At 44.8% G+C, this 71,020-nt stretch overlaps 1 long non-coding RNA gene across 1 annotated transcript; it reads right to left on the minus strand.

The window, feature by feature from the left end:
• Positions 1-40,946: 40,946 nt before the first annotated feature.
• LOC132814201 (uncharacterized) lies at positions 40,947-60,612 on the minus strand. Its single transcript, XR_009644338.1, has 4 exons — positions 60,581-60,612; positions 52,945-53,051; positions 46,029-46,137; positions 40,947-40,997 (listed from the first exon to the last, which is right to left on the minus strand). It is a non-coding gene; the product is annotated as an uncharacterized LOC132814201 (long non-coding RNA).
• Positions 60,613-71,020: the final 10,408 nt, after the last annotated feature.

The following is a 71,020-nucleotide window of genomic DNA, read 5'->3' on the forward strand; positions in this document are numbered from 1 at the left end:
TGATGATACAGAGGTGCGTGAAATTCCGAGGCTTGGAGTTCTCCTGGTCAAAGGCGGGAGGACGGGCATATTTGTCTCCGGTTATTAGATTATTAAGGTACAACAGCAGCATTAACCCGCACTGCCGATTGTCTCAGTGGAAGCGTGCTGCAGCCTTAAGCGAGAGGTCGATGTATTGCAAGCATTCAGTGCAATTTTCCTTTACAATGCACTGTTTAGTTATTTTGATAGGTAAGAACTGTTTTTTCATCACATCATCCTCTTGCTCCCAGCAAACACTCCAGTACAGCGTACATCAGTTTCATTCCAACACAGCCACATGTCATGTTCTCACTCCCTCTGAGATGATTGGAATTGCCAATGTCATTCTCTGAGATGGAGCAATTTAGCATTGGGATGGTAGTGTAGTGAACAAAGAAGAACAAAGAACACAGAACATTTATAGCCCAGGAACAGGCCTTTTGGACCTCCCAGCCTGGGATGAACAAAATCAACTGTCTAAACCTATCACCCAATTCCTAAGCACCTCTTTCCATCTGCTCCCCACTTACTCACGCATCTATTAAGGCGCACCTTGAATGAAACGACCGTGCCTGCCTGTACTACCTCTGCTAGAAACGTGTTCCAGGCACCTACCACCCTCTGTGCTAAATACTTTCTACATCTATCTTCCTTAAACGTTTCACCTCTCAATTTGAATGTGAGACCTCTCATTATTTAATCCCTTACCTGGGGAAAAAGCATCTCTTTACACCCGGTCTTTACCCTGCAAGATGTTGTAGACCTCAATCAGGACCCCTCAATCTCTTTTTATTCACGGAAAGCAATCATAAACTTCTTAACCTCTCTTCACAGCAAACATCTTCCATGCCAGCAACATCCTCGTAAACCTTCTCTACACCCTTTCGTAAACGTCCACATCAACTGGGTAACTTGACGACCAGAACTGTGCAGTGTGCCTAAACGCGGCCGAATCAAAATCTTCTACAATTTTTGCATGACCTGCCAGCTCTTACATTCAAAGCCCGGTCCTCTGACGACAAGCATGCCATTTGCTTTCTTGATCGCTCTGTCGACCTGTGCCACCATTATTCATGGTACAAAGGACCTGAACTCCCAGATCTCTCCGCTCATCAACTTTCTCCAAGGCTGTTCCGTTTACTGCGTCGTTGGTTCAAGAATTAGGCTTCCCAAAATGCATCACTTCACATTTGCCTCGATTGAACTCCGTCTGCCACTTCTCCGCTCTACTCTCCCGTCTATCTATATTATTCTCTATTCTTTGACGACCCCTATGCTTTCTTCTACTCACCAATCTTCGTGTCAAATGCAAATGTAGTGGCGATATATTGGGCTAACAACACTTGGAGACTGGAACATGGCAGCTGCTGGTATTTAAATCGATGAATAAAATTTGGAATAATAACCCCGATCATAGGAACAGAGGCAAAAGGTTTTAATTAGCTGAAAGCCCATTCATTCGTGTCCCTTGGAAAGGGGAATTTGCCATCCTTAATGAGACCTGCCAACATATGACTCCAGACTCACAACAGTGCTTTTCAACGATAGAATCCCTCTGACTCAATTCAAGGTGAATTAAGAATGCACAACAAATAATGTTCAGACCATGATGGCCACACTCCATGGGAGAATAAAGAAGAAGAAAAAAAATACACGGATGACGGGGAAAATTGGGAGTCATCTCTGCGTGGACTCAAATTCAACTGATTATCCAATCTAAATAGACACATGGATACACACACCGCCAAGATGTCAGGTCCATAGGGGGACTTCGGGAAAGGATTCAATTACCCGCTGAAGTGTAAACCTACGTGCCCAGGCACAATGTGGACAGGTCATTCACCACTTCCATGTGTAAGAAGGGATCACACAGGAGGCCAACTGATAGAGTCACCAGCATGTTGACAAATGACATCAGGGGTCCGATTGTGCTGTAATTGCAGGTGTTCCTCACATCCAGCAATGAACCATGTTTGGACGCTTGTTTCCAGTGGAGTTCCACTGTTTCGTGACAGAGATCAACGATTCAGACTTAGTTGTAGGAGTCATGATTTAGAAATTTGCAGTGGATGCAACAATTGGTCGTGTATTTGACTATGATGAATAATGTCAGGGCCTGCAGAGATGTATCAATCTGGTGGAAAATAAAACCGGCGAATGGAATTGAATCCAGACCAATAAGTGGTAACGAATTTGGGGAGTTGAAACAATAACAGTGAGGATTCTGAGTGGAGAACAGAACAAACAGGAACAAAGGGATCTTGGAGTGGATATTCACAGATCACTGAAGAATTTTGGACAGGGAGCTCAGATGGTCGAGAGTATTTTTGGATATTTTCTGTTGTTGAACCTCGGTTGTGGGTGATATTCAATCTTTAGCAACCTCCAGTTTAGGAAACAACTAATAGAATGAGCACAAGTCTGGTCAATGCAATAATTAACATTTTAAAATTTGTAAGACAAAGCATGGAGGGCTGAAGTATACCACTTTGACGATCAAGACAGCTTCATCACTCAATGGATTTACCACTGATACATCTTCAAGTCATGCCGGTATGTGCCTTGGCGGGTAACTTGCAAATGGTCGCACTTCAGTGCATCTTCAACCTTGTCCTTATAGTCAGCACAGTTTTTGAGCTTTGAATGTTCTGTCAACACAGCCTGGATGACTTACTCCATACATCTTGGAGGTGGTGCACTCTACTGCAATGGTGCCTTAGCAGTGAAGGTAATAAACATTCAGGTGTTGAACGTGGTACAGTTAAGTGACTGCATTGTCGTGGACGAGGTCCAGTTCCTTCAGTGGTATTGAAGCTTCACACATCCAGGCAAATGAAGCGAGTTCTGTTACACATCTAATTTGTGCCTAACTAATGATGCAGACTTCACAGAGACATGAGTTGTGTTAATTATCAACCAGAGTCGACTGACGGACATTTATTTGTAGTCAACTTCTTTATTTGGGCGGTCAGGTAACATTTCTCCTAAATATTAGCTCCGAGGGCGATTACACGGAGGACTTAAGTTACAACGAAGTCACTGAATGGCAATACAATATGATTAGATTCTCATTTGTCAAAGTTATCATTACTGTATTTGGTCCATGTGTGGACTAATCCGATTCCAATCGCTATCTGATTTCAAGTTCCAGTTCCCGTGCTGTAAGGGACAGCAGAGATTTACGAGGATGTTGTCAACTTTGAATAAAATGGAGCTTCTTGGAATGATTGGTCAGGCTTGGATTATTCTCCTTGAAACAAAGCCGTGGGATCTTGACAGGGTAGATATAGGCAGGTGGTTTGGCCTATGCTCTGATGAGAGCACCACAGGACATAATCTCAGAATGAGATATCGCCCATTTAATTCAGAAATGAAGAGTAATTTCCATGCTCAAAGAATCCGTGGGGTTTTTTTTGGCAACCGAAGTAGAGGCGAAGTTGTTGGGTATTTTCAAACTGTGTCAGGTATTTAATCAGAAAGATGATGAAGTTTGTCGAGGTAAGTGAGCAGAATGGAGTTGAAGATTATCAGATCAACCATGAGTTCGTTGTATGGTGGGGCAGACTCGGTGGGCTGAATGGCATGCGTTCATTTTGTTTAACATTTGATCTAACGCTAAATTTTATTCATAAATTGAGAATTGTGAGTGGATGGGATGAAGTGATAGAAAAGGTTTATCAAACAGATCAGGAACGAAGCTCATAAGCTCATGAAGAAGAAATGTGCTGTGACCTGGGGGCATCAAATGATACTCTGCACAGCACAGGTAGCTGTTTACAGAAGCTGTGATTGCTGAAGAAAATTGGCCGACCTTGTACAGTTAGCAAGTCAGTCATCACGCTGCATGTGGAAGAAAGAAAGGTTAGTTTCATTGGAGCGGTTTGCTGCGGTTCCAATTCAGAGTGACTGTTTGAAATACTGATCAAATCATTGTGTGGACTGTTAGGTTAAAATAATCATGAGCAATCCCATTGGATAAACTTGTGCTCCAGATCACTTGTTAGTTATTTCTCTTTCTGTCGATGTAAACTGATAGAAAGACAAGATGGAAAGAGGTGCATAAAGAAAAAAAATGTGTTCCCTCTAATTACACCAACTTAATTTACAACCGAAAAGAACATCTGCTCTCATTTTTTATTTCAACTTTTATGTAGTGTTGATTATTCGTGGGTCTCCCGTGCAGTGAAGCGCAAGAACACAATTCTCGATCCAGTGTATACCAGAGGTGTGAGATGCAATGTAAAAATGCAGCAGTGGTTTGTGGAATTAGCAACCAAAATGTGACTCGAACCCGTGGATGCGGAGCACGGTGGTATAATAATCCATCACCGTAATCTCTCGGTCTCCTCAGCACGTTTTGGAAATGGGTAACATGTGACCTCATCAAGGTAACATGTGGTGAAAGTCGTGGTTGAGAAATGTCTTGAGCTAAATTGAATCCAAACCATTGTGTTTCTGCTTTCACCAGAATTACAATAACAGCAAAATCCAAGAAGTAGCCATGCTCAGAATGAAACAGTGAACAATAATTCCCCGTCATATTCACATCCACATTTTGCCTTCACTCATAATTCTTCAGTGACGTTCTCTCTCACATGAAGAAGTAGCTATGGCGAGTGATATGAATGTGATGTTGTGGTTCAATAGCCGTTCTCATATGGCTTAACTGAATTACGTTAAACCACAAGAAAAGCTTTTTTGTTCGCTTCATTTTATTAAGTGAACTGAAAGTCACACAGTTCATTGTAAAACTCGGAAGTGCATTAGATTTATCTCATTGGAATGATTAATGATATATGCAAATTTGTTCCGAATTTATTTCAGCTGAAAGAAAATACTGCCATTTATGCTGATCAACTCCAACAGTTTGTTAAAATGCTGTTTCGATCCCCGCTATATCGATGTTCAAAACACAACTGCGGTGTGGGAATGTGCTGAATATTTAAAGTGTCTGTCCTGTCATGGTCATGTTCTCCTCCCGCGCAGAAAATCGCAAGCAGCTCGAATGTTGCTTTGTTTTCCAGGCAATTTGAGTTTTTACTGGAACGGAATGGAGACTTTTATTTCATCGCTGTTGTGAAACAAAGTCCTGCGGTGACTCGATTCCTCGTTGTTTGGTTTTCTGGCCAATGGGAAAATCTTTCCAATGCATATGTTATTGAATTTCTCCCATTTCCTCATTTCCTCATCCGATTACCATTGCAATTTTCTGAGCGCAATAGCCTCCTCCGCTCCCTCTGGTAGCTCATTCCATGCACCCATAACCTTGTGTGTGGGAAATGTGCCTCCAGGTCCTTTGTCAATTTCAGACCACTCACCTTAAACCTATGCTCTCGAGTTTCCAACTCACCCCAACTTGGGTAAAACACGTTAATGCTCAGTTCACAACCCTTTCATAAAATCATGTCGTATCCGTTATGCTGCCGGGAAGGTTGTCCCAGCCTATTCCACTTCACTCTACAATCCAAACATTGACGACATCCTTGTCTATATTTTGTCACCAATTTCACGTCCCTCTTTTTTTTAACTTTTTCAAGATGTCAATTACCCTGGATAACAACGAGCTATTGGAAAAAGAAAGGTGAAACGTAGAATGGCTTCAACTTTCAGTGCTGGATGCCACAGAGCCGCAGCACACCCGGCCGAGGCTTGTTTCTGTAGTGCAGTGGTCATCACGTTCACCTCACACGCGAAAAGGCCGCAGTTCGAAACTGGGCAAAAACTGCTTTGTTCTTCAATTGCAGCCTTTTACACGGACAAGAACGGAGCTTTCTTGCTTGCTCTCCCATCTGCAAACCTGCCTTCGAAAATGCTCGAACAAATCTGCTCTCTTTGTGAAATGTGATGCAATTCCATTTAATTAGTGAGCAAAGCATTGTAAAGGTTTTCTCCAACCTGGTTCTGATCATAAGTCATTCTGTTTGAGAGTGTAGTTACCGCGTTCTGATCCCTTCCACGAAAAACTGTCCCGCATTTGCATTCCTTGCGCAGGCGGACCGGTTCAAAGACAGCGAAGAAGCTGATGAGCTGGTGTCACAGTACACCACGGATTCCTGAACTAGTCTGTCTGTCAAATGTACGCCAAAGTCGTCTCTGCAAGGCCTCATTTGGAAGCTCTCTGTCGTTATTCAACGTGCGAGAATTGGCAGCAGAGGTGCTGAATCATGGCTTGGATCAGTTCGCACGTTATAGTGACTCATTCAATCAGCAACAGCAATAAAAGAAATTACACTCTCAGAGGAACCTCTGGACTTGTGATTTCATAGCGTCGCTCGTATTAAGGTGAGCCCCGAGATCTAAGCCATGTTGGAACTGAAACGGAGGAATTGACAGAGAGGCTGCAGAATAATATCGCAACCTTTTGGTTTTCTTTAAATCACGGACGAGCAGGAAACTGTAAACGGGAGGGCGAGTGGGAAAGTGAGGCAGTTGCAGCTCTGATGAAACTCCTTCTTTGTAAGTCACTCAGAAACAAGAGACGTGAAGGTGACTCAGGCGTGAGAGCTCTTCACATCGAGAACAAAAAGCACTCAAGGGCAGTTAGCACCTCTTCCGCAGTGGGGGTGGGGTGAGATAATTACCTTTTGACTTCAGTTACTATGTTCACAAACTGCCTTTTAAATTGAGGTGAACAGAAACTGCATTTCTACTAAGCACCATGGAATTTAGCAAGATGTATTGAGTCGCTTCTTGTCGATTCCCACACAGGTTTCCAACTCAGTCGGTATCGATGTGGTTCATGTCCAGGTGTGAATATCCCTGCAGCCAATTGCACGGTTCAGGTAAAAGGCAAGGAAAGTGGCATCTCGAACTGGCCCCGAGGTCAGAGCATCCTCACAATGTGATCTGTCGTTCTCGGATTGTAATGCTACCTCCTGTATAAGGTGGAGAACATTCTTTGGGACTCTTATCCTGCAAAACAGACACAGTGACTGAAAATATAGTGCACGGTATGATGTGGAACACGGCCTGCTCAGCTTTGTGCATTTTCCCTGTAGTCCGGTGTGTTTCGTGTTCCGTGTAAACGTGACAGTTGTCCTGTTTCGACCAATGGGTGAAATCATTTAGCAAAACAAGAATCGAAATTGAAGTAATGTCAAGCAGCTCATGGTGATTTGACCAAATCATAACCGAACATATATTCACACGCAATCAAAGATACATTTCTGGCTGAAAAGAGTCTGAGAAGATAGACTCAGCTTACCATTGATTTTTGTCTGGATTGATGGGCTTTCGTTATCTGCTGCGAAATAGACATTGCAGCAGGGCACATACCAGCTGCTGTGCGAGTCGGAGAGGGACCATGGAACCCTTTTCATGTGACTTTGCATGTGTGGTTATGCAGGAGCACAATTCGAAATGCAAGAAAATGGGCAACCAGGCTGTCTGGTAGTGTGGCCGAACGGTCTAAGGCGCTGGATTCCAGATTCCAGTCCTGAAAGGGGCGTGAGTTCGCAGTCCCACCACTGCCATTTCAGTTGATCAACTCCACCGCCGCAGCACTGCTAAAATGCTGCTTTGATCCTTGGTGATTCAGGGGAATTAACTGTGGAAACGTGCCGAATATTGTCAAGACTCTCTGCTGTCATGATGTTGCTCGCCTCCCCAGCAGAAAATGGCAAACAGCTCAGCTATTAGTTTACGTTCCAGGCAAGTTGAGTTTTTACTGGAACCGAATGGAGACTGTTATGTCATCGCTGTTGTGAAACAAAGTCCGGCGGTGAGTCGATTCATCGTTATTTGGCTTTCTGGCGAATGGGAAAATCTTTCCAATGCATATGTTATTGAATTTCTCCCATTTCCTACATTTCCGTCCTGGAGACACCGGAAGGGAAAGGTAATCTAATCGAGACTGTGATTGGTGAAATTCACTTTTTTATGGCACATACTTATTATATTCTTTCTTTCTCTCTTTTCAGCATTGTCTGGGAAGTGGTGGTGCACTAAGGCTGCAGTATGTTTGAAAGAGTAGTTTGGAATTGCCCTGTTGTTAGTTGTGAGATTACTTTATGCCTCATGCCCTCGGACTATCTCACATTTAGCATTCATGCTTCGCTGTGTCTAAACATGCATTAGGAATGCCAGTTTTGTTTGTGTTCCGTGTTAAATGCTTTCTGTTTGCGATTCGCTCAATACATTACGAGTTAACAGGGGTTCTGAGGTAACTTGCAGCAGCAAAAATCCTCAACTGAGGATCTGCGAAAGTTTCACGAAGCATGGTCAGTCACAGCAAAAGTAAGGAAGTCGTTCGTTTCTGCAGTGTTTCACAATACTACCTTTCCCGTGAGCAGTCGAACAGACTAAATGATTGTGCCACAGACTGCGACGGCAAGCTCCGCTGAAACGTAATCCTTTAAAACCGGTGTAAGCAACACAACGTTATTGGGATACACCGCGTGGAAACAGATACTTCGGTGTATCTCATCCATGCTCACCACATCACCAAAATGAAACAAGTCCAGTTCCACAGCATTTGGCCTCAATCCCTCTAAACCCATACTATCCAGAAACTCATCCAATTACCATTGCAATTTTCTGAGTGCAATAGCCTCCTCCACTCCCTCTGGTAGCTCATTCCATACACGCATAACCTTGTGTGTGGGAAATGTGCCTCGGGGTCCTTTGTCAATTTCAGACCACTCACCTTAAACCTATGCTCTCGAGTTTCCAACTCACCCCAGCTTGGTTAAAACACGTAATTACTCAGTTTACAACCCTTCCATAAAATCATGTCGCAGCCGTTATGCTGCCGGGAAAGTTGTCCCAGCCTATTACACCTCACTCTACAATCCAAACATTGACGACATCCTTGTCTATATTTTGTCACCAATTTCACGTCTTTTTTTTAACTTTTTCAAGATGTCAATTACCCTGGATAACAACGAGCTATTGGAAAAAGAAAGGTGAAACGTAGAATGGCTTCAACTTTCAGTGCTGGATGCCACACAGCCGCAGCGCGCCCGCCCGTGGCTGGTTTCTGTAGTGTAGTGGTCATCACGTTCGCCTCACACGTGAAAAGTCCGCAGTTCGAAACTGGGCAGAAACTGCTTTGTTCTTCATTTGTAGCCTTTTACACGAACAAGAACGGAGCTTTCTTGCTTGCTCTCCCATCTGCAAACCTGCCTTCGAAAATGCTCGAACAAATCTGCTCTCTTTGTGATTCAATTCCATTAAATTAGTTTGCAAAGCATTGTAATGTTTTTCTCCAACCTGGGTCTGATCATATGACATTCTGCTTCAGAGTGTAGTTACCGCGTTCTGAATCCTCCACCAAAAGCAGTACCGCGTTTGCATTCCTTGTGCAGGCGGGCCGGTTCAATGACAGGGAAGAAGCAGACGCGCTGGTGTCACAGTACACCACGGATTCCTGAACTAGTCTGTCTGTCAAATGTAGCCCAAAGTCGTATCTGAAAGACCTCATTTGGAAGCTGTCTGTCGTTATTCAACGTGCGAGAATTGGCAGCAGAGGTGCTGAATCATGGTTTGGATCAGTTCGCACGTTATAGTGACTCATTCAATCAGCAACAGCAATGAAAGAAATTGCACTCTCAGAGGAACCTCTGGACTTGTGGTTTCATAGCGTCGCTAGTATTAAGGTGCGCCCCGAGATCTAAGCCATGTTGGAACTGAAACGGAGGAATTGACAGAGAGGCTGCAGAATAACATCGCAACCTTTTGGTTTTCTTTAAATCACTGATGAGCAGGAAAATGTAAACGGGGAGAGCGAGTGGGAAAGTGAGGCAGTTGCAGCTCTGGTGAAACTCCTTCTTTTTGAGTCACTGAGCAACAAGAGACGTGAAGGTGACTCAGGCGTGAGAGCTCTTCACATCGAGAACAAAAAGCACTCAAGGGCAGTTAGCACCTCTTCCGCAGTGGGGGTGGGGTGAGATAATTACCTTTTGATTTCAGTTACTATGTTCACAAACTGCCTTTTAAATTGAGGTGAACAGAAACTGCATTTCTAATAAGCACCATGGAATTTAGCAAGATGTATTGAGTCGCTTCTCGTCGATTCCCACGCAGGTTTCCAAGTCAGTCGGTATCGATGTGGCTCATGTCCAGGTGTGAATATCCCTGCAGCCAATTGCACCGTTAAGGTAAAAGGCAAGGAAAGTGGCATCTCGAACTCGCCCCGAGGACAGAGCATCCGCACAATTTGATCTGTCCTTCTCGGATTGTAATGCTACCTCCGCTTTTAGAGTGGAGAGCATTCTTTGGGAATCTTATTCTGCAAAACAGACACAGTGACTGAAACGATGCTGCACGGTAGGATGTGGAACACGGCCTGCTCAGCTTTGTGCATTTTCCCTGTAGTCCGGTATGTTTCATGTTCCGTGTAAACGTGATAGTTGTCCTGTTTCGAGCAATCATTGAGCAAAGCAAGAATCGAAATTGAAGTAATGTCAAGCAGCTCATGGTGATTTGACCAAATCATAACTGAACATATATTCTCACGCACTCACCGAAACATTTGTAGCTGAAAAGAGTCTGAGTAGGTAGACTCAGCTTACCATTGCTTTTGAGGGGCTGTATTGAGGGGCTCCTTCTTTGTGATTCACTCAGCAACCAGAGACATGAAGGTGACTCAGGCAGAGCGCTCTTCACATCGAGAACAAAGAGCACTCAGATACAGTTAGCACCTCTTTGACATCTTCTGGGGTGGGGTGTGGTAATCAGCTTTTGACTTCTGTTAATATCCTCAAAAACTGAAAGTTGCCCTGTTTCGAGCAGAGGACGAAATCATTTACCAAAGCAACAATCCAAATACCAGCAATATCATGCAGCTCATGGTTACTTTCCCCAATCATTACCGAATATACATTCTCTCATACAGACATTACATTTGTGGCTTTAGCAAATCTCAGAAGCCTGATTCCAGCTATCAAATGATTTTTGGCTGGATTGAAAGTTTGTTGCGAGATTGATATTGTAAATTGGGCATATCCCTGCAGCTGTGCCAGCAGGAGAGGGATCACAGAACTGTTTCCCGGTGACTTTGCTTCTAATGTAAGACAATATACTGCAGCTGTGGCTGGTTTCGTGGCCAAGTGACCGAAGAAACCGCTTTCTCACTACAAACTCACAGGTGGCTCGAGGTCAGATCCAACCGCTGCCCTTTGTGGGTGTGCTGTCTGTTTTACTGTAGCCTGTTAAATGCTGCTGTGTTTAAATTCCAAAACAACCATGTGGTTTTGCTTTTGGAAATGTACCTCTGATTTGGGAGAGTGCACACTCTCTATCCTGTCAATGTTCATGCTGTTATGATCACGTTTGCGTCCCACATGAAATGCCCCGGTCTCAAGCGGTTCTACTGCTGCATCATATTCCGGCCAAGTTGTGTTATTCACTGTTTTCACTGAAACAGAACGGAGATTGGTATTGCATCGCTGTTGTGAAACAAAATCCTGCAGTGACTTTACTTCCCATTATTTGGTGTTCCGGCGAATGGGAAAATAATTCCACTACATTGTGATGTCATATGGTCTTAAATTTCTTTTATTTCCTTCCCTTCTGCCCTGGAGATGGAGGAAGCAGGCACTGTCGCATTGTTGATCGGATGGGCAAATTAATCTAAACGAGAATGTGTTTGGGAATCTCTTAACTTTTCATGGTCCATTCATGTTCAGTTCTTTCTTTTCCCTCATTTCGGAGCTTTTCGGGAGGTGGCGGTGCACCAAGTTTCCAATACATTTTGGGAGTGCAGTTTGGAATTCCTCTGAAGGATCTGGGAGCTGTTTATGGCTGATTGCCCTCGGACTGTCCCCAGAACAGCATTCATGCTTCAATGTCTCTTAAAATGCATTTTAAATAAACTCCCATTTCCCAGCATTTGTCCCCTATCCCACTAAACCCTTCCTATCCAGAAGCTCATCCGGTTGCCATTGAAATCTTCTGAGTGTACGAGCCTCCTTCATTTCCTCTGGAAGCTGATTCCATACCCGCACAACCTTCTGTGTGGGAAAGGTGCCTCAATCCCTTTTATATTTTACCGTCCCACCTTAAACCTATGCTCTCCAGTTTTTAACTCGCCCCATATTGCAGAGATCAATAACTCAAATTTTTCTGTTGACAAACCTTCCTTCAGGCCATGCCCGACGATGAAGGGTAAGACGTCCCAGCATGTTCAGGCTCGCCCGACATTCCAAACTGTGCACCCCTGACACCATCTTTGTCTATACTTTGTGAGCAATTTCCCGTGATTTTCTTATTTTTTTTAATGATGCCAGTTACGCTGGAGAATAACCAGCTCCTGGAAACAGAAAGATGAAGCGTTGAACGGCTGTAAAGTTTAGTGCTGGCCGACTCTGAACACCAGCTGCTCGCGGGGATGTTGCCTGTAGTGTAGTGGCTGTTAGAGTCACCTCATACACGAAAACTCCTCACTTCAAAATCGGGCAAGAATAGCCTTATTCCCGATGGCAGCCTTTCAGACTGACATGAGCAGAGTTTTATAATTTGCTGTTCACGTCAGCAAACCTGGCTTTGAATTTGCTCGCTCATACATGTTTGCGTGATGAAACGGAATACAATCCCATTTCATTTCTGTGTGAAACATTGTCACAGTGGTCGCCAAACTGGTTTTGAATATGGACAGATGTGTACAGCACTGATGGCCATTCTGTGTCACAGTGGAGTTCCTGGACTCTGATCCTTCCACTAAAAACAGAACCACATTTGTTTTCCTTGGGCAGGTGGCCTGGTTCAAAGCCAAGGAGCAAAGGTTCCCAGCAAAATTCCTCAACTGAGAACCTGGGCATGTTTCATGGGGAATGGTCAGTGGGAGTAACATTGTGGAAGGACCCGGTACTGCAGTAAACTTCTAGACACTAAATTCAAGAGCGATTGGATTTTAGTATTCTGAGGCACAATTTAAATTGATTGGTAAAATTGGAATTCTTTCTTAATTAGCAAACAAAACTGACTTGTTTCACAGCCAACCGTTACATCTTTCCAATTTTCTAGTCCACGCTGAGACTGCGAGCTGGTCATCACAGGTATTAGTTAGCGCTCAGTTCCCAACAGCATTCACTCTCATTTAAAGGTGGAGGGCACGTCTTCAACTTCATAACACTGTTCTCATCACAAAATCCTGCAGTTTGTAATCTAGGAGACGGGGTTAGCTTGCAACCGTTACCGTATTAAATGTGAAGATTTTCACACGGGAAGCACCATTCTTGAGGGGGCGGGGTGGGGGGGGGGGTGTTTAGTTTCTGTAAGCTGTGTCCCAGGGCTATGCAGGGAGCTGCAGTGGCCACTTTCAGTTGACAGCAGGGGTCTGGAAAGAACAATGTTTGTCCCTATTTTACTCCATGTGGAGCCAGGGAACACAGAATCATCAATGGTTTGGGCTGCAATTCCATCTTGCCATGGATTTTCCGGTTTAAATGGAGCTAGGGTAGTATTCCCATAGTCTGATCTGGAACAACCAAAGCTCCATACCTGGATGTTGTCAAACTTCCAAACTTTATCTTTCAGCCCGCTGCTGACCATTGGAGTCATACAGCCTGTCACCAACCAGGCGTGCCGATTTCCCTAAAGCAGGAAGGTTAGCGGGGATCTGAAGGGCGGTGGAATAACTGGAGCTTTCACTGTTTTCAGAGTCTGTCACCAATTTTCCTGCTTTCATTACCAAAAGTGTCAGAGAGCTTAAGGGGTCTGCAAACACCCAGAGGGAAAGGAACTGGAAATTAGAAGATACCCAGACCGTTCAAAATGACTGCCTGAGCTACATCACTATGACTCTGGTACTGGGATAATTCAAACACACGGCTTGACAGAATCTGAAAATTAAATACAGAACTTCAGGCTGTTCAGTCCAAATGCAATCCATTAAGATACAGTGGATATTGAATCCCTTCTATGTAACCGCTTCATCAAATCCTCCCTGTCAATCTATCCACAATCTTAATTTTTGTATCTCGTTGTCCATTTCCCCCAGCTAATGTGAACATCTTGTTTTCATCTTCCTTACCTATAACAATAATAAGCCAATAAGCTTTGTCACATCTTGCTTCAACTCCAGTTGCTCCATTGCATCATAAGTCACTCCTGAAACTTTCTTGTAAATGAATGAGCCTATCCCCTCTCTGGAACCTCCCATCCTTCGCAATGTATGATGATCTCTGTTGTGAGTATACTGATCACCCTCGACTTCGAGGAGCGATAATGTGAGTTTCCGAAATTATAGAGAGGGTGCAGGAGGAACCCAATAGGACTGGCACCTTTTGGGAGAGAGAAATAATGTTCATGTTTAGAGACAATTTCTTACTTTATTTTGATTATTCTTTTCTCTCTGCCCTAATAGTGATGGATCTTGTAAGCTTCTTTCTCTGAGGACTTCAAGGAAGGATATACACAAAAGTATCAAACTAAGGGAATTATTTGTCTGTCTGATTTCTCACATGGACCAGCATTGCCTTTATTAAACTTCTTTGAATATGTGAAGAAGATTCACAGACAGGAAACGCCAAAGAAACATTTAATCAAAATCTGACAATATCAATTGATTCATCACAAACTGGAAATAATTGACGTTTGAGTGTTGCATCCTCAGTCATTACCAATCACTGCATACAATTTCTCCATCATATCCTCCCTGACGATCTGTACCAAAGTCTTAGGTGATTGTTGGTGTATCCCATACCTGGGGGAGGTGTGTTCCAGTTAGAGGAAGTTGGGAGCTGACAGGATGAACTGGGTTGGGGAGGAGATGGGATTTGGGTGATAGACTTTGGAAGTATTTGAACCTAGCTCAGTCAGCCATTACCCTCACGCCATGCGGGCTGACCGGGGAAGTATTGATCTGTGACTGTCTCTGTCTGTCTGTGACAGCATGTGGACTGGGGGTCACTTGTTCCCTTGTTGCCTTTTCTCTCTCTCTCTCTCTCTCTCTCTTTCTCTTCTCTCTCCTCTCTCGTTTTCTCTCTCACACTCTCATTCTTCTGCTCTCTCTTCTCCACCCCTTCTTCACCTCTCTTCTCATCCTCCCCGCTTCTCCCTCTCTTCTCTTTCCCCTCTCTCTTCCCTCACTCTTCTCTCCCCTCTCTCCTCTTTCTCCCTCCACTCTCACTTCATCTCTCTCTCTCTCTCTCCCCCTCTCTCTCTCTCTCGCTCTCTCGCTCTCTCTCTCTCTCCCCCTCTCTCTCTCTCATTAGGGTCGCATGGTGGCTCAGTAGTTACCATTGCTGCCTCACAGTGCCAGGGACCCTGTTCAAATCCTGCCCAAGGCGACTGTCTGTGTGTAGTGTGCACATTTTCCCCAGTGTCTGCATGGGTTTCCTCACCCGGTCCAATGATGTGCAGATCAGGGTGGACTGGTCATGGGAGCCCAATGAGTTAGGTGAACTGTCCAGACTGAGAACGGTCTGGGTAGGTTACTCTCCTACCCATCTTCCCACCCCTCTCTTTCCCCCAGTCTCCTATCCCCTCTCTTCTGCCACCCTGTCCTCACCTATCTTCCCAATTCTCTCCTCACTTTCCTCCCACACTTTCACCGTCCTACCCATCTGCCCTTCTGTCTTTCATCCAATTTCCTCCTCCCCACGTCCAACCACTCTGTCCTCCTGAACTCTCCTCGCCACCTCCTTCTGCTCCTCCTGCTGTCTACTCACTCTCTCCGCACCGCCACCTCCTCCCCCTCACCTCTTCTCTCCCAGCTAACACCCCCCCACTCTCTTCCTCCTCACCCCACATCTCACCCACTCTCCTCCTCCCCCTCTCTGACACCCTCTTTTGCTCCTGCTGTTCTCTGCCTCATCCTCCCATCTCTCCCTGCCCCTCCCTTCTCCACCTCTCTCCTCTCCCTCTCTCTCTTCTACCCCTCTTTTCCACGCCCTCTCTACTCTCCCTCTCTCTCCTCCCCCTCTCCATCCTCCCACTCTCCTCCCACCCCCACCCCTCCCCCACTCACCCCCCTCTTCCCTCCCCCCTCTCCCCCACACTCTCCCCTCCCCTCTCGCTTCTCCCCTCCCCTCTCTCTTATCAACCTCCCCTCTCTCCTAAGACCCCTCCCTTCCTCCTCCTTCTCTCTCTCCCCTCTCTCCACCCCTCTCTCTCACTCCTCACTCTCTCCTCTCACTCCTCACCACTGTATCCTCTCCCCTCTCTCCCTCCCCTCTCTCCTCATCCCCTTTCCCCTCTCCTCCTCCCTCTCTCCTTTCTCATCTCCCTTCTTCCCTCTTCCCCCTCCTCACTACTCACTCCTCTCACTCCTTACCACTGTCGCCTCTCTCCTCCCCTCTCTCCTCTCTCCTCTCCCCTCTCTCCTCTCTTCTCACCCCTTCCCCTCACCTCTCCCTTCTCCTCTTTCTCCCCTCTCCCTCTCACCTCTCCACTCTACCCTTTCTCCTCATCCCCTCTCTCCACATCTCCTCTCCTCACCCTTTCTCCTCTTTCTCCCTCTCCTTTCTTCGCCTCCCCTCCTCTCCTCATCCCGTTCCCAGCCCTCTCCTCCCCCTCTTCTCCACGCTCACCTCTCTCTCCTCCCCCTCTCCATCCCCCTATTTATCATCCCTTCTCCTGAAATCCTTCCCTACCCCTTCGTATCCTCTCCTCCCACCTGTCCTCCCCTCTAATCTCCCATCTCTCCTACCCTCTCCTCCCTGGCTCTCCTCCCTGTCCCTGCTCCCTTTCCCTGCTCAACTTCCCCCTCCTTCCCGCACTTCCGCCTCTCCTCCCGACTCGCTCCTCCCCCTCATCTCCCACTGTCCTCCCCTCCTCCGCATTTTCACCTCTCTCTTCCCCAATCCTCCACACATCCTCCACCCCTCCTGTCCCTCTCCTCCATCTCCCACCCACTTCTCCGCGCCCTCTCTCCTACTCCACCCCAAACTCTCCCTCGCGTCACACCCCAAACTCCCCCTACATCCTCGCTTCCTCCCCTCTCTCCTTCCCCTCGCTCCTAACCCCTCTCTTCCCCTCTCTTCCCCATTACTCGTCCCTTACTTCATTCGCTGTCTCGTTCCCGTCCTCCACCTTCCACTTGCTCCCCACCTCTACTCCTCTCTTTCATTGTTCTCCTTCTCTGCTACAAACCGTTTCCCCTACACCCTCTACCCCTCCAATCCCTCTAACGCCATTCACCCCTCGCTCCTCACTCCCGTCCTCCTGTTCCCTCTCCTACCCAACTCCTCTTACCCTTTCCTCCCATCTCTCTTCCTACTCTCGCCCACCGTTCCCAGCTCTCTCCTTCCCCCTCTCTCCTACAGCCCACTCTCCACCCCTTCTTTCCTCTGCCCTGCCTCTTTTCCCAATCCACTTATCCCCGCACCTCCCCTTCCTCCACCCTCTCTTCTCCCCCTCCCTCCTCACCTCTCCCTCCCGTTCCCTCCTCACTCTCCCTTCCCATCTCTAACATTGAAAGATGAGGCACACAAAGTGGTCAAAAACAGCAGGAAACTGGAAGATTGGGAAAGCGTAAAAGATCAGAAGAAAGCCACAAAAAGAGTGATAAAGAACCGTAGGAAAGAACAGGAGAGAAAATATGTACCACAGAATTTAAAGACAGATTTCAGACGTTTCTATGAAAACTTTAAATGAAAAATAGTGGCTAAGGTAAATGTTGGTCCTTCAGGGGATGAGAAGGGACATTTAGTTATGGGGTATGATGAAATGGCTGAGGCACTGAACAGGTATTTTGTATCGGTCTTCACAGGGGAGGGCGCTAATAACATGCCAGAGCTTGACAAACAGATGGAGTCGGTGAGGACCTGGAAGCAAAGATTATGACGGAACGCTAATGCTGGGCAAGCCCATGGAGCTAAGGATATACTAGTCTCCTGTCCTGGTGTAATGCATCCCAGCATGCTAAAAGAGACAGTGCGGTATAGAACAGGTGCACTGTCAGTAACTTTCCCAATTTGCTGGACTCTGGGCAGTTCCACCAGATTGGAATACAGTGGCGCTGCTGTTTAAAAAGGAAGGTAAACAAAAGATGGGGAAGGATAGATCAGTTAGCGTAACATCTGTAGTGGGGAAAATGCTTGAGTCTCTTATCAAGGAAGAAAGAGCAAGGCACTGCTGGATCCCCAAATGCATACCTTCCCACACATGGAACAGCTGAACGACTGTTCCCCCATGTGAATAGGGTGATGTTAAATAAAGACCATTGATTTTAAGATCTTTACAGATTTAAAGTTTTTTCCCCACAGTTAGGGAAAAGCTGTCAGTGTAAAGCCACTGGTGTGACATGAATTTGGATGACAAAATAAATCTGTTCACACAGAAAGTCTGTGTCAATGTATCTCCAGGAGGTCTGTGAATTTTCGATCCTTCTGACAATCCAGATATTTCCATGGTGCTGATCTCCTCGCATATCTCCAAGTTGGATGATCTGGTGAATCCTTTCCCAGAAACACAACATATTTATGGCTTCTCTGTCTGTGAATGTTTTTAGATTGTTAACTGGTTAATGTTAAATAATTTCTGCAGTCAGTTCACTGGAACACTCACATTCTTAGATGTGTGTGTGTGTGTGTGTGTGTGTATGTGTGTGTGTGTGTGTGTGTGTGTGTGTCTGTGTGTGTGTGTGTCTGTGTGTGTGTGTGTGTGTGTCTGTGTGTGTGTGTGTGTGTGTGTGTGTGTGTGTGTGTTGGGGCTTGACCACACACAATGTTGTTTGAAACCTTTGCTCACTGACATACAAGATAATCATGTTCCCTTTATGGCCAAATGAATATCGTGACTCTGTTGGATCTTTATATCATGTTTGATTTGTCTCACTTCTTGCGAGAGGTGCAAGTGGAGTTCAATGCAGCTAAATGAGAGATGAGGCACTTTGGGAACAATAACAGGAAGGCAGAATATTGGGTTTTAGTGGTCGAGTGGATGTCCAGAGGGATTTTGGAGTCCATGTACGTAATCCCTGAAAGTTGCCACCCAGATGGATAGTCCTGTTAAGGCGGCATCCAGTGTGTTAGGTTTCATTGGTAGAGAGATGGAGTTCTGGAACCGCAATATCATGCTGCAACTATGCAAAATGCTGGTGTGGTCACAGTTGGAATGTTGTATACAGTTCTCGTCGCCCCATTACAGAAAGAATGTGGAAGCATTAGAAAAGGTGCCGAGGAGATTTATCAGGATGGTGCCTGGTCTGGAGGGAAGGCCTTATGAGGAAAGTCTGAGACACTTGGATCTGTTATCATTGGAAAGAAGGCGGCTAAGGGGGGGAATTTGATAGAGACATATAAGATAAGCAGAGGATTAGATAGGGTTGACAGTGAAAGTCTTTTTCCTAGGGTGATGACGTCAGCATGTACGAGAGGGCACAACTACAAATTGAGGGGTGATAGATTTAAGACAGATGTCAGAGGCAAATGCTTTATACAGAGAGAGTGGTAAGTGTGTGGAATGCCCTCCCTGCTAAGGTAGTCAACTCAGCCACATTAGGGACATTTAAATAATCCTTAGATAAGCTCATGGATGATTTCGGGATAGTGTAGGGGGACGAGTTGAGAAAATTCCACAGGTCAGTGCAACATTGAGGGCCTAAGGGCCTGTTCTGCAATTTATTGTTCTATGTTCTATAATCTGAACCTTTTTCCAAGGTAGAAATGACAAATTCTAGAGGCCACAGATTTCAGGGGAAAGGGGTAATTTAAAGAAAATAGAAACCGAAAGAACAGAAGATGTGGTAAATCAGAAACAAAAACAGGAGTTTCTGGAAATACTCAACAAGTCTGGAAGCATTTGTGAAGAGAATTTAGAGTTCACATTTCTGATGAAGGTCCCGAAACATGAAAGGATTTTTATTTTTTCTGATACTGCAAGACCTGCTGAGCATTTCCAACAACACGTGAAAGTTTAAAGGGAGTTATGTCAGGCAATATTCTAATGCAAAAGGTGGTAGATGACTAGAATGTACTCTGTTGGGAAGTGGTAAAAGCAGAAACAATCACGATACTTAAGACGCATTTGGGCACACTCATAAGCCGACAGGGGTTAGCAGGGATATGGATCATGTCCAGGCAGATGGAATTAGTTTGGAATGGCATCATGGTCTGCACAGACATGATGGGCCAATTATTCCGGTGCTGTACTGTTCTGTTTTCCAGGGGGTACAATGTGTGGAGCGAGAGTTACTACTTTTTGGAACACACAGTAGTTGATACATTTTGAGACAGGAAATATATATTTGGATGGCACAGACACAAAGAGTAGAGACTGAAGTATGGTGGGGGGAGGGGGGTGGGACAATGTGTACAATTCTTTAAAGGAGATAGGACATAATCAAAGTGTTGTGATCAAAACATATGGGATCCTGGGTTTCATTAAACAATTTCATTGACGGGTTCGGTCACAGTCAATCATTGTATCCAATTCAGGTCAACAGATTCCTGCTCAGGAAGGATCTGAGTGATTTTCAGGGTGTGGAGTGCAGACTTACTGGTGTGGTGCACTGATCAAGAAAGTGCAGTCACTGGATTGATTTGGAAAAAATGCTATTTTCTTTGAAGAAATCAAGTTGAATATATCTTGATAGAATAAAATGAATAAGATTATAACACATCCAGATAGAGCAGACAATAAAATAAATCGCACTTAATAGGTGATGGCTCAAAATTTAAGATTAGATATAACGTTTTCAGAAAGTGGGAGATGAGCAAGTGTTCCCGTTGACTGTATTGGCTGGAAATATGCAGAAAATGCTCCTATTATGGTGGTGCAAGTAGAGATGGTCAATGATTAACAAATACGATTATATCAGATCTGAGAGAAATAAACTATCTGGGTTTTGGGGCCAGTTGGAGAATGAGAATAAGGGATTCCGCTACAGAGAGCCAGCTTGGATTTGATGAGCCCCTTTCTATGACATAACACAGTTTTTTTGTACTTGCTTAACTTGTTCTGGTTATTTGTCTTCAGGGGTTAAATTATAATTAAGGTGAATCTACTCTGTGTTCATGCTCAGACCAACACAGGTTGTCCTTGCACAGCAGGAGATAATGTTCATTGCTTTATACATGGTTGTGGGGGAGTCCCCAGGTAGGATACACAGAACTGAAAATCTGCTCTAGGGTGTTTTCACCAGGATTGTGAATATCTTGGAACATCTAGTGCCACACCAATACCTGAAATGTTTTCCGACTGACTGACTAAATGAAAATTGTTCCTTCCACAGCATGCTGCTGGCTGGAGTTCTGTGGTCAGTGTTGTTTCACAACGATCCGAAATGCAATATCTATTGTCTGTAACATATATCAATGATTAGCATGGAAATGTAAACGATTTAATTAGCAAGTTTCTAGATGGTACAAATTGATGAAGTTGTGAATGTTGTCAAAGGATACAGCAAGAAAGAGATCAGTTGGAAAACCCATACAAAAATAGATTTTAATCTAGACAAGTGTGCGGTGATGTATTTTGGGAGACTCATTGCAAGAGGAATGTATTCACTAAACCGAAGGGCTCTCAGCAGCATTGATATACAGAGGGATCTTCAGGGACAAGTTCACAGCTCCCTGAAAGTGGTGAAGGAGGTGGGTAGCAGGCTTGCCTTCTTCTGTCAGAGGAGTGAATATAAAACTGTCATTAGGCCACCTTTGGAGTATTGTGTGTTGTTTTGATCACCACGTAAAAAGTATGATGTGCAGGCCTTGGACCGCGTGAGAAAAGGTTTACCAGGATGTTGCCTGGATTGGGAGAGGTTGGAAAGACTTGGATTTTTGTATTGGGGAAGTCAGTGGCTGTGGGTGATCCGAAAGGCTCCGACAGAGTAAAAAATCTGAATCTTTTTCCAAGTTGAAATGGCAAATTCTACAGGCCATAGATTTAAGGGGAGTGGGGGCAAGTTTAAAGGAAATGAAAACTGAAACAACTGCAGATGCTGTAAAACAGAAGCAGAAACATTTTCGGGAAAAGTTCAGCAGGTCTAGCAGCTTCTATGAAGATAAATTAAAGTTAACGTTTCTGAGGAAGGGTGACCAGACCCAAAACATGAACTGATTTTTCTTCACAGATGCTGCATGATCTGCTGAGCATTTCCAACAACATGTGCAAGTTTAAAGGCAGTTGTGTCAGACAAGTTTCTTATGCAGAAGGCGGTAAGTGACAAGAATGTACTTTCCTGAGAGATAGGAAAAGCAGAAAAAAAATCACAACTTTTAAGAGGCATTTGGGCGGGCACATAATCAGGCATGGGTTGGCAGGGATATGGACCATATACAGGCAGGTGGAATTAGTTTGGAATGGCATCATGATCCTCACACTCATGTTGGGCCAATTATTCCGGGGCTGTACTGTTCTGTTTTCCAGGAAGTAGAATGTGTGGAGCGAGAGGTAATATTTTGAGTGGAATATGTCTCTTCTTTAGAATACACAGTAAGTTGATGCATTTTGAGAGAAGCAATGTCAAAAGGGAATAGATATTTGAATGGCACAGATACAGAAAGCAGGACAGCAGCAATGGGGGACAATGTGTACCAATCATTAAAGGAGAGAAAACATAAACTGGTTTGAGTAAAATAAATGGATGCTTGGCTTCATTAATGGGGAATGATAATAAACTCACAGAAAAGATGCTGACCCTTGACAAGACTCTAGCTAGGTCGCAGTCAACCATTACATTCAATTCTGGTCAACAGATTCCTGGTCAGAATGAGGAAGTTAAACTACCACAGAGGGCCCAGTTCCATACCTTTTTCTTCTCTTTCAGGACACTGTGGGGTCTCAAGGGTTAAACATTCCTTGCCAAAGGCCTTATTTCATCAACTGAAGGCCTGTACTCTTAGAATACAGGCAGAACACCTCAGAAAGGGGGAGGCTGACTGTATCTCAAAATAGAACCTCTTGCAGCCACACATGTGGATTGCCCCGAAACCCTAGACAGAGGAATTTGCCCTTTCCAGACAAGACTGAGAGCCCTGGGCACAACCCTATTAAACTGCCTCCCGCTCCCATTGTCTTACCTCTCCTCCATATTAGCATAGGTAAGTGAATCCCCCATTTACTGAAGGAAGAACCCTTCTGCCGTAATCTCTTCCCATCAACACATAATCATGAACAATACGATAAACAGTTTCTGTAATCCATCACACGTTATCACAGGACATTGTCATTCATCAAGCTTTGTAAGGTCATAATTACCTACTTTAAGGTGTAATGACAATCGCCCATGTGACTGATATGCCTTTGTCTAATTCCTATTAAATATACTGTCTCTGTGGGTAAGGCAGAGATTCGTGAAGAAGAGTCTCTACAAGTAGACACTCGGCTACTTTAGAGACACTTTGAAACTCTCGCCGGCTGTACAATAATAAAGCTACTGCTGTTGTGCAGAAAACTTGCATCGTCTGGATTTGTGGAACAATATAGTCATCAACAATGAAGAATATGAGTGATCTTCAGAGTGTGGAGTACAGACTTACTGGCGTGGTTCACTGATGAAGACAATGCAGTCACTGGATTGATTTGAATAAATTGCGATTTTCTTTGAAGTGAAGAAGTTGGATATAGTTTTGATGGAGCTGTATAAGATTATAACAGACCTAGATATAGCAGACAAAAATATCTGTATTCGATAGATGATGGCACAAGAATTAAGTACAGATGTAAGGTTCTGAGACAGCGGGACATGAGCAAGTGTTTCTACTGACTGTATTGGCTGGAAATATGCAGAACATGTTGCTTATTATGGTGGTGCAAGTAGAGAAGATCAATGATTAATAAAAACAAATATATCAGATCTGAGAGAAATAAACTTGCAGAGTTTGGGGTACATATGGGGAATGAGAATATTGGATTCTGCTACAGAGAGCCAGCTTGGATTTGTTGGGCCTCTTTCTGTGCTATTATGCATTTTATTTGGACTTGCTTAAATTGCTCTGCTCAGTGATTAAGTTGTCATTTAGGGAAATCTGCTCAGTATTCCTACTCAGACCAATACAGGCTGCACCTCCACAGCAGGAGATAATGTTTACTGCCTTATACTGGGTCCCTGATGGGTGGGGGTGCTAACGGTGTATGTAACAGTCTGCTAGCATTTATCTGAAATGGCAGAACACCAGTGCAGCCACACTAGGGACCGACTCTGGAAATGTGGGGAATGCCAGAAGGGAATTCATTACCGATCCCACCTGGAAAATGGCCAAACCAGTCAGACTGGGGATCTGTTCACCTGCTCTGTGCGTGTGTGGGGGGGAAGGGATTCACTCAGGCATCCACCCTGCTGAGACACCAGTCAATTTACTGGTAGCCACAGTTGAAGGATTTTTTCTCCCCTCTTTCTCACGCCAAGTGATGTACAATGGTTTTGGCAGCTCATAAAGTTTTGCACACAGAGAACTTAGCTTTGGAAATGTTTATGACATGTTCACAAATGTTCAGATTCACACTGGGTAGAGACTTTTATTTTCCTTTATTCATTCACAGGAGGAGGGTATCGCTGGACCGGCAGCATTTCTTGTCCATCCCTAATTGCCCAGAGGGCAGGTAAGAGTGTCTGAAGTCACAATGTGGGCGAGACCAAGTAAGGATGGCAGCTTCCTTCCTGAAAGGGTAGATGTGTTTTTTCTGACAATCTATTAATGGTCATCATTAGACTCTAAATTCACAAGTTTTTTTATTGAATTGAAATTCCCCCATCTGCAGGCTTTGAACCCGGGTCTCCAGAACACTATCTGGGATTTTAGATTAACTGTCTCACGACAATACCACTCGACCAATCCTTCCCCACATCGCTGTCCATCTGCACAGAGTGAACAGTGTTTTTCTGGTTCATCAGAACTGGTTCATTACATGTAAGTTTGCTCAATGATTGCAGGAGTTGGATGTTGATTGGCAATTGACATCCATCTCCGAACCATGTATTCTGGGGTTTGTTTCTGGTGATGATTGGAAGCACCATCAGTCTTGTTATCTTTTGGCGATAAAAAGAGTTTCAATTAGCTTTCTGTTAAATGCATGACAATCAATTCTATTTCACAAAGCTCAGGCAGATTAATTTCTTTGGAAGGGCTCTCCATCTCCCCAACCTCGTCCATCCTTACCCCCAAGAGTGCAATAATCTCATAGAGTCTCTTTATGACAATGAATGAGGCAGTCTGATCAGCTGCTTCTTTCCCTACTCCTATGTCGGGTTGGATCTTAAACTCCCCTTGCTGCAGTTGTGATCCTGCATCATTGTACAGTGTTGCTCGTATTTCATGTCTTGGCCTATCAGTGTTCATGATACTGCATGTAATATATGGGACCAACAGTGTAAGAGTTTAGCTCTTTCCTTCCAACAACAGCAGTAGAATTGTACTCCAACAAAACTTACAGAATCATGGCCCAGCATATCCCCCAATTTACCTCTTACCATCGAATCAGAGGATCAATCCTCGTTCAACTGAGAGAATTCGGGAGGGCATGCCAGTAACAGCAGCATGAATACCTAAAAATGAGGTGTTAACCTGATGAGGTTACCAAAGAGGACTGCTTGTGTTCCAAACAGCATAAGTGGCAAGTGATAGATAGAGCGAAGCAATCCGGGAATCGACAGAACAGATCTAAGATCTGCAGTCCAACCACACCCAGCTGTGAATGAAATCAGAGCACAGCTGGAGTTCTAAGGACAGTTCTCTTCAAGATATTAACCAACAAGAACATCAGACTGGATTAATTGTCATAAAACTCAAGTCCGTTTAATATTCTTATATTTACAATCAATGTTCAATTCACCAATGTAGCTGAAGGTAAAGACAATCTTCAAGTGATCGTAACAGTGGAGACATCTGAATACTTGATCAGCTCCTCTATATTGGTGAGACAGGCCGCTTACTTGCGGAACGCTTCAGAGAACACCTCTGGGCCGCCCGAACCAACCAACCCAATCACCCCGTGGCTCAACACTTTAACTCCCCCTCCCACTCCACCGAGGACATGCAGGTCCTTGGACTCCTCCACCGGCAGAACACAACTACACGACGGCTGGAGGAGGAGCGCCTCATCTTCCGCCTGGGAACCCTCCAACCACAAGGTATGAATTCAGATTTCTCCAGCTTCCTCATTTCCCCTCCCCCCACCTTGTCTCAGTCGGTTCCCTCAACTCAGCACCGCCCTCCTAACCTGCAATCCTTTCCTGACCTCTCCGCCCCCAAGGTGACTTGAGTATAATGGAAGTCGTTGATTGGTGGGTAGCTGATAATCTTGTCTTAATCTGAAATTAATTTAGGATTATTCAACAAATAAACACTTTGTGGGAACCCCATTCCCATGGAGTGCACATCCAGTTCCATGTGGGAAAACCAGGGCACTTCTTGTCTGAGCGACAACCATAAGAACACGGAGGTGACACTGGAAATGTCAGGAACACTCGTTAAAGTACTGCACACACTTCTGATCCCCACATTCCAGGGTTGATGTGATCACACCAGAGAGGGGACAGAGGAGATTGAGCAGAATGTTTCTACAATTGGAAAATTTCTGCTCTGAGTAAAAGTTGGATGGGCTGGGGATGATTTCCGAGGAGGATGAGCTGTGATTTAATTGAAGTGATAAAATGCTGAGGAATCCAGATCGAGTGGATAGGAAGGAGCTATTCATTAACAGAGAGGTCAGAAACTGGAGGATTTATATTGAAACTAATTCTCAGAAAGAAGGGGAGGGGAGAATTCATTTCACTCGGAGATGGTGGGGAACAGGAACTCACTGATGGGGTGGCAGGGGCAGTAACCAGCATCACATTAGAATAAAAGGACATGGATGTCACTGAGATGCTGGAGCACACAGGGCTGCGGACTAAAGTTTGCAGAATGGGATCATTGTGATTTATTTAACATTTCTCCAGAATATTAAACTCAAGTCCAATTTGAGAATTTATGAACATCATCTGACCTGAATTCCAAATGTCAGAATACATTTAGCAGAAAGTTACAGCACAGATCGAGGCCACTTGGCCTATCCTGCATGTCATGGCTGTAATAGAATGACCCAGGCTTTACAGCGTTCTGTACTCACCAATGAGAGCAACAATTTCAGACTGCGTACTCTGCCCTCTATGTTGTTATAATCTGTTTTTTCAATGTATTTCCTTGACAGCTGCTCACTTTACTTCCTGGTTTCTTTCCCAGCCCTAACTCCATTCCCCATGGCCTTGAGGGACTACCATTTCTGCAATATAATCTCTCCTGCCTGCCCCCGTGAGACACTGTCTTTTTGTCCTTGTCTCACCCCCACCTTGCTCACAACTTGTTAAATTTCTGATGGTTCCCAGACCTCTGTGACTTCACTGCGCCCCCTGGGTCAGTGGCAGGAGTTTTGAATTCTCTTCCTCATGAGATAATCGGAAATCTTTCTGGCTGCAGTTTCCCCCAGATTTTATTTGGAAAACAAAGAGGGTTTGTGTCAGAGTCTGTTATTTGTGAGCCTTCCTCCACAATCCTGAGCACTTAGACATCATCTATGACCCTCCCACAGATGTGCAGGTTTGCTGGATTGGCCGTGCTAACATGGTCTGTAGTGTGTAGGTTAGGTGGGTTGGTTTAGCCATGGTAAATGTGGGGTTATGGAGTTAGGGTGGGACAGCAGGTCATTGCAGATTCAATGGACCGAATAGTCTCTTTGTGCGCCTAAGGGATTCTGTAATTCTAACCATTTGTGATTGTTGTCACATTTTCCTAAGGCAGGGTTCATTCAGCTCAGGTACACATGCTGCCTTGGTGTTTCTGTAGGTGCTCACTCAATCCTTTACTTCTGTTTTACATCAATTTCACACTGTATGTGAGGGTGGGAATGAACGTGTAAATATAAATACTCCAACCGAAACCCCTCACAAGTTAGGAACTGTTTCTGCTACTAGCATCACTCACAAGGAACAGAAAAATAAACTTTCAGTCACAAATCTGACAGAAACAGAGGTTATAATCTCCAGGAAAGGCTGAACAGCTTAAAACTCTTTTCTTAAGAAAAGAGGCTCAGAGACAACCTGGTACAAGTAGGAAGCGTTGTATCTGCATTTTCAGAGATTTGAGTTTGAAATCATTGGGTTGGAAGCATGCTTCATTGCCCCAGGTCAACAAAGGTGCTATCTCAATGTGCATCTTTCTATCTGCCGATCTGTCTGAGTCAACAATCAGATGGATATGCCATTGTCTGAGTATTTTCCCGAATTCCTGATTGTAGGGGGAGGCAGAATCAATCTCAGGTGCCAGTTGCCTCTAGTCCACAAGGACATGTCGAAGAGCATGACAGGAGAATGGATTGAAACCAAAAGTTCAATAGCCAGAATGAAATAGGAAGAAGGAAATAAAGGGGATTTTTGGATCCCAGGGGATACAGATTCCAGGATTAATCCTTGTAGGCATTCCCGCAGTTAAATGAGACAGCATTCCATGATGAGAGTTAAATCCGGATGGCAGTAGAGGGAGCCACAGAACATTAGCAGGTTTAGTTCAAACACAGGAGGTTTGTTCAGTCAGTTAACAGTGTGTTCAACATGGAGGTGAAGTGAGGAGCGAGGGGAAATGTTACCACAAGCTGCAGATGGATAACTTTCATTGGAACAGGAGGAGGCCATTCAGCCCTTCAACCCTGCACTGCCATTCAATAGATCATGGCTGATTTGTGGCCTAAGTTGCAATGTTCAAAACTCTCCAAACTCATCAGTAAACTCCTTTGAAACAGACAAGATTAATATTCAAAAACAAAACATCTGCAAATGCTGGGAAATCAGGAACTAAAACAGAAATTGCTGGAAAAAGTCAACAGATGGGTCAGGTGACCAGCTGCAGCTGACCATTCTGCCTTTTCTGGAACACTCTCTGGAACAGGTTCTGGTGTGGGGGGGAATGAGACTGTCAATAATAACTGAGAAAACAGGAGGATGTGCTCAATCAGAATAAAACCCATTTTGGTCTTGCACTTTTAATCAAAGGCAAACATTGTTCATTATCATTTCAGAAATAAGCTGGTAGGCCAGAAATCAACTCTTCATGTCATTGGGCCTGGGAGACTGTGTTAATTCTGACCTGGTTCAGCCGCCATGTGAATCCTGAATAATGGGGTTGACTCTGAACCATCTCCTGGGGAGTCAGAATGGATGACAAATGCTGCCCCAACAAGTGATGCCATGATCCCATGAACAAACGAAACAAATCTGATCACTATGGTTACTTGTGAACATGCCGGTGTTATTGGAAGAGGATGAATGGGAAGTTTTATGGGATAAAGGGAGAAGAATGGCATTCGGTGAGGTGATCCTTTGGAGAGCTGATCAGCCAATTAGCCCCCTTTTGTACAGTATCAATTCTGTGAATAATTAATTCTGAGCCCTCTATGGAAATATCAGAGCAGGGTTTGTAAAGAGATCAGATTGATTGAGCATCTCGGTGAACACAAGTGAGAGACAGGTACAGAGAGGTTTTGGGATGGATTAAATAAAATTTTATACATTTGCACAGTCATCAACATTACAGCAGTGAAAAATGGGAGTGATGGAGAGAGTGGAATTAGAGCAGCATATAAATCTTCAACATTGATGCAGCTAAAGGGGATGCTGGGTAAAGATACCATAGTTAGTGCTTATTTTATTCTAGACACACCAGCCAGGGAGCACATCCTTCCTGAATCTGTCCTATCGAGCTCTTGAAGATTTTTGTTATTTTGAAGTGTTTCATGTTTAGATACTCCAGAGAAGACAGCTTCAAGCTCCTCAGTCTCTCCTGCCAGGGCAATGCTGCTGTTAGAATTCAATTCACTGGCATGTTACTGGCTGCTTCATGGACTGGAACTGGCAACTGAGACCGAAAGGCTCCTGTATAAAATACCTTCAATGGTATTGCCAGACATGAGTGGTTTTAGGAAAATGACCTTGACTTATGGGCATTGAGTGTCAGAGCACTTCCTGTTGTGGGGCATCCTGTTTAGACACAATCTATTGATAACTATTAGAACTGACTTGCACTGGCTCTGTCAAAGTGGTCAGAGCATTATCGCTGTCATCGAAGCTGGTAACAAACTTCCCATGGATTAAAAATTGTAAATGACAGAGTAGGTAGAAGTCTGATGGCACTGTTGGAGTATTGATGTTGTTGTTAATCACATTAACTCGGCAGGAGTTGGTTGAATTCATATTGTCTCTTTCTGAATCTCAGGATGTCTCTCTGGGCAAGGAGTCTCCACAAACAGCAATGAACAGGGGTCATCTGTTTTGATTTAAAGCACTGCTGCTTCACAGCACTAGGTACAAGGTTGGAATCCAGCCTTGGTCAACAGCCTGTGTGGAGTTTGCACATTCTCCCCAAAATAGTGTGCACTCCAGGTGCTCTGGTTTCCTCCAAAGATTTTCGGCTTAGGTGGATCAGTCGTGCTAAATTGTCCACAGTGTCCAGGATTGTGCAGACTCGGTGGATCAGCCATGGGAAATGCAGTGTTACAGGGGTGGAGTGCTCCAGATGGGATGCTCTTTGGATAGTTAGTGGGGTTTGATGGGCCAATGCTCGCCTTCCACACTGTCGGGATTCTAGTCTATGATTGACGATAAAGGCTCCAGAGCCGGGTGCCCTTGGAGAAGGAGCATGTAGTGTACATCAATGCTCTCGATGCCTTCAGATAGAGGTGGGCACCGCAGTGGATACAGTGCTTTATCTCCATTGCTCCCTCCTCTCCCCCAACTCTACTCTGATTTGGTCCCTTCCCACTTTGTCATTTGTAATAGTTTGCTTTGCCTGTAAGGAGCATTGTTTATAAATATTCAATTGGTTACACGGGTGGTTTACTGCTGGTGATTAGATGTTAACCAAAACCCACATAGCTTAATGATGATGTTGATGGTGGGAAGGTTGCTGGGATCACATTTCTGGCTTGGTGAAGTGGAGAAAAAAAGAACGCTTCACTGCTCACAAAATGAGAACTAAACATCAGTTAAATCACACCAAAGGTTCAGACAGAGAGGGAATATTTCCCTGGAGATCGAGTAACTGGAAAGTGATGATGTCCGGGAGTAGACAGGATTTGTTTTACAGGGCGTTTGAAATTTTTAAAAACTGTTATATTCAGATAGTTTCATTTCATTTCTTTTAGTTTTATTTATTGTGGAATAAACAGCTACAACATTTTAACACTAAACTCACAAACATTGTGTTAAAGATAAATGTTGAATAAAATCCATCATACCATCTCTCACTGAAAACTGATGTGGAAGTGCAATCTCCTGGAGAATCCCTGCCCACTCCTTCCTACCCGGGCTCCGTGGCTATTTACATACCTGGGATATAGCAGCAGGAGGAGGCCATTCGGCCTTTCAATCCTGCTCCACCATTCAATGGGAAACAGCTGACCATCCAGCTCAGTCTCCTGTTCCTGCTGTGTTCCAATCCCCTTTCATGACTTTACCTCGAAGAACTATATCTAAGCCCTCCTTTGGGTTCACTGCCTTTTGTTCCAGTGGCGTTGCTGTGTTACTGTGTGGGTGGAGGCAGGGGTAATGTGATGGTGCTGCCTCCTGGAGGATGCACTCAGCATCCCTCACCATCCTGCAGTAACATCAACTGGGTTTCAGCTACTAGAGATAGAAACCATTTCCAGAATATGGGCATCACTGGCTCGGCCAGCATTTATTCCCCATCTCTAGTTACCCTTGAGAAGATGGTAGTGAGCTGCTGTCTTGAATCATTCGCAGTCCATTTGGTGCAGATAGACCGACAATGCTGTGAGCGAGAGTGTTGCAGAATTTTGGCCAAGTCATTCTCTATCTTTGGTTCTTCAAATGCTGGTTAACATAATCAGGATCTGCATATGACTTTGAGATTTCAGTCTGCAAATCTTCACCATCTAGCACACTGCATAAAGGAATATGTACAGGTTAGAAATTCAGAGCAGACAATTCTAGTTTTTCCCCTTTCTTCCCCCAAAGCTGTAACCCTCCAGCCCACTTACTCTCTCCCACAATTCTGCCTCTGCTGTCCCTAATGTACCCGCCCCCATTCTCATGGAGTTACCGGTAAACAGATCCATACCACCACTTCCTGTCCTCGTTAGACTCTGCACCCTTTCTGGGTTTACTCCATTTCTCTTCAGTTACTGCAAGTCAATAATGTTACAGCAGAATAAATCAAAAGGAGACAGAAATAGTGGTAGCAGATCCTGGACAGAAGAGGGTCCTTCAGTCTGGGAGAATGGGTCAGATCCTTCTTTGTTTCCCATTGGTCGATTCCCAGCATTATGACAAGTTGGGGATGGAACTTGGGCCTATGTGGGTGTGGTGACACTTTGACCCCCCAACCCGCCAATATTACAAGCTGATGCGTTCCTCCTCTAGCCAATCACAACGTCAAATGCTTTTCGCTCATTACCCCAAAGCACATGCTCCAAAATCTGCCCATATTCTGTACATGTGCAGTTCTGGGCTTCCCCTCACACGCGTAGTCCCTGCCTCAGGGATTGTGGGAGTTGTAGCCCCATGAAGCTACTGGAGACATGCTTCTGGATAGTGAATGAAAAGTGTGGACTGGAGGGTGTTGTGTACAGGATCCCCATTCAGACACACAGGACATGTGGGCTGTCACTGGATTTTACTGAGACATCTGCTTCCACATCCTGATTTCTGATGTAAGGAACATAGATTGCGGGGAGGGGAGGTCAATAAGGGGTAGCAGATTTTAAGCAGATGTAGCTGAGTGGTTAGCACTGCTGCCACACAGCATCAGGGACCTGGGTTTGATTTCAGCCAGATGTGACTGTGTGGAGTTTACACGTTCTCACCATGTCTGCGTAGGTTTCCTAGGGTGCGCGAGCTTCCTCCCACAGTCCAAAGGTTAGTGGAATTGCCTAAGCTAAATTGCCCACAGTGTCCATGTATGTGCGGTCCAGAATACTCTGTTGTGAATATGTATCCTATACTTTAATACAAAGCCAAGGTCTTTGACAATGAAACGCAAAGCACCCAGGAAACTTCGCCTCACCTCGTAATCTGATAAAATACTTCTGATAAATCTGGTTGAACTTAGAACACAGCTGGAAAGCTGGAAGATTAAATCCAATCCCAAGATTCAGTGCTTAAACAAAGGAGACTACAATAGGATGAGGCAGGAGTTGGCTAATGTAAACTGGAAGCAAAGACTTTACCGTGGGAAAGTTGACAGACAGTGGGGGAATTTTTCGAAGTGCTCAGCAAAAGTATATATCAGGGAAAAGGAAGGACTGTACGAAAAGGAGTAATCTGCCATGGGTGGCTCAGGAAATAAGGGAGTCTACCAAATTGAAATAGAAGGCATACAAATTGGCAATAACCAAGGAGAAACTAGGAGATTAGAAAAAACTTTAAAGATCAACAGAAAGCTAGACAGGACTGGGGGAGAAAAGTGATGAGTAGTTGTCCCCAGGGCCAGAATAGCAGTTTACACTGATGGAGGGGAACCTATTGTGTGGGGAACATATGGCCTCTGTAATTGTTCAAGCACTTAACTGTTACCATAGAGATAATCCTGATCACGTTAAAAATCACAACACACTCCAAAAGCTTGTACTTCCAAATAAACCTGTTGGACTATAACCTAGTCTTGTGTGATTTATAAGTTTGTCCACCCCACCCCAACACCGGCTCCTCCATATCAGAATCCTGATAGACAGCCCCACTGAAACTGAAGTGCCTGTCAGATACTTGAGAGAGCCACAGGGGTGTATGTTTTAAGCACAAAGTGCGAAAATGAACTAGACTTCCTAACTGACCGTTGCCATGGAGATAATACTGAGAGAGAGAGAGTCTCTATTCAAAGTCCCAAACCACAAAAGGTATAAGAATGGGAGCTTTACATTGGACAGGCGGGGAGTTACCTGATCCTGCCTGGAGGTGTTTTGCATGTACACTATCCAGGTAACTGCCATGTCTCATCAATAAAGACTCAAAGAAGACCTCTCAGAATTCTGTACCTAGTTATTGCTATCCAGTAGAGTTTAGGAATGTGAGTACACAGCAGTCAGTCTTCACAGTGGAGGATACGAAGAACATGCCAGTAATTGATAAGGAGACTGAGGAAGGTGAGGACCTGGATATAACCATTATCATGAAAGAGTTAGAGCTGGGCAAGCTAATGGAGCTAAATGTACACAAGTCTCATTGCCCTGATGGAATACATCCCAGGATACCAGCAGAGTTAGTGGGAGAAATAGCAGATTCACTTAGAGTCATAGCATCCTGCAGCAGAGACAGGCCCTTTGGCCCAAATTGGCCTATCGCGATCCGGAATGTCCATCCACACTAACCCCATTTCCCTGCACTTAGCTCATCTGCTTCTGACCCTTTCCTATCTATGTATTTGTGCAAATGTCTTTTACCTGTTGTGAGAGTGTACCCACCTCAACCACTTCCACTGGCAGCTCATTCCATATACATACCACCCTCTGTGTAAAACAGATGCCCATCAACTTCCCTTTTATTCTTTCCCCTCTAACCTTCAACTGATGCCCTCCAGTCCTTGATTCCCTGGGAAAAAGACTGAATGCATTCACCTTATACATGCCCCTCATGGTCTTGTACACTTCTAGAACAGTGCCCACTCAGTTTCCTCTGCTCTAAACAAAAAAACTCCTCGCTCGTCCAACCTTTCCCTATAACTCAGACCCCTGAGCCCTGACAACATCCTTTTTTAAATTGTTCTGCACTTTTTACAGTTTAATAACTGAAACCTACACTGCATTCATCATATTTCCAGTGTTTCCCCACGGCACTGGAACCGACGGGACAACAATCCATGATCGAGAATGAACTCCTTTACAACAATCCCGTTTTCATAGTATTTCCCATGGTGCAGGTATCCTTGTGTCTTTCTGGTTGTATGGTTAATTAAAGACTTGTCCTTCTACAAAGCAAATCTGTGGCTTAATTGTTCCTGGAAGATGTGCCATGATTTTTCAGACTTTCAAAAACAAATGAACTCTCTCTCCACAGTCACCACACTAACATGGACTTGGCTGTACCTCAGTATTTTTTTCCAGTCACACTGAGATTTGAATAGTTCGCCCACGGACAGAATACACACCTTTCCTTACACATGAAAAGGCCAATGAATATTCAGACCAGCACGGATCAAGTAACTATCAGATCTGAACAGGAAGTTCAATTTGAATTTCTCATCCACAAATCCGCCCTTTCAGCACCCTACAACTGAGAAAACAACTCACCACATTAATTCAGGATGGATCTTTAGAAAACAATTATAGTATTAAATTGTAGTTTCATGTTTCTCAAAGTTTTAACTCTCAGTCTAACAATTTCTTTCTTCTGTGAACTGAAATCCAAACCAATCTCTTCGCTCCTTCCCTCCACACCCAGTTCTCACACTCTCTCTCTTCTCTTTGATTTCAGTTTCCTAGCTCTTGTCTGCGGACTAAGAACCAAATCAATGAGTCTGACTCTGAGTCCACCAGGGTGGGGGGGGGGGGGGGGGGGCAGGTGGGTGGTGAGGGGGGGATGCTGTTGCTGAATCCTCTGAAGACAACCATCCTGCATACCCTGCTTCCTGCACACTCTGGCCAAAACCCGTCTTACTAAAATGAACCAAATTAGAACTCAAATTGCAGGTCCATCCTTGTCACTTTCCACATAAACTCTGAATCTTCACAAAAAAAAGAGTTCTGATAACTTTCTGCAAAATGCTGCACCACTAATAGTCTGATCACATGTCAGGGTACCAGGAAACAGGCCATTCCCCTGGGTCCTGCTCCCAGAGGGAGGAAGATGCCAATGGCAGATTAATCCCTCACAACCGCAGCCTCCTTCCCAGGCACTGTGCATACTCCCACAATTGGCTAGCACTGCGCCCATACACTGGTCTCCCCTCCTACAGCACGTGCTCCCGATCATACAGGAGCCCGGGTGATTGACAGCAGCTGCTGCCCAATATGTCAGAATCCCGACAGTATGGAAACTGGCCCTTCTGCCAAACAAGTCCATACCGACCCTCCAAACATTAACTTACACAGACCCATTTCCCTACCCTATATTTACCCCTGACTAATGTAACTAATATTATGGGCAATTTAAAATGACCAATTCACCTGTCCTGCCCATCTTTGGATTGTGGGAGGAAACTGGAGCAGCCAGAGGAAACCCGCTCAGACACAGGAAGAATGCACAAACTCCGAGTTTGGCCGGAATCGAACCAGAGTACCTGGTGCTGTGAGGCAGCAGTGCTAACCACTGAGCCATCTCTATGGACGGGAAGGGGCGGGGCTGGAGAACTGGGGTAATGAGATTGTAAACAATGAATGAATGTGGACGACACTGGGGGAATGGACAGGTCAGTGAGGGACAGGAGCAGCAGCAGGACGGGACCCTGGACAAACTGAGCAATGGGAGAGTCTGACAGGAGAGAAACTACAGGAAGGTTCTGTTTGGAGACTCAGGCAGGGACAGCTGGGAGACAGCATGGCCTGGTGGCTTGGGCAGGTTTTCTAATCATCCTCTTCAAAGATGCTGTTCCTCAACTCTGAGCCCGATCCTCCTGGTCCAGAGGTAAGGACACTGCCACTATTTCCTGGTGGGCAAGGGATACGGGGACTGCCTTTCAAAAGGAACTCAACTGTGTTGGTGACATTAACAAGACTCAATACACAGTCACTGACAAAATGCTGGCGTACATGAACTTCATCCAGAATATTAACACCTATAACTGGGTAACGCAGACCCCGGTATACAGAGTTAAATCCTGGATATTAATAGCAGTTTTGTGCATGGGAAATCATGTCTCATGAATCTGACTCAGTTTTTTTTAAGAAGTAACAAAGAGGATTGCTGAGGTCAGAGCATGGACATGATCTACATGGACTTCAGTAACGTGTTTGACAAGGTTCCTCATGGGAGACTGGTCAGCAAGGTTAGATCGTATGGAGTACAGAACTGGCCCAAAGGTAGAAGGCAGAGGGTGCTTTTCAGGCTCGAGGCCTGTGATCAGTGAAGTGTCACAAGGATCGTGCTGGATCCACTACTTTTCACCATTTACATTCATGATTTGGATGTGAACATAAGAGGTATTGTAAATAAGTTTGCGGATGACACCAAAATGGTAGGTGTGGTAGACAGGGAAAAAGATTACCTCAGAGTACAAGGGGATCTGGATCCGATGTGTGATGGGCTGAGGAGTTCAGTTTAGAAGAATGCGAGCTGCTGCATTTTGGAAAAGCAAACTTTAGCAGGACTTAGTTTATAATAACTTCCAGGGGAGTGCTGCTAAACAAAGAGTCCTTGGAGTGCAGGTTCATAGTTCCTTGAAGGTAGAGAAGAAAGTAGATAGGATAGTGAAGAAGGCAGTTGGTCTACTTGTCTTTATTGGTCAGAGCATTGAGTAGAGGGGTTGGGAGGTCATATTGCGGCTGTACAGGACATTGATTCGGCAACTTTGTAATATTCCATGCAATTCTGGTCTCCTTCCTATCAGATGGATGTTCTCAAACTTGAAAGGGGTCAGAAAAGTCATCCAGGATGTTGCCAGGGTTGGATAGGCTGTTTTCCCTGGACCGTCAGAGGCTGAACAGTGACCTGAAAGAGATTTTTAAAATCAGGCCGGGCATGGATAGGGTAAATAGACAAGATATTTTCCTTGCGGAGGGGGGAATACAGAACTAGGGGACTGGGAGGGGAGGGTAGACAGAGAGGGGGTGGGCGGAGGGTCAGAGGGTGGGTTGATCGAGAGGTTTGGGACGGAAATGGGTGGGGGCAGAGAGGGGAATAGAGAGGGGAGGCACAGAAATGGATGGGGACAGAAAGCAAGATTAGAGAGGAGGGGAACAGACGGGAGGGGTACAGAGGGGGCGACCGACGGAGGGGTAAAGAGACAGGTGTGCGACTGACAGAGGGGGGACAGACCAACAGATTGATGGACAGACCAACGGGGGAGTGCGACCGATGAGGTGTGGGGGCGACAAAGGACTGACCGACAGAGAGCGGGGGGAGGGAACCAGACAGAGTGGGGGGAGACGGGGGAACAGAGAGGGGGAAGATGGAGAGTTATTCTATAGATCTACAACTCAACCCTGTTTGTGTTTTCTTCTCCTCACCTTAATTCCTTCTGAATGGTCCAGAACAACTGCATAGTTCCTGGAAAGTAGGAGATCAGATGCTGAATGTGGCATTTGGGACACTGACCTTTAATAGAATGCACTGGTCAATAAATGGACTCTGGTTTGATTCCACAGTCTGTGTGGTGTTTGCACATTCTCCCTGTGTGTCTGCGTGGACTCCCTCTGGGTGCTCTCAATTTCCTCCCACAAATCCAAAGACATGCAGGTTAGCTGGATTAGCTTTGGGTAATGGTAGTATACTGAATTAGGGTGGAATGCTGTTCCGATGGTTGGTATGGTCTCATGGGCCGAAAGGCCTGCTTCCACACTGTGGGGATTCTGTCACTGAGTATAGGGATTAGGAGGTCACGGTGTGGCTGAGTAGGGCATTGGTGAGGCCACTTTTAGAATACTGCATTCAATTGTGGTCTCCCTGATTTCAGAAAGATGTTACCAGAATAGGACTCAACCTCTTAATGACAAGTTCCTGGGAAGTATTGACAAACAAATAGACCGTGCAGTGTGGGTTGATAGTTCCTTGAAAGTGGGGTTGAAGGTAGACAGGGCAGTGAAGGTGGTGTTTGGTATGCTAGCTGTTATTGGGCAGTGCATTGAGGATAGGAGTTGAGAGATCAGGTTTCGGTTGTACAGTTTTTTGGCTCGGCCACTTTTGGAATCCCCCGACTGCTTTCAATTCCAGTCTCCCTGCTATAGGATGGATGTTGGGAAACTTGCATGAGTTCAGAAAAGTTTTACTAGGGTGTTGCCAGTATTGGAACATTTGAACCATAGGGAGAGGCTGAATAGGCTGAGGCTATTTCCCTGCAGCACTGGACACATTAGGTGGCTTTATTGAACTTTACAAAATTATGAGGGAGCAATGATAGGGTGACTAGTCATGGTTTCTTTTTCCCTAGGGTAGGGGAGACCAAATAAATGTGAATCTTTTTTCCAAGATGGAAATGGCAAATTCTAGAGGAGAGATGGCAAGTTTAAAGGATATGAAAACCGAACCAACTGCAGATGCTGTAAACCAGGAAGAGAAACAGAAGTTTCTGGAAAAGCTCAGCAGGTCTAGCAGCAGGTGTGAAAAGAAATTAGAGTTAACGTATCTGAGGAAGGGTGACCAGACCCGAAACTTTAACTGATTTTTCTTCACAGATGCTGCATGACCTGCTGAGCATTTTCAACAACATCTGTGCAAGTTTAAAGGGAGTGGTTTGTAGTATATACCTGAGAGGAACTTTATAAAGTGCGAGTGAGACCACATCTGGAGTAACGACAGAAGTTTTGGTCCCTTTATTTAAGGAAATACATCATTTCATCAGAGGCATTTCACAGAAAATTGACTGGGATGAACCCTGGTTTGCAGGGATTATCTTTTAAGAAAAGGCTGAAGATGTTGGGATTCTACTCACTGGATTTGGGAAGAATGAAAGGGGATCTCATTGTAACATGTAGGATTCTCAAGGAGTTTGACAGGGTAAATACTGAGAGGATGTTTCCCATCATGAGGGAATTTGGAACCAGATTCTGGGATAGTCGTGGAATCACGTGTTCTGTTTTGCATTCGTCAAGTTTAAGGCAACACCGACACAGGTAAGGGGTTTCAGTAGCAATGGAGCTGGGGTGAGGTGGAGACAAGCAACATTTTAGAGATTGGAATTCCTGGTGTTTGTGATTGTGTAGATGTCTGATCAGAAGGTCAACTTGGGGTTACAGATATGACAGCAATATTGTGAAGAGTGTGGTTCTGCCTCAGACAGTTCCCAGAGAGAGGGAGGGGCTCAGCAGTTAGGGAAATGAATTTGTAATAGCAACTGAAGGCAATGGGTTTAACCATTGCAATGTTCCATTGCAGGAAATTGCAGCTAATCGAGTAGTGGGAGTGTGATGAGCAGTTTGATAACTGAGTAATGGAGAGGGATGATGGGGAGGGAGAGCTGGGCATTGTCAGTGTACATGTGAAACCTTACACGGTGCTTTTGAACGGTGTCACCGCCTGGGAGTATGTAGGTGAGAAACAGGAGGGACCAACGAGAGATCCTTAAGGGACACCAAATACAAGGAATTCAGAAAGGCAAGGGAGAGTGGGGATGGAGCAGGTTTTTGCAACAATGGTGAAGTCAAAATATTAGTTTGTAGCAGAATGGGGGAGAAGGACATAACCAGAAAAGACAGACAGAACAAGGAACAATATCTGTGATTTGGTGAGGGGGAGTGATGAGAAGGAGGAGTCCAACTCCAAAAACACGATTCCTACATTAGTGACATCACCCAACTCCACCCTAGACTCAGCTCATTTGCTGAAATACTCGTCCATCCCTGTGTTATCTCCAGACTTCATTACCCAAACACATTCCTGGCCAGCCTCCTACATTCAACTTACATGCAATCTCAAGAGTATCTAAAACCCTCCTGCCCAAGTGCTCACTTGTACCAAAACTTGTTGATTCATCAAATAGGCTCCTATTAACAAGAAACAATTTAAAATTTTGTCCCTTGATGTAATTCCTGGCTGTGAACATCCCTGTCTCCCTGCACCGCACAACCTGTGAGATCCCGACAACTCATTTTCTTTCAGACTCCCAACGATGTGTTTATTCATTGCTTCACCGGATTGGCTGTTTCTACTGTTGCCAAGGCAACACCGTCTGGAATTCCTACCCTAACCCCCTCAGACCTGCTTTCCTCCTTTAAGGTATTCCTGAAAACCTGCCTATTTGGTAATTCTTTTGATCACCTGATCTAATATGCCCATCTATGGCCTTATGTCAGAAGTTCTCAATAGTATTTCTTTGGAATTATAAACATGATAAAAAAAAAACTGTTGTTGATTTGCACACACAATGTCAACTCTTCACAGTCGCTGAGTGAATAATCTATAACAGCACTTACCCAACCACATTGTGGGAGCACCTTAAACACACAAACTGCAGCAGTACAAGGAATTCAAACATCACCTTCTCCACAGGCAATGGGGCTTTGGCATTAATCACTGGCATCTGCGGAGGGAGAAGTACACAGTTGATTTTCAGGGAGTGCAAAATGCATTATAGGGAGGGAAATGGTGCAGAATTTGGGATTTGCAAATTTGTGTTTTACAATGTGCACTAAATTCTGTAAAACCTCTCATCCCATACCATGAAAGTTTGTTTCTCTTCCTGGTCAATATGGGTCTTTCCTTTCCCCTGCCCTGCACCTTCACACATTTCCAATGCCTTGGTCACAACAACACTGTGCTGTCAGTGAAGCTTATCACGTGGTTGAGTATTGTCCCGCCCCTCATTCACTCCGATTGGTTGAAGGAACAACTAGCACCTCTAGCCCCCGTTCCCCGACTGACATCAATAATCCGAGGCCCATTGTGGGCTGGAGCATTCTCAGTGCTTCCTGCTTTTGCTGCTGTTCATCAGGTGAGAGAGAGAGAGGACTCATCCCTGTTTCTCCTGATGTCAGACAATAACAACAACTACCTGCATTGTATGGAGCCTTCCACATTAACAAATCTCCTAAAATGCTTCACGAATGATGGAAACGTTGATTAAAGAGAACGATTTTTAGATACGTCTTTAAGGTGGACAGAGGGGGTGAGGGAGGATATTCCAAAGGTTTGTGTCCTCAGCAGCTCCAATTGTGGAGTGATATAGGTGGGCAACAGCTTACAACGGAGACAGTTAGTGGCTAACCATAGCTTACCAACCCCATGTCGTAGCCCCCTACCCCACATACCAGGCCTTGTTCTCACAGCCTGTCTTTACACACTACCTATGGTTAGCCACTAACAGTCTCCAACAACAGCTAGTCACCCTCCCCCAGCCAGATCGTTATCCACTCCTTTATCCAACTGTCCTTCTCACTCGATCCCCACCTATTCTTTACTCCTTATATCCTCCCCCCACACTATCTTCTGCAAATAAACTGACTTTTTTTTCCTCAGTAACATCTGTTCTGTGGAAGGGACATCGGATCTTAAACTTTAACTCTGATTTCTCTTCACAGATGCTGCCAGACCTTCTCCAGAACCCCCTGGTTGTTGTTTCTAATTTACATCTTTCACAGTTCTTTTGGTTTTAATTTACCGGGAGTTTGTAATTCAGGTCCAACAGCCTCTGTCCCAGTCTCTGCTGTCTCTTCCACCCCCCACCCAGTGACACTGCACCTGCACAGCTCATGGACAGGTGTTGTCTTTCTGGCCAAACCCCTCATTCACTCCCATTGGCTGCAGGACCACACAGACTCTCCTCCCATTGGTCTGGAGCTGCCGTTAATCAGCCGGGCACAATTGTCATGAGAGTGGAGGGCTAATCCCTCTCTCTGCCCTGGGATGAGCTTCATCATTCACAGTGAATGGGGCAGTATCACAGAGCACAGGGCCTGGAGGCTATTCAGCCCATTGGGGCTGTACTTTCCCCCTCTGGACATGCTGCAAATCTGTCCCAAGTCCCCTCCCATGTGCCCACAGCCCCCCAAATCTCTCCTTAAAAAGTAAAATTCCAAGTCTTTTTGAGAATGCCTGCTGAATCTGTGTCGTTCAGACTGTTCCAGATGCTTAGAACTTACTGAGTAAAATAGTGTTCACATTTTCACCTTGTATTATTTGCCAATTACTTGAAAGTAGTTACTAAAAATTGTGAGTGTTAACAATTCCTCTCTCTCTGCAAATTCAAAACTTTGGAATCAAATCTGCACCAGATCGAAATCACTGCTTCACCTTCTCAGCTCCAAGGATAATTATCTATGCTTCAGCTAGCTCTCCACAAAAGAGAGGAATGCATCTTAATTTATTAACATCAAAGAAACAGACCTTCAGTCCAATTCATCCGTGCCAACAAGGAATCCTAAACTAATGGATTCCCATTTACCATCTATTGGCCTGCATCCATCAAAACCCTTCCTATTCATGTACCCAATTGGAAGCCTTTTAAATGTTGTGATTTTATCAGCCTCCACTATTTCATCTGGTAGCCCCTCCCATACACACACCACACTCAGCTTGAAAACATCGCCACTTAGATCCCTTTTAAAGCTTTGCCCTCTCAACTTAAACCCATGTGCTCTAGTTTTGGACCCACCTAACCTGAGGAAATAGGACCCCGGCTGCTCACCTTTTCCACACCCCTCGTGATTTTATAAATCTCTATGAAGTCACCTTCAGTCTTTGACTCTCCAGTGAAAATAGCCTCAGCCTCCTCAGCCTCTCCCTGTAGCTCAAATCCTCCAATCCTGGTAACGTTTTTGTAAATCTTGTCCAAATCTTTTCAAGTTTCACAAGATCCTTCCCAGAACAGGGAAATTCAAACTGAAAACAAAATTCCAGAAGTGGCTTAATCATTGTCCTGTCCAGCCACAATATGACATCCCAGCTTCTATATTCAATGCATTGACGAATAACGCAGAGCGTTAATGGAGTCCCATTTGCCAGCGGTTCACCCTTATCCCTCTAAAACCTCCCTCTTCATGTACCCAATCAGACACCTTTTAAATGCTGCAATTGTACCAGCCTCCACCCCTTCCTCTGGCAGTACATTCCAGACTTGCAATGCCCTCAACATGAATAAGATGCCCCTTAGATCCCTTGTAAATCTTTTCCATCTCACTTTAAGCCTGTCCCCTCTAGTTCTGGACCCACCAAACTTGGGAAAAAGTCCCTGACTGCTCACCTTATCCACGCCATTCATGATTTTATTAGACCACCTCTCAGCCTCCAACTCTCCAGCGAAAATATTCCCAGCCTATTCAGCCTTTCCCAATAGCTCAAATCGTCCAACCCTGGCAAAGTCCTTGCAAACGTTTTCTTAACCTTTTCAAGTTTCTCAACATTATTCCAAGAACAGGGAGATTGGAACTAAAAACAGAATTCCAGAAGGACCTTAATCAGTGTCCTGTCCAGCCACAATATGACGTTACAACAGCTGCATTCAATGCATTGACCAATAACGGGGAGCATACCAAATGCTGCATTCACTCCACCACCTCCCTGTGACTCTACTTTCAAGGAACTATGAACCTGCATTCCAAGGTCCCTTTGTTCAGCAACGTTCCCCAGGAGTTTACCATTATGTGTATAAGTCCTGCCCTGATTTGCCTTTCCAAAATACAACAGCTCACATTTATCTAAATTCAACTCCGTCTGCCATTCCTTGCTCCAATGGCCCATCTGATCAAGATCCTGTTGTATTCTGAACTAACCTTCTTCACTGTCCACTACACCTCCAATTTTGGTGTCTTCTGTAAACCTACTGACCATACCTCATATATTCACATCCAAGTCATTTATTTAAGGGCCCAATATACATCCTTGAAGCACATTACTGATCCCAGGCCTCGAGTACACAAAGCAACCCTCCGTCATTCTCTGTCTCCTACCTTCAAGGTACTTTTGTAATGGCTTGCTCTCCCTGCATTCCACGTTATCTAACCCTGCTAACCAGTCTGCTTTGTGGAACATGGTTGAATGTCCATATAAACAATATTCACCGCCTGGCTTCATCAATTTTCTTTGTCACTTCAAAACACTCACTCAAGTTAGTGAGACACAATTGTGCATGTACGAAGCCACATGGACTCTCCCTGATCATTCCTTACCTTTCTAAGTAGATGGATATCTGTCCCCCAGAATCCCTTCCAACAACTTGCGTGCCACTGACTTCAGGCTCACTGTTCTCTTGTTCCATGGCCTCTCCTTACTACATTTTAAAATAATGGCACCTCACCTTTTGCTATCAACGATACAAATACCTCAGGAGAGGCCCAACAATCACTTCCCTAGATTTCCAGGAAGTTCCAGGATACACCTGATCAAGTTCCAGGGCTTTATCCACCTTGATGCAATTTAGGACATCCAGTCCCACCTCCTCTGTAACATGGACACTTTTCAAGTTATCACTGTTTATTTCTCCAATCTCTCGAGCTTCCATATACTTCTCCAGTAAAAATGATGTGAAATATTTGCATATATTTCACACCCCCTGTGGTTCCATAGGCAGCCTTGTTGACCTTTAAGGGGTCATATTGTCTGGTCCAGTTAATCTTTTGTCTGTGATATATTTGTTTCATCTCTTTGGATTCTATTCCAGGACATCCCAGAAAGGCCTACTTCATGGACCATAGTTTTCTTCCGACTTAATGAACAATGCCCTCCAACATATACCCTCCACTTCCCGCACCTCCGCCTTTACCCCACCCCTCCAGCCACAATAAAGAATATAACCCTGCGATCTTCACCTTCCACCCCACTACTCTCCAGATATAGCATATTAACCTCTTATTTCTGCTACCTCAAGTCAGACCCCACCACCAGAGACATATTTCCCTCCCCACCCCTATCTGTGTTCCGAAGAGACCATTCCCTCTGCAACTCCCTTCTTGGGTCCACATCCTCTCACCAACTCACGCTCCACACCCTTGACCCTCCCTGACCGCCATGGGAGATGTAAAACATGCGGCCACACCTCCCTCTGACCTCTGTCCAAGACCCCACAGGGATCTTTTCACATCAGGCAGAGATTTGCCTGCACATCCCAAAACCTCATATACTGCACCTGGACACTATGGGAAATTTAACATGGTTCATCCAACTAACCTACACATCTTTGGACTGCGGGAGCAAACTAAAATACCCGAAGGAAACCCTTACAGACACTGGGGAGAATGTGCCAACACATACAGTCGCCCGAGGCTGGAATCAAACCCAGGTCCCTGGAGCTGAGGAAGCAGCACTAACCACTGAGCCACAATACTGTGGGGTCTTTAGTGCTGATGTGCTGCCCCACTGATACCTCAGTCACTCACCCTGCCTCATTTTCTAAGAGGCAGCGATGACGGAGTGAAATTATCACTAGACAGTTAGTCCAGAGACCCAGATAACGTTCTGGGGACCCGGGTTTGAATCCCATCACGGCAGATTTGGGAACGTGAATTCAATAAATATCTGGAAAAAATAATCTAGTGACGACAAGGAATCCATTGTCAATTGTTGAAAAAACCAATGTGGTTCACTCATGACCTTTAGGGAAGGAAAATGCCATCCTTACCTGGTCTGGTCTGCATGGGACTCCAGACCTACAGCAACGTGGTTGACTCTTAACTGCCCTCTGGGTAAACGCAGCAAGAAATGCTGGCCGAGCCAGTGACAGCCTCATCCTGTGAATGAATAAAGAAAACAGGTCAGGTTTTGTTCCTTCTCTAGAAGGTACATCCTACAAACTGAATCAGAAATGTTCTCGTACACACTGAACAAATACCTTTCCATCCAAGCCCTTAACACTACAGCACTCCGAGGCCATGTTGGTAAAGTTAAAACCCCTTATCATTGCAACCATGTTATTCTTACAGATAATAGAGATCTCCTGGTAAAATTGTGTCTCAATTCCCCGCTGACTATTGGGAGAGAGTCTATAATACAATCCCAGTAAGATGGTCACCCCTTTCTTATTTCTCAATACCAACCAAATAACTTGCCTGGATGTACTCCCAGGAATATCCTCCCGAAGCCCAGCCATAATGTTATCTCTAATCAAAAACACCTCTCCCCCTGGTCTGTTGCCCCCTTTTTATCCTTGCTATAGCATCCATACCCTGGAACATGAAGCTGCTAGTCCTACCCATCCCTGAGTGATGCCTCTGTAATTGCTTTAATATCCCAGTGCCATGTCCAAAACCATACCCTGATCCCATCTGCCTGACCTGTCAGGTCTCTTGCACTGAAATAAATGCAGTGCAACTGGTCCGTCGCACCTCATTCTGTGACTTGCTCTTGCCTGCCTTGACAGTCTGACCGGTGAACAGTACCAGCCTCAGATTCACCTCTTTTCTCACTATCTCTTTAGGATTACCCCGACTCCCTCACTGGTTTAATGCCTCCCGAGTGGCACGAGCAAATCTCCCTGCTCGTCAGGACCCCATGCTTTCCCCTTCCTATGCCATTGGTACCAATGTACAATGTCTCACTGTCAGCTGCAGAAATGGCAGACTGTACCCCTGACTAGAGAGTCCCCTATCACCATCGATCATGTGGAACTGGATTTACCTCACATTATGTTAGAAGCCAGTCTCATTACCAGTAACTTGACTGTCAGTGCTACATTCCCCTGAAAGTCTATTACCACCTACATTTTCCAAAACAGTATACTTGTCTGAGATGGGGATAGCCACAGGAGACTCCTGCAGTACCTACCTGCCCCTCCTAGCTTTCCTGGAGGTAACCATCTACCTGACTGTATCTGCAGTATCCTGCAATTCTCAGACTGCTACCGATCACACCCCGCGGCTCCTGTCAATTCCTCACTGCCTTTAATCACTCCTCCACCAATCCATGTGATCCAATAGGATTTGCAATCACATTTCCTGCAGACATAATCATCAGGATCATTGAAACTCTCCCTAATCTCCCACATCCGACAGGAACAGCACGCCACTCTACAACAGGCCATCTCTCTGCCTTAACAACCTACAGACCAAGACAAAGGCACAGTCTTACTGCTCTAAAAATACTGCCCGAGAATAACTTAATGCTTATGTTTCATATCTTAAACATTTAATCAAGAGACCGTAAGACATTAAAAAGAAATCCTCACCTTACTCACTACTGTAGATTTAATAAAATCAAACTGACTATAATTGATGTTTGAAGAGACTGAAACTCACTGAGCTGATCCCCGACTCAGTACTTCCAAGGGTGAGGTCTCTCTGAGGGCAGCTGTGAAATGCCACTGTTTCTCTTCTCTGCCCACTCCATTTCCAGAGAGATTTTTAACTTCACAGCAAGTCAGCTCAGAGAGGTCACTGCTTGGTTTTATTCACTGGGGGGGTGCCTTTGCTGCCCAGACCAGTGTTTATTGGCCACCTTTACTTGTCTGGGAGAAAGTGGTGGTTAACCGCCTCCCTGAAATGCTGCAGTCCATGTACACCACAGTGATGTTTGGACAACAGTCCCCCTCTGGCCCCACAACCCTCCCTGTCTCTGTAATCCCCCTCCGCCTTCAGAAATTACATGTCCGTGGCATAAGATTTTTATTTCGATTCATATTTGTTTATTAAACCCCCTTCCCCCCAAAAAAAGTGAAATATTTCGCCCCCAAACAAATTTATGTTGATTGACCTTTAGGAGAGGCTGACACATGGACGTTGCAGTATTTTATCTCACATTGTACACGTAGAATGATGGAACTTTCTTTTAAACATTGCTAAAAAGGGAGGAAATAGCTTAATGGTATTCCTGCCAGATGAGGGACGTGTGCAATGTTCCGAGGATTAGGGTTAGAATCCCAACATGGCAGCATCGGAATCCAATACAATCTAGAATGAAAAGGCGAATGATGACCATGAAACTATTGTCGATTGTTAGAAAACCCATCTGGTTCACTAATGTCCTGTAGGGAAGGAAACTGTCATCCTCACCTGGTCTGGCCTACATGTGACTCCAGACCCACAGCAATGTGGTTAGCTCTCAACTGCCCTCAGGAAAACTACCTTAAAAACTGTTCACAAATACTCCGCAGGTATCACTTAAAAACTGGCTGTTCCCAATGGGACCATGGGAATTTCTGAACGGCCTGAACTAAAACTGAGTTTTTGTTTCACCTTCTCCCTGTCTCACATCAGTCTGTTTACACCCAACTCCAAAACAGTCTCATTGAGCCAAGCAGCCCTCACAGTGCAGCCCTGTCATTTTCATTGTCTGCTCACACCTACACTGCCCTCAGCCTCCTGTCCTGTTCCAATGCATCTCAATGGGAGCTCAGGGACAGCACCTCATCTTTCAATTCAGCCCTTTGTAACCCCAGAGTCAACAGCTTCTGAATGAACAGACAGTTATCAGAATCTGGAACATTCCACCTGAAAAGGTACTGGAATTTGAGTCCAAAAGGAGTTTAAATGGGAAGTTTGCAGCTAATTGAAAATATGAAGTTTACAGGTTAACATCATGAAGTGGGTAACTGGGTCTAAATCTGAGAGTTCTTACAAAGAGACAAGGTGTAATTTGGATAAATCTGTGCTCCCTCACAGGCCAATATCTCCTTCCTCAGCTGCAGGGCCCAGAACAGAGCACACACCCAAAGGGTGATCCAACCACGAATTTGGACATCTTTCTGCTTAACAAAAATATTGGAGATATTTTCCCACAAATAGAACAGACAAACCTTTCTCCTTCCACAGTTAAATGCCAATGATATTCAGATCCTGATGACTCCATTGACTGCAAAAACTTGCTTTTGAGATCCCAACCTCAATTATTCTGATTTAATATCCTATGAAATGAACTCACAAAACAAAACACAGAGCCAGTGCAGGAAGAATATAAAGACATACTGTTCTCTTGGTACGTGCTTGATGTGTAAATGCCTCTCTTCAAATCGTACACACCCCCCATCCTTGGAAGAGGACATGTGCCTCACTATGACTTGCCCCCAATAAAGATGGCGGCCATAGTCCAGGACCTATCAATGCCTGAGGGCTGCAGCCATTTTCCCATCTGATGCAAACGTGGGAAAGAGTTTCTAATTCAGATTAACGACCTGCACAGAGTGTAATTAAAACTTCCCAGTCTAAAGTGACTCATTATCTCCCTGTCTCCGAGGCCACTCTCCCCTTCCCTGTTTCTGTCTCCCACATTCACCAACAGCTGAGTCACGTGACACTGCACAGGCGGAGTTACTGGTGACGTGTCATCCCACTGGCCACGCCCCTCATTCACTCCCATTGTTTGGATGACCAGCTGGTTCCACTTGGTCCACCAGTCCCACCACCTTTTCCTATTGGTCCGAAGCTGCCATCAATCAGCTAGACCCCATTGTGAGGTCAGTGGTGGGATCCTCCCCCTGCCTGAATCAAACCCGGAAGGTGGATGGATGGTGTCAATCAGGAACAACAAGCAGGAGGTGCTGGGAAAGCTCAGCAGGTTTGGCAGCATCTGGGAACAGAAATCTGTCCAGTGGCCCTTCCTCAGAACCGATGGGAGCTGGGAAAATTAGAATCCTGACAGCATGGAAACAGGCCATTCGGCCCAAAAGTTCCACAGCCTCCCTCCGAAGGGTATCCCACCCAGACCCATTCCCCTACCCTATTACTGTATATTTCTACTGACTAATGCACCTAACCTACACATCCCTGAGCATTATGGGAAATTTAGCTTGGCCAATTCAACTAACCTGCAGATCTTTGTCCTGCAGGAGATAGGGGTTAAAGAGTAAATAATAGGCAGGGACAGAACCCAGAGAGAGACCGGAACATTTGGAAAGACAAAGGAGTGGATTATGATCTGGCTGGGAGGGTGCATAGCTGTTAATGGAGGGGACAGGAACCTGTGTCTGGCAGCATCTCAGTGGAGGTGCTGGAAATGGCAGACGATGATCTACATTTTGCTGCAAAAACAGACCCCGAGCTTCCAGCTGCCTGTCACTTTAACACACGAGCCTGTTCCCTGGCCAACATCCCTGTCTCGTGCTTACTGCAGTGTTCCAGTAAAGCCTGAACATACCAAATGGCCCCGTATTTCAAGGACTGCAATTTTCTCTCCCACGTTGTTAATACCATTGAAAGTGTCTCCTCCGCTTCCGGCATCTCTGCCTCTGAAACCCACACATCCAACTGCAAGGATAGAACCCTCCCTAAGTCCTTACCTTCCACCCAGATACAACACATCATCCTCTGCCATTTTCACCACTTACAATCAGACCCCACCACCAGACTCTTAAGGAGTTTGACAGGATAAATTGCGAGAAGATGTTACCCATCATGGGGGAGTCTGAAACCAGATTCTGGGTCAGTCACGGAATCAAGAGTTCCGCTTCAGGTTCATCAAGTTTAAAGGCGACACCGACGCGGGTAAGGGGTTTCAGTAGCTATGGAGCTGGGGGGGGGGAGGAGGAGACAAACAACGTTTCAGAGATTGGAATTCCTGGTGTTAGTGATTGTGTAGATGCCTGATCAGAAGGTCACCTTGCGGTTACAGATATGAGAGCAATATTACGAAGAGTGGAGTTCTGCCTCAGAGTTCCCAGGGAGAGGGAGGGGCTCAGCAGTAAGGGAAAGGAATCTGTAAGGCAACGGGTTTAACCATTATAATGCTTCATTGGAGGAAACTGCAGCTAATTGAGTAGTGGGAATGTGGTAAGCAGTTTGATAACTGAGTAACAGTGGAGTAATGGAGAGGGATGATGGGGAGGGAGAGCTCTGCAACAATTACTGACTGAGCTGGTCCGGTCCTAAAGGTCGTAGCTGCTCAACTGAGTCTGCAGTGGGTGGTGAGGGAACCAAGAGGGAAAAAAACAGACTTGATCTCATTGCTATGAATTGACCAGCTGCAGATACATCTGTCCATGACAGTATCAGTAAGAACGACAATCACACATTCCTTTTGGAGACAAAGTCTTGCCTTAAAGTTAAGAAAAATCTCCATTGTGTTGAGTGGCACTATCACTATTCTAAATGGGATGGAATTTGAAGAGATGTTAGATCTTAAACTGGGTACCTCTGAGGCACTGTGGGACATCAACAGCAGCAGAACTGTACTCCAGCACAATCTGTAATCTCATGGGTTTCTACATCCCGCTCTCACCCATCACAATGGACAGGAAAGGAGGGCATGCCAAGAGCAGCATCGGGCATATCTAAAAATGAAGTGCCAACCTGGTGAAGCTACCAACCAGGACTACGCGCATACCAAACAGCATCAGCAGCAAGCAATAGAGTTAAGTGATTCTACATCCAATGGATCAGATCAGAGCTCTGCAGTTCTGCCACACCCAGTTGTGAACGGTGATGGACAATTAAACAACTCACTGGAGGAAGCATCACAGATATCCCCACCCTTACTGATGGAGAGGCCTCACACACCCATGCATCAGATAAGACAACAGCATTTGCTCCAGAACTTGCCACGCACCAAGCCAAGTACCGCTCCAGCACTGGCATCGAACAACAATGTAGACCAGGCATGTTCAACGCAAAAACTCAGGGCAATCCAATCCAGGAAATTTCCCTCTATGAGTCCACACTCGATCAGCAGTAAAGTGACGCAAGATGTCATCAATAGGGCTACCAAACAGCAGCTGCTCAGCAACAGCCAGCTGAGTGACACTCATTTTAGGCTCCGCCAGGGCCACTCAGCTCCCGATTATGTTACTGCCCTGATTCACAACCTGACAACCAGCTGAATCCCAGAGGTGAGGTGAGGGGGACAGCCCAGTCCCACTCCAACACCACTATTTCTAGCTGATTCTACCCTCATCTCAGCTCATATACTCTCATCCACCTTGTGTTATCTCCAGGCTTCAGTAGCTAAACACACTCCTGGCCAGCTTCCAACATTCAACCTCCCTGTCATCTCAAGAAAAACTAAATCTCTGCTACCCTAGTACTCCTTTGTACCAAAACTTGTTGATCCATCAAAAGGCTGCTATTCATAATCAACACCATAGAGCCACAGCGATGTACAGCATGGAAGCAGACCCGTCAATCCAACCTGTCCATGCTGACCAGATATCCCACCCAATCTAATCTCACCTGCCAGCATCCGGCCCACATCCCTCAACTTAAAATTCTCATCCTTGATGTAATTCCTGGGTGTGATCATCCGGAGCTCGCTGCATCACACACCCTTTGAGACCTCGACAACCCATTCTGTTCGAGACTCCCAATGATCTGTTAATTCATTACCTCACCTGTGTGGCTGCTTTTACAGTTGCCAAAGCAACAAGGTCTGAAAATCCCAGCCAAAACCTCACAGGTCTGCTTTCGTCTTTTAAGACATTCCTCAAAACCTGCTTATTTGGCAATGCTTTGGTCACCTGACCTAATATCGTCCTTCTCTGGCCTGATGTCTAAAGTTCCCAACAATATTTTTGTAAAATTATAAGCAGGATAATGAAACTACAAACTGTTCTTGATTTGGACATTATCTTCAAATCATCATTGTTGCTGTAATGAATAATCTGTAATGTCTCTTACCCAACCACATTGTGGGAGCACCTTCACCACACAAACTGCAGCTGTACAAGAAAGTCAAACATCACCCTCTCCCCAGGCAACAGGGCTTTGGCATTAATCACTGGGATCTGTGGAAGGAGAAACACAGTTGATGTTTCAGGGAGTGCAAAACGGATTACAGGGAATGAAAATGGTGCAGAATTTGATAGTCAGAAATGGAAGGAAAATACACATGTTTATTGGAAAAAAAAGAATTCTTAACCGTCAAAGATTTTCCAGGAAAATATTAATAAGCAGCACATGGTCACGGGCTGGGTGGCAGTGAAAAATTAACTTACAAAAATGTCTGTAAAAATAATAGCAAAATACTAAACAGACCAAAAATACACCCATTGTTCGAGACTGAGGAAGCTAGATATTGGCAAAGTGGTCATGAGGGAGCCCAGAGATGAAGCAGAACAGTATAAGCTGTTATGATCCCACAGTCATAGAGATGTATAGCACCGACATAGACCCTTCAGTCTAACTCATCCATGCCAACCAGGTATCCGAACCTAATCTATTCCCATTTGCCAGCACTTGGCCCACATCCCTGTAAACGCTTAATCATATCATGAGTCTATTTAGATGCCTTTAACATGTTTTATTTGTTCTAACCTCCACCACTTACTCTGGCAGCTCATTCCACCCACTGCATGAAAGAGTTGTCCTTTAGGCCCCTTTGAAATTTTATCCATTCACCATAAAGCAATGCACTCTACTTCTGGACACCACCACTCCAGAGAAAACACCTTGTTCATTTACTCCATTCATGCCCCTCATGATTGTATAAACGTCCATAACATCACCGCTCAGCCTATGGCACTCCAGGGAAAACAGCCCCAGCCTCCAACCTCAAATCCTCCAACCCTAACAGCATCCTTTTTTGAAACCTTTCAACTTTCACAGCACTCTTCTGATCGGAGGCAGGCCAGACCTGCATACAATATTCCAAACGTGGACGAACAAATGTCCTGTACAGCAACATGACATCCCACATCCTATACTCAATGTTCGAACCAATAAAGGAATATATACTGAACACCTTCTCCATCATCCTATCTACCTGCAACTTGACTTGCAAGGACTATGGTCTCTTTGTTCCGCAAACGTCTCCAGAGCCTTGCCATTCAGTGTATAAGTCCTGCCCTGATTTGCTTTTCCGAAATGCAGCACCTCACATTTATCTAAATTATACCCCACCTGATCAATGTCTCATTGTAATCTGAGGTAACCTTCTTCATTATCCACAATACCTCCAATTTTGTATGACCTGCAAACTCATTTACGATACCAAATCATTTAAACTAATGACGAAACAAATCCAGAAATAAACATCCATTTCTCTGAGTTTGAATGTGCTCTGTGTAAATCCTGCCCAATGACTCTGTACTAGAGAAAGGCTGCACATGCGCCTGGCTGCACCTTGCCCCCTACAAAGCTGGCAGCTCCGCACGTGTCCAGTGAATTCTTGCCCCGAAATTAGATGGTGACACGCACTCATGCCTGCAGCCACACCGAGGCAATTCCCCGTTTACTCAAAACATTAGACTAGGACGTTACAAAATGTGTGTGTTCCGACGTGCAGATTGTGTTTGTAAAACCTCTCCGCTCATACAGAATCTCTCCCACCTCCTGCTGTTCCACAGACAGCTTTGATGTTTGCGGGTACCTGTTCTCTGCCTGGTTACTCGTTTGTCCTTTGTACATATACACTATCACTTTGGATTCTCCTTAAACCTATGTCCTAAAGCTATCTCATGTCCCCTTTTTGCCCTCCTGGTTTACCTCGAGTATACTCCTCCTGCCCCAAAACTCTGGGGATTCTCACAAACACAGCTCTCTGTACCTGCCATATCCCTCCTTCATTTTCTTGTCCAGGCCCTCAATTTTTTTCGACAGGCAGCATTCTCTACACCTCCCAGTCTTGGCCTTAACAGGAACATACTGTCTATATACTCTCATTGTCGCAGGCCTATGGAGGCAATGGCAGATGTGGACAGAGAAGCAATCATTCTCAGTAAAGAGGTAATGTTGGGAAAGATAACAGCCTCAAGGTAGATGGGTCTCCTGGCCCTGATGGAATGCACCCGAGGAACTAAAGAAGATGGCGGGCGGGGGGGGGGGGGGGGCAGGTTGGGGGAATAGACTCGTGATAATTCACTAAAATTTGTTGGATTCTGGAATGGTTTTGACAGACTGGAAGCTGCAAATGCGGTGTCACTATTTTTCAAAAAGGACCCGTTAGCTTAACTTCTGTAGTGGAGAAAATGCTTGAATCTCTCAAGGAAGTAGTGGTGAGATATCGGGGTAGAAATTGTCTCATTGAGCAGACACAGCATGGATTCATGAAAGGCAGGTCATGTCTAACACATTTACTGGAATTATTTGAGGATACAACGAACGCATTGGACAAGGTGGACTCAGTGGAGGTGGTGTACCTGGATTTCCAGAAGGTATTCGATAAGTTGCCACACAAAAGGCTGCTGTATAAGGTAAAGATACACAGCATTATGGGTAATTATCATTGATACAGGATCGGTTAACCAACATAAAAAAGAATGGGGATAAATGGGTATTTGGATTGGTGTTGACACTAAAACGGTTTGCAATTTACACAGATGTTTTGGAGTTGAGGACCAAGTTTACGGTGTTAGAGTTCACATTTGATACGAAGATGAGTAAAGCAATGTCTGCAGAGACCACTGTCAGTCTGCACAGGGATACAGATCGATTAAGTGAGTGGGTAAGGATCTGGCAGATGGAGTTCAATGTTGGGATATGTGAAGTCTTCCATTTTGGTCGGACTAACAGCAAACTGGATGATGAAATGGTGAAAACATGCAGCATGCTGCTGTGCAGAGGGAGCAGGGTGTCCTTGTGTATGAATCACAGGAAGCTGGTTTGCAGGTGCAGCAGGTAATTAAGGCAGTGAAGGGAATATTGTCCTTCATTGCCAGAGGGATGGTTATGCTGCAGCTGTACAGGGGGCTGGGGAGGCCACAACTGGAGTACTGTGTACAGGTTTGTCCCCTTACATTAGCAAGGATGTACTGGCACTAGAGGGAGTACAGAGGAGGGTCACTAGTTTGAGTTGGGAGTTGAGGGTTGGTGTATGTGGAGAGATTGAGAAAACTGGTTCTATTTTCATTGTAATTTAGAAGAATGGGAGGTTGGAGAGGAAACAAATAAAATTGAGGGGAGTAGATAAGATAGAAACAGGGAGGCTATTTCCACTGCGGGCGGGTCAAACTAGAGCATAACCTCAAAATAAGGGGGAGCAGATTTAGGACTGAGATCAGGAGGAGCTTCTTCAGCTAAAGGGTTGTGAATCTGTGGCATTCCCTGCTGACTGCAGCATTTGAATGCCTTTCAGGCAAAATGTAGATTTGTGAACAGGGAAAGAATTAAGGGTTATGGTGGGAGAGCAGGAATGTGGAGCTGAGGCCATGAAAAGATCAGCCCTGATCTTATTGAATGGCAGAGCATGCTGGAGGGGCCAGATGAAAGTTCTTGCCTTGTGCAATCAAAATTGGACTTTGTCCAATTCAGAACCTTAACTTGTAGATCTGGTCTATTATTTTCTGTAACTATTTTAAAACTAGTAGAATTATCAGAGACTCCCAACAGTGTAGAAGCAGGTCATTCAGCGCAACACATTGATACTGACGCAGAGATACTAACCTCCCCCTGTAACATTGCATTTCCCAGGGCCACCCAACCTGCACATCCCTGAACACTGTGGGCAATTCAGCCTGGATAATCCACCCAACCTGCACATTCCTGAACACCGTGGGCAATTCAGCCTGGATAATCCAACCTACCCTGCACATTTTTGGACTGTGGGAGGAAACCAGAGGATCCAGACGAAATCCATGCAGAAAACCCCAATAAGGTGATCATCCCTTTCTTATTTCCCATTTCCACCTAAATAACCTCACTGGGCGTACTCCCAGGAATATCCTCCCTAAGCAAAAACATAATGCTATCCTGAATCAAAAATGCCACCACCCCCCCCCCCTCCTCTCTTGTACCCCTTTCTATCCTTGCTATAGCATCTATACCCTGGAACATTAAGTCCTATCCATCCCTAAGTGATGCCTCTGAAATTGCGATAATATCCCAGTGCCATGTTCAAGACCATACCCTGAGCTCATCTGCCTTCCCTGTCAGGCCTCGTGCGTGGAGGTAAATGCAGTACAACTGCTCAGTCCGACTTCATTCTGTGCCTTGCCATTGCCTGCCTTGACTATTTGATTTCTGAACTGTACCAGCCTCAGACATACCTCCTTTCTCACTATCTTCTTGGGTTTGCACCCACTCCCTCACTGGTTCAATGCCTCCCGAGTATCACTAACAAATCTCCCTGTTTGATATTAGACACCTTCCAATTCAGGTACAATCCATCCTTCTTATGCAGGTCATCTCTACTCCAGAGGAGATCACAATGATTACAAAGGCCCTTTAGATTATCCTTAAACCTATTCACCAAAGCTATCTCACGTCCTTTTTTGCCTCCTGATCTCCCTCTTAATTATACTCCTACTGCATTTATACTCAAATTTTTTGGATTGGAATAAATGCAAAATATAACATCCTGACAAAACAAATGAGGGCAGGACTTACACTCAATAAAAATAGGGCCTTGAGTAGTGATATGGGAACAAAGAGACCGAGGGCTTCACAACTTTGAAGTCTGTGTCACATGTAGATGGTTAAGAGGATATTTAGCATGCTTGCCTTCACTGTTTAAACCTTTGAGTACAGGAGTTGGGATGTTATGTTGAGGATGTACAGGACGCTGGGGAGGCCTCTTCTGGAATACTCTGTCCAGTTCTGGTTGTGCTGTTACAGGAAGGATATTATTAAATTGGAGCGGGTTCAGAAGAGATTTACCAGCATGTTGCCATGAATGGAGGAACTGTGTTCTAAGGAGAGGCTGGATAGGCTGGGAATGTTTTCACTGGCGTGCACGAGGTTGAGGGGTGACCTTATTAGAGGTTTATAAAATCAGAAAGAGTGTAGGTAGGTGAATAGCCGGGGGAGGGGGGAATTCAAAACTCGGGTGCATTCATTTTGGGAAGAGATGAGAAAGGTTTGAGAAAAGACATTAGGGTTTTAAAAAAAAACAATTTACACACGTGGAATGAACATCCAGAGGAAGTGGCAGCTGTGAATACAATTACAATATTGAAAAGACATTCAGATAAGTACATAAATAGGAAATATTTGGATGGATGTGGACCAAGCGGAGGCCAGTACAATTAGTTCAGTTTGGAATTATGGTCGGCATGGACTGGTTGGCCCACAGGGCCTGTTTCCTTGCTGTATCACATTATGACTCCAATTCTCTAACTCTAAATTCCTCCAACTCTCCTGATCACTGACACCTCATCCAGCCTCACAACTCTTCCTTATTTACATAATTCCTCACCAGCCACAGAACGCTCCCTATCTCATGTCCTCCAGTTTCTCAAATCTCTGCGATATGTGCTTTTCTTTAGTTCCAGCCTTGAGGCTGCCCTCATTCACTCCGATTGGTTGGAGGACAAACTGGTACGACCTGGTCCTCCAGTACTGCCCTCTGACCCCTATTGGCCTGCGCTGACATCAATCATCCGAGGCTCATTGTGAGGTGAGTGGTGGGATCCTCCCTCTCTCTGCCCTGGGATGAGCTTCAACATTCACAGTCAGTGGGGCAGTATCACAGAGCACAGAGGCTGGGGGCTATTCAGCCCATTTTGGCTGTACTCTCTTCCTCTGGAGATGCTGCAAATCTGTCCCAATTCCCTTCCCATTTGCCCATAGCCCCCCAAATCTTCCCTGAAACAGTATAAATTCCAAATCGGTTTATGAATAACTGCTGAGTCTGTGTCCAACTGCCATTCAGACTATTCCAGATGCTCAGAACTTACTGAATAAAATAATGTTCACATATTCACATATTACTTGACAATTACCTGAAAATAGTTACTAAAACTGACATTGTTAACAATTCCCCTTTCTCTGCAAATTAAATATCCTCGAAACAAATTTGCAGCTGGTCAAAATCACTACTTAACCTTCTCACCTCCAAGGACAATGATCTGTGCTTCTGCTAGCTCTCCACAAAAGAGGAACACATCTTATTTTCATTTATTAGTGTCATAGAGATGTACAGTCCATGACACCGAGGAATCCTCAACAAATGGAGCCCCATTTGCCAGCAATTGGTCCGTAGCATTCCAAACTTACTATTCATGTACCCAATCACATGCCTTTCAAATGTTGAAATTTTATCAGCCTCCACTACATCATCTGACAGCTCATTCCACGCACACACCACACACAGCTTGAAAACTTTGCCCCTTAGATCCATTTTAAATCTTTGCCCTCTCAACGCATGCTCATGTGATCTTGTTTTGAACCCACCTAACCTGGGGGGAAAAGACCCTGGCTTTTCACCTTATCCACACCCCTCATGATATTATAAGTGTCCATGAAGTCACCTCTCAGTCTTCAACTTTCTAGGGAAATTACCCCTGGCCTATTCAGCCCCACCCTGTAGCCCAAATCCTCCAACCCTAGCAAAGTCTTTGTAAATCTTGTCTGAACTCTTTCAAGATTCACAACATCCTTTCCAGACAGGGAATTTCAAACTTAAAACAGAATTCCCAAAATGTCTTAAGCAATGCCCTGTCCAGTCACTATTTGACGTCCCAGCTTCTGTAATCAACGCATTGACCAATAAATATAAGCATATGAAACATTACCTTCACTAGTCTGCCTACCTGCGACTCTACTTTCAAGGAACAACGAACCTGCACTCCATGGTCTCTATGTTCAGCAACACTCCCCAGGACTTTACCATTAAGTGTATAAGTCCTGCTCTGATTTGCCTTTCCAAAATCCAACAGCTCACATTTGTCGAGATTGAACCCAGTCTGCCATTCCTCGTCCCAATAGCCCATCTGATCAAGATCCTGTTGCATTCTAAACTAACCTTCTTCATTGTCCACTGCACCTCCAATTTTGGTGTCTTCTGTAAACTCAATATCCATTTCTGCAGCACACTGCTGCCCACAGGCCTCCAGTCCACCCTCCACCTCCTGCCTTCAAGCCAGTTTTGTATCCAAATGGCTTACATTTATATAAATTAAACCCTATCTGCCACTCCCAGCCCATTGGCCCATCTGATCAATATCCCATTGTATTCTGAGACAACCTTTATCACTGACCACAATACCAACAATTTTGGTGTCACCTGCAAACTTAGGAACTGTACCGCCTCTATTCACACCCAAATCATTTAAATGAATGACGAAACAAATCCAGAGAAAGAAAAATATCCATTTCCCTGGGTGTGAATGTGCTCTGTGTAAATCCTGCCCCATGACTCTCTATCAGGGAGAGCTGCACATACTCCCCTCTGAACTTTGCCCCCTACAAAGATGGCGGCCGCACGTTGTCCCGAATAAATATGGTGGCACTTACTCGAGTCAATCGCGAGATGAGGTATTTTCCCGTTTACTGCAAAAACGAGACTGTAAGTTTCAAATTTGTCTTTTCCGATGTGTACCAAATGTTTGTAAAACCTCTCAGCCCATACCCACTTCCTGCTGTTTATTCCTTTCCTTACCGACAGCTCTCCGCCCGCACAGCCGCGCTGACCGCGAGGATGATCACGTGGTATAGGCAAGTCCCGCCTCTCATTCGCTCTGATTGGTCGGAGGGCTAACTGCCCGCCAGGTCCTTCAGCCCCGCCCCTGTTCTTCCATTGGTTCGCCGCTGACATCAATCATCCTGGGACTATTGTTGGCTGGAGCATGCGCACTGCTTCGTGGCTTTTGTTGCTGTTCATAAGTTACATGAGGGACAAAGTTAAAAACACACACCCACCTGATGAAGCAGCAGCAGCGCTAGTGCTTCCAAATAAACCTGTTGGACTATAACATGGTGTTCTGGGAATTTTAATTTTGTCCATCCCAATCCAACACCAGCACCTCCAAGTCTCGAGTGAGTGAGGAATGTATAACATAAGAACTAGGAACAGGAGAAGGTCATCCTGCCCTTTGAGCTTGCTCTGCCATTCAATAAGATCATGTCTGATCATTTCGTGGACGCAGAACCATTTACCCAAGTTCTCACTGTATTCCTTAATTAATTATTTATTTTTTTAAAAAGCTACCTTAGCTTTTAAAACGTTTACTGAACTAGCATCAACTACTTCCCTGCGCAATGAATTCCATTGAGGTTAAGAAGTTCCTTCTCAATTCAGTCCTAAATTTGCTGCCTCTAATCTTGAGTTGATGCCCTCTTGTTCTAGATTCACCTGCCAGTGGAAACATCCTCTCTACTTCTATTTTATCCATTTCATTCATTATTTTATATGTTTCCATTCTTCTGAATTCCAATGAGTATTATCCCAATCTACTCAGTCTCAGCCTCATCTCTGAAATCAACCTTGTTAACCTCCTCTACACCCCCTCTAGTACCAGTACATCCTTTCTCCACGAAGGAGATAAAAACTACATGGAGTATTCCCGGTGTGGCCTCACCAGCACCCAATACAGCTGGAACATAGACTCGGCTTTTAAACACAATCCCTTCAGCAATGAAGGACAAAATTCCATTTGCTTTCTGAATTGATTGTTATACCTGGTGACCAACCTTCATGCAGAAGGATATTCCGGTGTCTCTGCAAAGCAAAAATGCAACTTATAAAAATTCAAGTAATAATTTCTTTTTTAATGTTACTCCAACCAAACAGTATGACTTTACATTTATGAACATTATATTACATATGACCGATCATTGCTCACTCTCTCACTGTATCTATGTTACTCTGGAAAGTTTCACAGTCCTCCGCAAACATTGTCCTGCTACTCATCTTAGTCTCATATGCAAACTTTGACACCCTACATGTGGTCCCCAACTCCAAATCATCTGTATCAATTCTAAATAATCGCAGTCCCAACAGTGATCCCTGAGGCACACTACTAGTCACTGATTGCCAACCAGATCCCCACACTTTGCTTCCTGTTAGTCAACCAATCTTGTATCCATGCTAATTCTCTACTCCTAACACCATGCACCCTTATATTATGCAACAGCCTCTTGCACAGCACCTTGCTGAAGGCCTTCTGGAAATCCAGGTACACCGCATCCACTGGGTCTCCGTTGTCCACCTTGCTCGAAATGTCTTCATAGAATTCCAAAAGATTTGCCAAGCATGACCTGCACTTTGGGACAATTTCTATCAAGTCCCTCCTATTTCTTCCCTGATAATAGACCCAAGCATCTTTCCCACTACAGAGAAGATGCGAACTGGGGTATAATTCCCCATTTTTGTCCACCTCCTTTTTAAAATAGTGGTGTCACTTTTGCTGCTTTCCAATCTGCTGGGACTGCTACAATGTCCAGTGAATTTTGGAAAATTACTGTCAGTGCATTTACTATTTCTCCTGGCACCTCTTTTAGTACCCTGGGATACATTCTGTCAGGGCCAGGAGAATTTTCTATTATTAGCTCAATTACCTACAACAGTCCAACACTTGCTGTTCTATAATAATGATAGTTTCCAAATCCTCAGTTACCTTTGTTTCTTTGTTAATTACTGGCAAGATATTAGTATCCTTCACTGTGATGTCCCATCACTAAATGCTCCTTCTCTTTTTCCAAAGGACCGACATTTACTTTAGCCACTGTTTTCTCATTATGTATGTTAATATAAACTTTTGCTATCTGTCTTTATAGTCTATGCTAGTTTATTTTTCTCATGTTTTACCTTACATTTCTTTATAGCTCTTCTGTGGCTTTCTGTTGTCCTATAAAGTTTTCCCAGTTCTAGTTTCATGCTGGTTTTGGCCACTTTGTATGGCTTTCAATTTGATCACTTTCCTTAGATACCCATTACAGAGAACACATTTTCTTACAGTCCTTCGCTTTGACTGGAATATCCCTTTGCTGAGGACTTTGTAAAATGTCTTTGAAAATCTTTTACTGCTCATCAACTGTCCCACCATAAAATCTTTGTTTCCAATCTACGTTATCCAGGTTCTCCCTCATTCTATTGTAGTTCCCCATGACCAAGCACAGGACCCAGGTATTAGGTTTTATCTTCACACTCTCCATATGTATTAAATTCAACCATATAGTGATCACTTCTTCCGAGAGGATCCCTAACTCTGAGATCACTAATTATTCCTGTCTCATTGTACAGGGCCAGATCTTGGATAGCTTACACCCTTGTAGATCCATTTCATACTGTTCAAGTAAAATATCAAGATACACTTAATGAACTCCTCAAAGCTACCCTGACTGAGCTGGTTTGACCAATCTATATGCAGATTAAAATCACCCATGATAATAACCATACCATTTTTACAGGCATTAGTTATTTCTTTGTTTATTGCCCATCCCAATGTGATGTTCTTATTTGGTGGCTTATACACAGCACCTATCAGTGACTTCCTTGTTAGAATTTTGAATGCATCATTCCTGTTTCTCCTAATGTACGGCAAAAACAACAACTACTTGCATCGTAAGGAATCTTTCACAATGGCAAATCTCCTAAGGTGCTTCATGGATGAGCAAAACATTGATTAAGGAGAATGATTTTCAAAAAAATCTGAAAGGAGGATAGAAAAGTTTAGGGAGGCTATTTGACAGACTTCTGCTCTTGACTTCTGCTTGTGATGCAGGTGGGGTGGGTTGGAAACGGAACATGCAAAAAGGAAACGGAGGAGTGCAGGCAGTGTATAAGGTCTCAAGGACAGAGGAGATTCCAGACTGAGTCTGTCTGTGTCATAGAGAGTATGGCTGCCTCATGGAGTTTGAAGCACAGCAATGGGTCCATGCAAGTCATATTAGTCAATGACATTATAACGGTGGCTGAGAGTACTTTTGATGAGGACTCTATGACTGAGGTAGTGTGGGCTGAGGTTAGAAAGAGGAGAGGAGAGGTCACACTGCTTGGAGTTTTTTAAATAGGCCTCCACAGGGTTCCAGGGAAGTGGAATAGAGGATTAGCAAAATTATTCTGGGTAAGAGCAAAAGTACCAGGGTGGGCATTATGGGGGACTTTAGCTTCCCCAACATTGACTGGGAATGCTATAACTCTAGTACATTGGATGATCAATTTTTGTCCAGTACATACAGGAGGGTTTCCTGACACAGTGTGTCGAAGGCCAATAAGAGGGGAGGCCACATTGGATTTGGTGCTTGGTAATGAACCAGACCAGGTGTTTGATTTAGTTTCAGGTGAGCACTTTGGAGAGAATGACCATAATTCAGATATATTTAGTTTAGCAATGGAAAGGGACAGGTACATGCCACAGGGCAAGAGTTATCAATGAGGCAAGGACAATTATAATGCAATTACGCAGGAATTAGGATGCATAGAATGGGGTAGCAAAATGCTGGGGATGCAGACAATGAAAATGTGGAGCTGGTTTAAGGAAGAGATATTGCATGTCCTTGATAGGTATGTCCCTGTCAGGCAGGGAGGAAGTGATAAGGTAAGGGAACCGTGGCTTATTACAGAAATTGCATCACTTGTTAAGAAGAAGAAGGAAGCTTATGTGTTGATGAGACAAGATGGTTCAGATGAGGAGATGGAGAGTTACAGATCAGATAGGAAGGATTTAAAGAGAGAGTTACGAAGAGCAAAGAGAGGACATGATCAGTCTTTAGCAAACATAATAAAGGAGAACCCTAAAGTTTTCTATAGGTATGTGAGGAATAAAATGATGATTAGGGTAGGAATAGGTCCAATCAAAGACAGAATGGGAAGTTGAGTGTGTACTCTGTGGAGATTGGAGAGGTGCTAATGAACATTTCTCATCGGTTTTCACTCAGGGAAAGGAGAATATTGTAGAGGAGAAGAACATGGTATGAGATATTAGACTAGAAAGGATCGAGATTAGTTAGAAACAGGTGTTATCAATTCTAGAAAGAGTGAAAGTAGACAAGCCCCTTGGGTCGGATGGGATTTATCCGAGGATTCTCTGGGAAGCTAGGGAGGAGATAGCAGAGCATTTGGCTTTCATATTTGAGTCGTCATTGTCTACAGGTTTGGTACCAGAGGACTGGAGGATTGCAAATGTTGTACCCTTGTTCAAGAAGGGCAATAGAGATGATCCAGGTAATTATACACCAGTGAGCCTGACTCTGTTGTAGGAAAGGTTTTGGAAAGGATTATAAGAGATAAGATTTATAATCATCTTGCAAACATCAATTTGATTTCAGATAATCCACATGGCTTCGTTAAGGGCAGGTTATGTCTCGCAAACCTCATTGAGTTTTTTTGAGAAGGTGACCAAGCATGTAGATGAGGGTAGGGCAGTTGACGTGGTATACATGGACTTCAGTAAAGCCTTTGATAAGGTTCCACATGATAGGCTGTTAGAGAAAATGCAGAGGCATGGAAATGAGGGTGATTTAGCAGTTTGGATTAGAAACTGGCTTTCTAAAGGAAGGCAGCGAGTGGTGGTTGATGGAAAATATTTAACTGGAGTCCAGTTACTAGTGGTGTGCCACAAAAATCTGTTTTGGGACCACTGCTGTTTGTCATTTTTAGAAATGACTTAGACGCAGGCATAGGTCGATGGATTAGTAAATTTGCTGATGACTCTAAAGTCGGTGGAGTAGTGGACAGTGTGGAAGTGTGTTACAGATTGCAGGGGGACTTGGATAAACTGCAGAATTGGGCTGAGAGGTGGCAAATGGAGTTCAATGCAGCTAAATGTGAGGTGATGCATTTTGAGAAGAATAACAGGAAGGCAGAGTACTAGGTCAATGGAAAGATTCTTGGCAGTGTGGATGTGCAGAGGGATGTCAGAGTCCATGTACCTAGATCCCTGAAAGTTGCCACCCAGGTGGATAGTACTGTTAAGGCGGCATACGGTGTGTTAGGTTTCATTCATAGAGTAATTGAGTTCCAGAGCCGCAATATCATACTGGAAAGCATTGGTGCGGCCATACTTGGAATATTGTGTGCAGTTCTGGTGCCCATATTTCGGGACAGACATGAAGGAATTGGAAAAGTTGCAGAGGAGATTAACCAGGATATTGCCTAGTCTAGAGGGAAGGCCTTATCAGGAAAGGCTGAGAGACTTGAACCTGTTCTCCTTGGCAAGAAGGCTGAGAGGAGATTTGATAGAAACATACAAGATGATCAGAGGCTTAGATAGGGTAGACAGTGGAAGGGTTTTTCTAGGATGACGATGTCAGTATGCACGAGGGGGCATAACTACAAATGAGGAGTGACAGATTTAAGACAGATGTCAGAGGCAGGTTCTTTACTCAGAGAGTGGTAAGGTTGTGGAACGTACTACCTGCTAATGTAGACAACTCAGCCACATCAGGAAGATTTAAACAATCCTTAGATAAAGACATGGGTGATTTTGGGATAGTGTAGGGGGACGAGCTGAGAATCAGTTCACAGGTCGGCGCGACATCATGGACTGAAGGGCCTGTACTGCGCTGTATTGTTCTATGTCTATCGTGCTACAAGAGATTTCCGCTGTCTTAAACAGAATGACAGATCTTGTATGTTGGCTTATGAAATGTCACTGATCTCTACCAAAAATGTACGAGGTCAAGTTAGGGCAATATTAAGTAGGGGAACATGTAACTCCATACAAAACCCTGCTTCTTCTCACCTATTTTTACCTCCAAAACTGAGGGGAAGCACCTATGTATCCCAGCACCACAATTTGCCCCACAATCGTGGTATCTGGCTGTGCACAAGGTGGAGTGGAATAGTCTGTACTGGGACCCATTGGGGCCCTGAAACACTTGGTAAAGACTAAAATCATCTGAGCATTGAGAACCCCACCACATTGTAAGCATTTTCTATTGTTTTTACTCGGTTCCTGACTTCCCTTGTTTTTCCGAATGAACCTGTTTAAAGTTGTTATTAGACACACCTGCACTCGCCGCGAATTGAACCAGCCTCCAAGATTCGGGATATTTTCACCGCATCACAAGACATCGTCTCTAACTTCCCTTGTCCCTTAAAGTTTCTGGTGCGTAGCTGCTGAGTCACGCCCGAATCAACTTTGCAAATAGGACGAAGGGGCGGTACTGAGTGAGTGAGGAGCGGGGCCAAAGCATTCTCGTGAGTGAACGCTTCAGGATTGGTCAGAAAGCAAACTGTTTTGCAGGATTGATCGTTTTCACTACATAGTGGAGTGTTAAACCTCTGTCATAAATCAATGTGAGATTTTAAGAAATAGTTGTGATGTAAATCTGATAACGTACATATTTTCAATTGATTTGCACAAATTGAGTAAGAAACTTCTTTTCCAACTCAGAACGACTGGTAATTTACATACTTGTCCAGTATGGTTGAGTTGCACCGAACAATCTATTTGAATACTAGACAACTCTATGTCTGGAAGTCGACAGAACTGTTGTTAATGACAAATATTTCACCCATGATTCTATGCAGTAATGAATAATCTGTATAAACCCACCGGAAACCTCAGACGCACGCGCAGTTTGGTTTCTATGTGGAGCATGCGCAGTGTCACATTGATCAGGACAAAGAGAGAGAGACATGGAGCTGCTTTCTCCGGCAGAGGCTGTGATAGGATTCAGAGAGCGGCGCTCAGAGCCGGTGTGTGGGAGCCTCGCTGGTAGAAAGGAGCGGAGAGAATTCACAAGTCCCGGCTAGAGGTAAAAAAAAACCCGAGAAAGATCCTCCAGGCCCGGGGAAGGAGGTGGCGGTCTCTGATCAGGGTCACGGCCGCCATTTGTTTGAGGGAAGAGGGAGAGCTCCAGGCTGCCATCTTGAGAAGGTCAAGGTGCAGGAGGGCGGGGCTATCGGGGTCTGTAGAACAATCAGAGGAAAGGGAAGCCCATTGTTATTGATGAATTCCATGAACACAGCGTCACTGGGCGGTCCCGCAGGAATCTCCTCTCTCAGTCCCTGCTGTGATGTTTCACCCCAATCAGAACCAGCAGCTCTCCTCCTCTCTCAGCTCCCCTTCTGTCCTTCCTGCAGCATCTGTCCCCTGGGGCATTGAGCTGCCTGTCCTGTCCCTCCCTCAGCTGTTGTTCTGTAATACCTGTGATATCCCAATCTCATCTTAGATTACTTCACTAAAGACAGGGATGCACCCGATGGATTTCTCTTAACATCGGCAATTGTTTAATACTCACAGGTTTTCAATTACATTGTTTTTGAAGCAGTTATTTCACATTCAATCATTTGCAATGGTGGGATTTGGACCTGTGTCCAGAGAACACTTGCTGAGTTTCTGGATAAATTATCACATAATAATGCTCCAAGGCCATCACTTCACCTGCTCACAGTTTGTATATTCCAGTGCAACATGAATCAAAACCCTTTCTTCCTGCACATTTGTTTGACCCAGCGCTCTGGTGATGTGACTCAGTACCTCTCCATGTGGTGTCCCTCACTGTGTGGGTCGAATTGCTGCCTCTGTCAGCGTCTCTCACTTTTGAAGCTACTCCAGATCATGAGGCAACAGAATTCTCCACTCCAGAGAGATGAGGCAGCACAGGTCAGGAATGGAGACTGGGATTTTCCAGATGTCTGTGGGGTCAGTGCCATTCTATATGTGTCACCCTCAAAGCATTAGTCTAATTTCCCATTCTGCCTATTTCTGTGTCTTCTACAGGTACTCATGGAGTTCCTGACTCAATAGATTTGCCAAATGCTGGTTGGGACGATGGTTGGTCAGCCAGAAAGACAAAGTCAGGGAGTCTTCAATCAATCCTGCTGCCAGGTAAGATCATTCCAGTGCACAGAGCCGAAAGTAGTCAGAGGGATCCAAACATCAACTAACAAGACATAACATAGAGAAAGTGCGGGTGTGGGGGGGGGGTGGTGGGGGGGCGGGGGGGGCGCGGGGGCGGCGGGGGGGGCGGGGCGGGGGCGGCGGGGGGGCGGCGGCGGCGGGGGGGCAGTACAGTTCAGACACAACCCAGGCTCAATCACCACGCCTGCTGCAAGCTTTCTTGTAATGAGACAGCATCGGGAGTTCCCAGTAATCAGTCCAGGCCTGTGCTTTCTTAGGGAGCAACAGAACAACAGAGGGGAAAGCAGGCCTCCCATGAGACGGTGGTAATGCTGCCTGGGATCTTTCTGTTCCCTATTCCGTCTCCAACACTGTATCAATAGCTTGTATTGAGGACCAGTGTCTTCAATCATTCTAACTCCTATAACAGTTCCTATCTCTGTCATCTCCTCCCCTCTCACCAATTATTTCACATATTTGAAACCTCCAGTCCAGATGACCATCCTTATCGCTGTAACTTGCTTCAGTCTCTACAACATGCCTTGTCTCGATGGTCTTCTCCTCCAATAACTGCAGACATCGGGTCTGTTTCTGTACAGCATGATTCTTCGGCCGAGGATTCCTTAATGGAATGAGTTGCATTTGCTTGTGTTTGGCTCATATCCCTTCAAACCTTCTCCTCTCCGTGTACCTGCCCAAGTGTCTTTTCCATGTTGTAATTGTACTTATTTTTACCATTCCTCTGGCAGTCCATTCCGTCTATGCACATCCTCTGTGGATAATGTTGCCCCTCAGCTCCCTCTGTAAATCCTTGCTCTCTCACCTCACCTTATGCCTCTAGCTTTGGACTCCCCTACCCTTGGCTATTCACCTTACTTAGGCCCTACATTGTTTCATAAACCTTTATAAGGGCACCCCGTGGCCTCCTCTGCCCAGGAGAAATATTGACGACAGTGTTACCAACATCTCCAACTCATGTACTCAATACTCTGACCAATGAAGACAAGTGCGCCAATTGCCGCTTACAACACTCTGTCCACCTGTGATGCCAGTCGAAGGAACAATGTAACTGCACTCCTTTTCTACAACACTGCCCAGGGCCCAACCATTAACTGTGTTAGTACTCCCTGGTTTGTCTGAACTAAATCCAACACCTGAATTAAATTCCATCTTTCATTCCTTGGCCCACTGGCCCAGTTGATTAACATCCCCTTCGATAACTATATTCCCTGCCCACTCTTCCACAAATCTTGGTATGCACAAACATACTAACTTTTCACTCAGATTGTTTATTAAATGGTGCACAACAGTGGCCCCAGCACCAATCCTTACAGCACACTGCTGGTCAGAGTCCCCAGTTTAAACAACAACCCTCTCCCACCACCCTCTGTCTCCCACTGTCATCCATTTTGTATCCAGTTGGCAAGCTCTCCCTGATCCTTTGTTATCTACCGTTACTAACCAATGGATCATGCTTCACCCTGAACAGGGGTTTGTGGGAAGCCAGAAACAACGTCAGTTACTCTGCCTTCGTCTCTCTTTTTGGTCACATCTTGAGGAAACTCCAGTCAAGTTTGTGAGACATGTTACCCCATGTACAAAGCCATGCTGGCTGTCTGTAATAAGGCCTACCTCTCAGAATGACCTCCAACAACTGACCCACCCTGATGTCTCGCTCATCAGTCTGTAGTTCCCTGGCTTCCTCTTGCAGCCTTTCTTAATTAATGACACAACATTATAATCATAGTCAGAGAGTCATAGCACACTGTTCGGTTCACACTAACCATACTCTAAAACGGATCTCGTCCCACTTGCCTGTTCCTGGATCACATCCTTTCAAACCTTTCCTATTCCTGCTCTAATCCAAATGTCTTTTAAACATTGTAATTTTCCCACATTCACCCCTTCCTTGGGAAGTTCATTCCACACACAACCCATCCTCTGTGTAACAATGTGCTCCTCATGTCTTTTTTTTATATGTCTCTCTCTCCTCTAAACTTAAAAATGTAATGCCTTGCCTTGGAAACTCCCCTGACCATGGGAAAAGACAACTCCCATTAACCCTATCTATCCTCCTCATGATTTTATAAACATCTATGAGGTCATCTGTCAACATTCAGGTTTCAGTGAAAAGTACCAACCTATCCAGCCTTTCTTTATACTGAAGCCTTTCATACCCAGCAGCGTCCAGTAAATCTCCTCCCAACCTTTCCTGCTTAATATATCCTTCCTATAACTGGTCGACCAGAACTGGACACAGCATTCCAGAAGAGGACTCCCAGTGGCCTGTATAATCTCGGTGTGACTTC

Source organism: Hemiscyllium ocellatum, unplaced genomic scaffold (genome assembly GCF_020745735.1).
Source record: "Hemiscyllium ocellatum isolate sHemOce1 unplaced genomic scaffold, sHemOce1.pat.X.cur. scaffold_735_pat_ctg1, whole genome shotgun sequence".
Classification (NCBI taxonomy): Eukaryota; Metazoa; Chordata; class Chondrichthyes; order Orectolobiformes; family Hemiscylliidae; genus Hemiscyllium; species Hemiscyllium ocellatum.